The following is a 70,090-nucleotide window of genomic DNA, read 5'->3' as shown; positions in this document are numbered from 1 at the left end:
GAGTTGTAAGAGGCCGTAATTCTTACTGCCCTGCTAGGAAGCCCACACCCCACGGCCTGGCCCACTTTAAGGCTAAAGGTTTGACTGGACAGGATTCCAGGCATTGGTACAGACAACTGGCATGACTCCAAATAAAAACTGCAGAAACAAGCTGGGCGGTGGTGGCGCACGCCTTTAATCCCAGCACTCGGGAGGCAGAGGCAGGCGGATCTCTGTGAGTTCGAGACCAGCCTGGTCTACCGAGCGAGTTCCAGGACATGGTCCAAAAAACAATACAGAGAAACCCTGTCTCGAAAAAACCAAAAAAAACAAAAAAACAAAAAAAAAACTACAGAAACAGGGCTGGAGAGACGGTTTTGACCTTAGGGGCCAGTGCTGTTTCTGCACAGGACCCAAGCTTGGTTCCCTCATTGGGCAGCTCACAACTTCCTGTGACTTCAGCGCCAGGGGATCTGACACTATCACAGTCTCTCTTCGAGAGTCTACACACACACACAGAATTTTTAATTTAAAAAATTATTTATTTTATTTGTGTGTGTGAGTGTTTTGCCTGCGCCTGTGTGCGTGTGCGCACACACACCATGTGTGTCCGGTGAGCAGGGAGGTTGAAAGGGAACATCAGACCCTCTGGAACTAGAGTTACAAGTGGTTATGAGATGCCACATGGGCGCTGGGAGCCAAACTTGGGTCCTTTGCAAGAGCAGCCAGTACTCGTAGCCACTGAGCTATTTCTCCAGCCCCCCCCCACATAATGTATTTATTTTGGTTTTTTCAAGACAAAGTTTCTCCATGTAACAGCCTGCCTGGCCTGGAACTGGTCTTGAACTCAGAGATCCACCTGCCTCTGCCTCCCAAGAGCTGTGATTGAAAGTGTTGTGTCACCATTCTTGGCTCTTGCTTTATACACATAACTAAAACCAAAAAGAGTCTTAAAGAAGTTTCAGGGAATCCACTAGAGTTTTTTGATGGGTGGAGATCTGAGAAGCCACACCTGCCAGTGTAAGCTGTGACATCCCGTCCTCAGGGACACGGCTCTAGAGACCCCGTGCCAGGCTGCAGATTGCTGTGACCATTACAGCCCTATAAGAGCCCGGCCGAGGAACTCTTGGGCAGGGTTGGGGAGAGTCACACAGTGCGAGGAACCTGAAGCCTCCACGCTTGCTGACAAGAGAGTTGTGGAGGTGACCAGCAACACAGGTGCTGGCGACACTCGCGGCTAACATCAGAGAACAGTTTTCAGCGCCGCTTCCGTGCCTTTGCTCTATAGACGGAGTCTGGTATGCAGCTAAATTGACTGACGGCTCAGAAGGTGAGGGGTCCTAGCGATCACTCTTCGAGGAGGAGGAGCAAAACAGGGGAGGGAGGTACAGGTGGAGACGGCAGGCCTGAAATGCAGCCCTGGTCACCATCGTTAGCTACTACTTGAGACACCTCATGTCTGACATGGGGAGACATGGTTGATTTTGTGGTAGAGCACAATTAGGTTAAACAAAGGCAGCAGGAATGGGGGCGTCTTAGAAAAGTAAAGGAGGGGCTGGAGAGGTGGCTCAGCTGTTAAGAGCACTGACTGCTCTTCCAGAGGATGTCGGTTCAATCACCAGCACCCACATGGTGGCTCACGCCTGTCTGTGACTCCAGTTCCAGGGGATCTGACACCTTCTGGTCTCTACAAGTGTCAGCGTACACATGTGGTGCTCAGACAGACATTCAAGCAGAGTGCCCTTACACCTAAAATAATAATTAAAAATAATTCAAGCAGAGCACCCTTACACATAAAATAATAATTAAAATAATTCAAAACTACTTAATAAACCAGGCGGCGGTGGTGCACTCCTTCAATCCCAGCACTCAGGAGGCAGAGGAAGGTGGGTCTCTATGAGCTTGAGGCCAGCCTAGTCTACAGAGTGAATTCCAGAACAGCCAGGGCTGTTACATAGAGAAACCCTGTCTCAAGCCCCACCCCCTGCAACAAAACAAAACAAATTACTTATTAGAGACTTTATTTTGTTTTGTTTTTCAAGACACCTCCACCCGTCGAGATGTTCTACTTATTTATTTCTGTCTGCATGTTTGCCTACACACGCCATAAGAGGGCACTAGATCTCATTACAGATGGTGGGGAGCCACCACGTGATTGCTGGGAATTGAACTCAGGACCTCTGGAAGAGCAGTCAGTTAGTGCTCTTAACCTCTGAGCCATCTCTCTAGTACCGAGACATTCTTAAAAAAACAAAACAAAACAAAAAAACAAAACAAAACAAAAGAAAATCTAAAGGAGCTGAGGACGTGTGCGTTGCTGTGTGTGTATATGCCTACAGACAGAGTTTTGTCCCGCCTGGTCCCACAGCCACTTTGCCCCAAATAAACACACAGAGACATGTTATTTACAAACTGTTTGGCTGGTGCCTCAGGCCTCTTACGGTCTAGCTCTGTCTTTATTATTAACCCATTTCTATAAAACTATGTGTTGCCACGAGGCTGTGGCTTACCCATAATGCTCCGGCACATTACTCCTTTGGCAGCTACATGGCTTCTCCTCGGTGACTTCTCTTTCTGCCTTCGTCTCCCCAGAATTCTCCTCATGTGATAGCTCCACCTATACTTCCTGCCTCTACTGGCCAATCAGTGTTTTATCCATCGACCAATAAGAGAAACACATATACAGAAGGATGTTCCCCATCGTGTGCCTGCTTGTGTGTTGTGTGTGTGCATATGTGTCTGTATTCTGTACACACACACACACACGCCTGTTGGTGTGTTTTTTGTTTCCGTATATGTGTCTGTTTGCATGTTGTGTATGTGTGTTTCTGTGTGTGCTGTGTGTTTATGTATGTGGCTGTGTGTTGTGTATGGTGTATGTGTCTCTGTGTGGGTATTGTGTTTGTTCATGTGTCTATGTATATGTCTGTTTTGTGTGTTGTGCATTCTATATGTATGTTAGTATATGTGTGTATGTCAGTTGGTGTATTGTATGTGCCTCTGTGTGTTGCCTTTGTGTATATATGTGTCTTGTGTTGTGTAATACTGTATGTGTGTATACATGTCTGGATGTGTATGGCGTGTAATGTGTATGTGCATGTCTGTTTGTATATTATGCATGTGTGTGTGCTGGTCAGGACCAGAACAGAATGAATTCACGTGGGCACAGTTAGCTTTTAGCCTGTTAGTGTGGCCCGGCTTTGGGGTAACTCTTCCCCATGTAACAAAGACAGTAGGCACCCAGCACACAAACCTGACCCTTGGCCATAACTGACTGGGCCAGAATGGAGACCCTGCCCCCAGGGAGGCCAATCAAGTCCTTCCCGGGAAGGTGGACTTGGGACCAGGGAAGGTCAGCTTGGCAGGTGTGGCACTGAGGCGTCCTCAGGCTCAGTGAGACGGGGCTTGCTCTCTCGGTCTTGTGACCTGGGATGCTGTGACATGCGTATTTGACGTCTGTCCAGTCTCCTGCAGTCAACTTCTAACATCCTGGGAAATTCTGCAGCAGCATCTTTCTGTGGCAGGGCTGATGGGTAGGGCAGGGCTGCTGGACAGTGTCAGGCTGTCAAAGGGAACTAGCCCTGCCCCCCAGCCTACTGAGGAGGGAAGATGGTCTAGATGTCATAGTCATTCCCTTACAGATACTCAGAGGACAGTGCGGGTATTTGCTGGTTTTTGCTTTGAGACAGGGTCTCACTATCATAGACTGGCCCCAAACTCACTTCAGAGCCAAGGATGACCTTGAACTTCTGATCCTCTGTATCTGCAGTGCTAGGATTACAGGCGTCTGGTTTTATAGGATACTAGGGCTTCCTGTGTGCTAGGCACCACTCTACCTTAAGAGGGCAGTGTTCCCATGCTTTTTGGTCCCAGGAATCAAAAACAGCGGGAGGGAGGGTGGCCTTTGAGTAAGCCCTCCCCTGACCTTGGCCATTCGTCTCTCCACTGTGTCTCCTTTAGTCCTTTGTTCAAAGTCAGAAAGAGCAAGGGACATTTCCCAGGGTTCTCAGAGCTGCTCCAGCAAGCCAGCAGAACCTGAAGAGGGGTCATGAGAACTGGGTTTTGTCACCAGTCCTCCAGAAACAGTGAAAGCCACTGGGGTCTGTGGTGGGCATCCAAAGGAGGCAGCCTTGGGGACAAGGGCACCTACTATAGTATAGGATCCCTTCCTGTTCCAGTTAGCGAGCCGATTTCTGACCGTAGCCTGGCAAACACACAGAGCGAGGCTGCAGCCTGAGAATAAGGTAGAGATAAGATGAGGTCACACAGCCAGCGTCCCAGAGTCCTCTCCCACTCGGTCCGCCCTTACTGTCCCTGATGCTGCCCCAATGGAAACTTGAAGGTCCAGATCTTCCCAGGCTCCCTGTGCCCTGGGCCTTTGCACAGGCTGCTCCTTTGTCTGGAGTGCCCCTCTTAGCAAGACAACTCAGGAGAATTAGACGCCACTCAATGGACCCTTGCCCACAGGGACTCTACACGGCCCCTGGCTGTGTCCTTGATTTGCGGACCTCAGTCTGCTCAGCTGCGACTGGGCATTGGCTCTGCTGCTCCCTAGGAACAAGAGTCTACCTGGGTCAGGACGGGCTCCTTAGTCACCTGCTCTCTGCCTGGCACCCAGGCAACACTGGAAGTGAGTATGTAGGAGTGCCACTGAGTGAATGGAGGGATGAATGATGTAATTTTGAACGGGTTGGTTGGGGGCTGCAGTCAATGAATATGAAGACTAAAGGGCAGGAACACCTCCAGCTACTGCAGGGATAACTGCGCTGCTCTTCAAGCTGGACTTCACATTCAGTGACTGATTATGGAGCCCAGTGCTCACCTGACAGCATGGAGGCTGGATTTGCTTTTGTGTGAAGTCGTGTGTGTGTGTGTGTGTGTGTGTGTGTGTGTGTGTGTGTTTGTGTGTGTATGGAAATGTCCATTTCTGGCATCTTCTCCTATCTCTTGTCACCTTAGCTACTGAGACAGGAACACAGGAACACTCCTTGAATGTAGAATTCACCAATTCAGTCAAGTTGGCCAACCAATGAACCTGGGGAATCTGTCTGTCCCTGCTTCCCACTGGTCCCAGCTTTTTATGTGGCTCTGGGTACAGAAATCAGATCTTCACGCTTCTGTCACAAGTGTTTTACCAGCTGAGCCGTCTCTCTTGCCTTGAACTTACTTTCCACAGTGGTCTCTCAGTCCTTTGCGTCTCCAGGGAAGGTCCTGGACCAGTGCATCCTAAGCTCAGTTCTTCAATGGAGCAGACTGAGCTTTAGGAAGAGGCCAAAGAGAGAAGCCCAGCAGTCTCTTGACCATGTCTGTGCCCGAGCCCGCCTCTCTAGCCCCGCCCCTCTAGTCCCGAGCCCGCCCCTCCAGCCCCGCCCCTGTGGCCCCGAGCCCGCCCCTCTAGCCAGCCCCACAGCTGGACTCCTCTGACCCCTAGGCTCCCTCCTCAGCGGCCTTTACCATCACCTCCACCCCAGTCCCTTGATGAAAGCACCAGGGGCAGAATTAGTTGGGGGAGAAAAACAGGAAGTGGAGGCCAGAGCAGGGGCGCAGAAGTTCCCAGGTAACTGTGGCAGTACACCCCACCCCCACCCCCGCACACCACAGCCCTATGGGAAAGGGAGTTCCGAGTGACTGTGACACACACACACACACACACACACACACACACACAGGCACTACAGCCCTATAGGAAAGGGAGTGCAGAAGTTCCGGGTGACTGTGACAACACACACACACACACACACACACACACACACACACACACACACGTACACACAGGCACCACAGCCCTATAGGGTTTGACTGTGGGCATGCAGTGGGGTTAGGCGTGGCCCTGTGTGAAGGGCTTTATCTGGGGACACATACCACACCTGTGTCCCAGTCTCACATCTTACCTCGGCTACACACAACTGTCCCGTTTCCAGAACAGACGGGAGAAGCTCAGGCCTGGCCAGGGTTAGCCAGCATTTCCCATGGTGGGGTCAGGGCTCCTTGCTCTCTTCTCAGACTTTGATTTCTATTTGTGGTGTGTTTTTGTTCTAGGCCTGTGAGAGTACAGTGGTGGGGGCGGGGCGGGGCAGGGCAGGGGTGCTGGCTCTGGGTCCATCTCAGTACTTGGGGAACAGGCAGCTGAGGAGCTGGGCCTGAGACCCTAGTTCCTGAGCTGTGTCTACCTGAGGTTCAGGGCCTGGTCTCTGCTGGAGCCGGGGAGGGGACGCCACCCAGAGGAAGCAGCAGAAGCTAAGCACAGCCTTCTGGACACAAGCTCGACTGTGTGGTTGTTGGCTGAGAGAGCAAAGAGCTCGGAATTCCAGGGCCTTCAGGGGCCTCCTTCCTAGGCCAGAGCTCAGGCGGCCCATCTGTAGTTATACGCTCTGGTGGCACAATCCGGCTAAGACCTCAAGCAGGGAAGGGACTCAGGTGACCCGAGTGAGGTGACGAGGATACAGCTCACCTCTGCTTGCCCCACTCGGAGCCAAGAAGCCAGGCTTCTGGTGACCTCCCTCACAGAGTCCTACTACTGGCGCTTTCCCTGCCTGGGGGCCCTGAGGCCTCATGGCATTGGGATCACCCTGCTCCCCTGAGCCAGGCGCCCCAGCCTGGTCCACAGCACCCATCTTTCCCTTTGCCACACCCTGACCATCACTTGTTTCCCTAGCAACCTGCAGACACCCCAACATTTAACAGAGCCCTCAAGCCAAGCACATCTAAACACCAGCTGCCTGGGTCCACCTGTCCCGGCTGCTCTGATTGTCCCCTCTTTCCAGGGAGGCCCTGCGGCCCGGGAAGTCCCCAAGGTTAAGAGCCTGGCGTTGATCTGACCTCCTCACCCACGTCCACCAGTACACCCTCTCTTCATGAGGTAGCTCTCACAGTGGCTCCCCAGGCTGTCCAGCCATGCGGGTGGCTCTGCTTCCTTTCCAGGCTTCTGCTCCCTCGTAAGGTGGCCTGGAACCGGAACCAGGTAGGGCCAGCAGCCAACCTCAGCCATGCCCCTCTTCGATACCTTCTTTGATGAAGTCTGCCTGAGCTGGGTGCAGCATTCAAGACCAGTGGGAAGGTAGACATTATAGGAGAAAAGACTTGGCCCCTGACCTCCATGTAGAGGGGGACTATAAAGAATTAATATGAGCGGGCTGTTGGTGCATGCCTTTAATCCCAGCACTCAGGAGGCAGAGGCAGGAGGATCTCTGTGAGTTTGAGGCCAGCCTGGTCTAGAGTGAGTTCCAGGACAGCCTCCAAAGCTACAGGGAAACGCTGCCTCAGGAAAAAAAAAGTATAAATGCTTAGAAGAGCCCCAACTCTTTTTTTAATATTTATTTATTATGTGTATAGTATTCTGCATGTCTGCCTGCAGACCAGATCTCTTTACAGGACTTCTGGAAGAGCAGCCAAAGTTCTTAACCACTGAGCCATCTCTCCAACCCGAGTCCTGATTCTTTTTTTTTTTTTTTTTGATTTTTCGAGACAGGGTTTCTCTGTAGCTTTGGAGACTGTCCTGGAACTAGCTCTTGTAGACCAGGCTGGCCTCGAACTCACAGAGATCCGCCTGCCTCTGCCTCCCGAGTGCTGGGATTAAAGGCGTGCGCCACCACCGCCCGGCCTCCGAGTCCTGATTCTTGGTGAGAACCGAATACTGCTTCTTTTTATTTCAATGTTGTCATATTCTTTTTTTTTTTTTTTTGAGATAGTGTTTCAAGTAGCCTAGGCTGGCTTCAAACTGTACCCAAGAATGACCTTGAACTGCCGTTCCTCCAGCCTCTGCTTCCCAAGGGTTGAGGTCACAGGTATTAAGCAGGGAGATGCGGCAGAAACTCAGCTGCTCGCCTGAGACCACGCAGCGCTCAGTGGCCGGGAGTGTTGGGATCTAAGCCTGTTGGAGGCTTGTGTTCTCGCCTGGCCCCTGCTTATGGGGGTCTTCTCTAGTTTGTCGTTAGCTTTGAGTGTCCACAAACTGCCTATTCCATTTATCCCTGTGACGCTCCCACCTCGGCAGGAGGACTGGCTGAGACTGGAGACTGCCCCTGACACGGAGGCTAACGTGGGTTATCCCATGGAGGGCCTGCCCTGCTGAGCAGTCAATTTCTATGGGCATCTACAGCCTCACCTCTGGGCCCGGGGTTTGGGTTCCAGGAAGGACCAGGACTCCCCTAGTGGCCATGCGTAGTACTGCAGGTAGCACAGCTCAGCGCTCCCTATGCCTCAATGCTCCCTATGCGGTGTGCCTGCTTTTTGTTTTATTGTTTTTCTTTCCTTCACTCTTCTTTCCTTTTTTTTAAAGACAGGGGTTCTCTATGTAACAGCCCTGGCTGTCCTGGAGCTTGCTTCCTAGACCAGACTGGCATCGAAATCACCAAGATCCGCCTGCCTCCCAAGTGCTGGGAAGGGATTAAAGGCACGCTCCACCATAGCCCTGCTTACAAGGCGCTTTCTGCCGCCAGTGCAGAATTCTCTTTCCCTCCGTCTGCTATGGGGCGGGGCATACCAAGGGCCAAGCAGCTGACTGCAGCAGGTGCTGGCGCGCGAGGGTTGTTCTTCTGGAACCGGTTCCTTCTTCCCCAAAACTTCCTATTTCTTACTTCCCACACTGCACACGACACACCATCCAGACTGTCCCGTCCCCTTCGTAGGTGCTGGACAGAATGACCCTGGCCCACACCTTTCCCTTTCTCCCTCTTCACCCCAGGAGGCACCTGTGCCCATGTCCAGCCACTCCCTAGGTGGTTACAGAGCCCCGGCTCTGCCCTCCTTAGTTTCCTCTCTGCTGTAGCGACAGAAACGCAAACGGGCTTCACGTCTCCCCGTGGCTCTGTGCCCTGGCACCTAAGTGGTATGTGAGACCATTGAGGGCTAGGGGTCACAGGTTTGCTCCGGTGTCCAGCCTGTTACTAAAGGACACCAAACATTTCACCTTTGAGATGCAGGCAGCATCCTCTATTTGGCGGGTACAGCAGTGACCAGTGTCCCTGACCTCAACGAGATAATATAGGACTCCTTCCTCATCTTCTCTGCCTGGCTGATGCCGCCCTCCCCTCCCCCTGCAACATACCTTCTTCCCAGTTATTTTTCTTGAGTCAGGGTTTCTCTGTGTAGCCCTGGCTGTCCTGGAACTCACTCTGTAGGTGAGGCTGGCCTCGAACTCAGAGATCTGCCTGCCTCTTGTCTCCCGAGTGTTGGGTTTAAAGGTGTGTGCATCTGTAGGTCTATTCAAAGAAAACCTGCCCCAGCCTCCAGGATGCTAAGATTCGAGGTGTGAGCCACTAGGCTCAGCCTCCATGTCTTTCTTTTTTTTTTTTTTTTTTGGTTTTTCAAGACAGGGTTTCTCTGTATTATCTTGGAAGCTGTCCTGGAACTCGCTTTGTAGACCAGGCTGGCCTCGAACTCACAGAGATCCACCTGCCTCTGCCTCCTGAGTGCTGGGATTAAAGGCGTGGCGCCACCAACGCCCGGCTGCCTCCATGTCTTTCTGAATGAACTGAAAGGGGGAGAACAGAGTTAGCTTCTCAACTTTCAGGCTGGCAGGAAACTACACAGCTGAACTTCAACTCCCAAGTCTCTGGCTTCCATCTGTTAAGTGCAAGGATTACATGTTCCTGCCACCATAGACCTCAACCTTAACTAACAAACGCAAAAACTTAAACTTTAAAAAACTTTGTGTGCTGGAGTGATTAGTTGCAACAGTCAGTTCTCAGCTTCTATCATGTGAGTTCCAGGATCAAATCCAGACTGCCAAGCTTGGCGGCCAGCCCCTGTACTCAGAGCTATTTCACCTTTGCTTTTGACACTTACTGGTTTGTGTCTGAGTGTAAGGAAGCCACCACGAAGAAGTGGGGGTCAGGGGACAAGTTGGTGGAGTCAGTTATTTCCTTCCACTCTGTGGGTTCCAGGAACTGTATAACACACCTTCAAAAGGCAGAGGGTAGCAATCAGGACAGGAATTTGGAGACGGGAGGCACTTTGGGAAGTGGGGCCACAGGTTCCAGCACAGAAAGGAGTAAGTCTCTGCTATTTAGCCAGGGCGGGATTTGCCTGATGTAAAACCAGGATAGGAACGTTCCAGAAGCAATCATGTGGCAATAGTGTCTGATTTCATTGGTGGCTGTGAAGGGGGCCTGGTGGGAGACAGGAAATGCATGGCTTTTTAAGGGTTGTCAGGGCAGAGTGGGCATTGTGACACCCATCCTTTTCAGGCAGTGCTCCATTCTGTGCCTGCAGGTTCTGAACTCAGTGGCCAAGAGATCCACAGGGCTAGTGTGGGGGCCTGGGACAGCCCAATCTTTGCCACTTGCTGCCTCTGGTCCTGGTTAGCTCTACTTGACTGAACTGTGGCCATGCCTGTGGATTGCCTTATTAATTGATGTAGCATTAAGAGCCCAGTCTACTAGGGGTAGCACCGGTCCCTAGGCAGGGGTCCTGAAGGGTATGTGTTTTTTTTTTTTTGGTTTTCCGAGACAGGGTTTCTCTGTGGCTGTGGAGGCTGTCCTGGAACTTGCTCGGTAGTCCAGGCTGGTCTCGAACTCACAGAGATCCGCCTGCCTCTGCCTCCCAAGTGCTGGATTAAAGGCGTGCGCCACCAACGCCCAGCTCCTGAAGGGTATATTAAAGCTGTGACCGTCAGTCAGTGGGCAGCTTGGCCCATGGTCTCCACCCAACTCCTTTGGCAGAGTTCCTTCGTCAGGCTGTGTGCACTGGCAATGCAAGCCCGCTTTCAAGCTCCTGTCTTGATGGCCCTCAATGATAGCGGCACTGGAACTACATGCTGAATAAACCCTGCCCTCCTATGCTTTCCGTCAGGGTGCCTTGTCACAGCAACAGAGAGGAGGCAGGGGAGGTGTGGCTGACAGTCTCCATGCACACCATCAATTTCCTGTTGGTCACAGGTGTCCGGGTGCAGTCAGCATGGCTCCTAGCTCGCTCCTTCAAGAAGCAGGGCTCCATGGAGTCTCTGTACCAACGAGCTACACAGCGCCCCACCCTGGGATGGGTGCTTTTCTTCCAGCGAGCCATTAAAGACAACAGCCTGGTACAAGTCAAAGGTTGGCATGGTTTTTTAAGTTTTTTTTGCTTTTGTAAAGAAAAATAACGTGTTTTATGTATGAATCAAAACACAAGTAGAAGCCCCTCATGGGTGCACAGGGCGGCAGGCTGGCCTGCTGGGAGGGAGGGGTCACAGCTTTTCCTGGGTGCTTCCTCAGGGCAGGACACAGGATGCTGGGGAACAATTTGGTTTCATTAGCCAGAAAAAAAAATAAACTTGATGCACCCACTATACAAATGCAGACACTATACAAGTGCCACCCCCAAGCTGGAACCTTTGGTGGCAGTTGGGCTCATGAAGTCCTGACACTGCCCTGACTGCCCACATGCTGGGGTGTGCGACAACCCAGGATGTCATCAAGAGCTCCTAGGACAGAGTGTGGAGGTCAGGTCGGGCCTCCTTCCCTGCAGCAAAAACAGAAAGAAGACTGGGAAGCACCAAGCTTAACACGCAGTCTCCTGGCAGGGAGAGCTGGGGGCGTTTGTTCCAAAGCACATGCCTCTCCTGGCAAAAAATGTGTAGAAAAATAAAGCTGAATTTCATCCCTGAATGACAGTGAAGACCCTTCCCTGCCCCATGCCCCCCCCATAACAAATCCCACCTGATGTAACACAAAGACACATATACACACTCACACACACATACACACATGTTCCTGGGGCCAAGGCCTGGGTTGGGGGACGGGACCGACCCCCACAGGCACATGTCACCCCACAGTGTCGAAAGGGCCAGTGTTAAGCCAAAGTCCCTCCTTCCTCGTGAGACAGATGTGCTCCACAAGTCTGCAGTACCCTCAACAGAGCAGTGGTTGGGCACGGAGGCCAAATGAGGTGGCAGGAGCCAGAGTCACCTGGGACAGAGGTGGGGGCAGGATGAAGGAGAGAGGGGTTTCGGTGTGAGGGGTCCAGTCTCGTCTGAATTGTGCAGCTCACGTGGCACTGACGGCCAGGCCAGGACTCTGGATGACGAGAGAGAGGCTCAGACAAATGGGCACGGGTGGTGTTGGTGCCCTCAGGGCAATGGAGCTACTTGCTGAGTCACCACAGGTCACAAAACAGGTGTGTGAGGCAGGAGTCGGGGAGAGGGACACGGTACTTAATGTAGCCCCACCTGCTCTGCCCTGGCTGGAGCCGTCTAGTCAGGGGCTCAGGGAGGCTTGCTCCCTGAGTGGGCGGGGTGAGGATGAAGTGAGTTGGGGTCCACTTGCTCCTCCCAGGGCCTTCTTCATCTGGGTTTTTGGCAGGACTCTGAGGCAGACCTCTGGTGTCTCGGAGTAGAGGAAGATTGTTGGCAGCAGTAGGGCAGAGGCAGCCGTGCTGGCCCGCGCTGGCGTCACAGCAGCACCAGTGTCCCCGGAGCTGGGCAGCTGTCAGAGATCCCTGGCTTCAGGGTCAGAGTGTCAGCACCAAACACAGCTGATGCCTGCAGTCTGTTGGGGGGACAGCAGGTATCCTGAGGTCAGGGACTCAACCCAGGGGGTCAAGGGCCCTGGTGTCAAGGCGGAGACAGAGCCCCTCAGGGGATCTGAGCGGCAGTGGCGGATGCAGCATGCACCTGGGTAGTGCCGTCCCGAGGGCACTCAAGGAGATGAGCGCAGGCTCTGGTACAGGTAGGCTGAGGTGAAGAGTGCATTGACAGCCAGGCTCACAGCCAGGAGGCCCCGGACAAGAGAGGGGCCGACGCGACCTGTAAGCAGGACAAAGTCAGAAGCAGTGTGGCTGGCACCCAATGCTCATGTAGGGTGCTCAGACCTACCCCAGCTGGCCAGGCCACATCTATTCTTCCCTCCAGGAAAGTCCCCCTGCATGGAGGACCTGGGGACCTCCCGGAGGGTACTGGTTGGCCCTGCTTCTCTGAAGGCATATCTTTCCAGAACCCGTGTGACCACAGACTGTCTGTGACTGTACCCAGGTAACAAGGGGGCAACCAAAATACCCACGTTACAAGGGAAGAAATGGGGGCAGGTAGGGGACTACTCTGCTCAAGTCTCAGAGATGAAAAAGTAGACTCAGAGCTGGGAATGGTGGCATGTGTCTATGATCCCAGCACTGGGGAGACAGAGGCACCAGATAAGGAGATTAAATGCATTCTCAGCTTAGTGAGTTCAAAGCCAGCCTGAGCTATAGACCTTGCTTAAAAACCAAAAAAAAAAAAAAAAAAAAAAAGTAGACTGAGGTCCCAGGTCTTTTCATCACGGCCCCAAAGTCACCAGACCACACTCCAGATCCGATTCAGGGGCGGTACTGGCTCCCAGCCAAGAAACCTTACTTGCTGACTTGTCCTTTCTACTACCAGTGTCCTGTCTCCCCACGTGGGAAGGTCACCGGGATCCACTGGCGTCTCACACCCACCTGTCACTAAGCCAGCACCAACCCAGGAGGCTGGTGACACTCTGGCCCACACATGCAGCCTTACAGTGCCCAGACCCACACCGAGACTCTGCAGACAAGGGCCATCCTGGATGTCTTCAGTGGCTTCCGAACATCTGTCCTCCCACCCGGTCACAAACCTTTCCAGGGAGCAGCATCCTCTGAGCACCCTTTGGTGGTGGTGTCCACCATGCAGGCGGAGGACTGTGACGAGTCGTCCTCTTTCTTGATGGAGGGGTTGCTGTAGGCACCGTCTCTTGCCAGCATCGATCTCATGTCTGCAGGGGAAGAGACTCCGCTGTTTTCTCAGTCCCAACCCAGGACATCCCAGCGGCTCTGCTTCTGTACTAGGACAAGGTCCTCAAGTCCCAACTGCTCACACCTCTGAGCAGCAGAGGGCCAGGACTCCTCTGAACCCCGTGCTGAGGTCAGGGCAGCACCCAAGTGCCAACTGTCACCAGCAAGAGCCACGAGGCAGTGAGGCTGATGACCGGAGTGACTTCAGGGCTACAGACCACCTGCCCATCCCCTCCTCTCAACAGCGCTTAGTCCATATGCTCAAATCTACCCACATTTACAGACCCAAGAAAACCACACATTCCTCGTCAAAGTCTAAACTTGAACAGAGTCCAATTAACTTTTTAAAATGCTTGGTAGACAATGGAAGCACCCTGGACAGGCACAGGCTGGCAGTCTTTCCAAGATCCCAGTAAATGAGAACCCTGAAAGTCACTTCTAAGAGCAAAGGGTGAAAACAGCCATCGGAGAGGGTCCAAGGTTACCAGAGTCACACTTGGCAGTCTGGTGCTTAAGAGTGGTTACAGAGGCCCCACCACAGCACGCATGACCTCTGGGACCAGCCAAGAGCTCCATGCAGTACCTACTGCACGCATGCTTCAGGCCCACACACATACCCATGTCGTGTTTGGTGTCCCGCGTGCGATTCCTTTGGGGGAGCTGGGGAGGCTCAATGAAGAGGCTGCCATTGGGCGGCGAGTGCTCTTCCGAGCTGCTGGGGGTATTGGGTGCTTCCCCGGGGGTTGAGAAGAGCAGCAGTTTCTGTCCTTTCAGGTTGAGCCGGGCAGGGCTGATGAGGGGCCTGCGGTGGCGCAGGGAGCCAGAGCTGGAGGCCACGGAGCTGGCGACCGAAGGCGCTGGGGAAGGGAGTGGGGAGGAGGGCAGGCTGCCCGACAGCAGAGAGAAGTAATCTGCAGAGGGAAGATGACAACAGGGATGGCAGCAGCCCCGGCATGTGACACCCGCACAGGACACGGACATCTGCCACCTGGCTCTGGGACCTGATGCTGTCCCTTAGCTCACGGAGGAAGGTAACGTGCAGGCTGGGACAGCGGGAGCCAGGAGAGGCCAGGGCCACACCAGGAACTGAGCAGGGCGTGAGGCTGGAATGTCCAAGAGCCCTGAATCTCTCTTAGACCTCCCTGGGCTGAGCTGGACCCCGGTGTGGGCAGACTGGCACCTTCTCTGAGGCCGGCTGGCCTGGCCTGCTAGGGCTGCAGCTGCACCTGGCTCTAACTGTGAACACAGCATGACAGGGTCTGACCCCAAACTCCCCACCCCCCTTCACATGGAGAAAAGCTAGGCGTCCATGCCTAGGACCAGAACACAGTTCCACGGCCCCCAAGGCTCACAGTTAACCTGCCTCAGGGGCTCCTGCAAACAGCTTCCCAGACCCTTCGGCCAGCTCTCCTCCTCCTTACCTGAAAGAGAAACCTCCCCAGGTGGAGACACCCGAGATGGTGGGCGGCTCCCGCTGAACAGGTATCCAGAGTCTAGGCAGAAAGAAATGCAACACAGCCAGACTGAGGGTGACAGCCACCAGCCTGTCTCCACATCCCTGTCACACAGTACTGCATGCTTTCACGGAAACAGGTACTGCCATCCAGTCATTAGGTTAGGGCTAGGGGTACTGTTAGGTTTATGGGTACAGTTACAGTTCGTGTTAGTTTCAGTGTTAGACTCAGGGTTAGAGTTGGCTTTAGGGTTAGGGTGATGGTTAGGTTTAGGTTTAGGGTCAGGCTAAGAGTTAGGTTTAAGGTTAAGGTTAGAGTTAGGGTTTAGGTTAGGTTTAGGGTTAGTGTTAGAGTTAGGGTTTAGGTTAGGGCTAGGGTCCCAGTTTCAGGTTTCCCTGGTCAGGTCCTTCTAAGGACCCCACACCGCAGCTGTCACTTGACCACAGCTGTCGCTTGCACAGTCAGAGGCCTGTCAGCACCTTTAGCTGTGGACTGCCCGCAACCGCCCTCCAAGCTTCGTGTGGAGCTTGGCACTTGCTCTGATGAACAGGAGAGAGGCTGGCATTATTCCCTCAAAGGAACCTGGTGTACAGGGTTACCCAAGCCTCCACACTGAGGACATTCCCATCTCTACTCATGCCTACTCCAAGGCCTGGAACCATGCCCCTGCTTAGCTCAAATCCTAAAATCCTAACTCCTGCAGTGTCCGAGCGTGTCTGGCCGCACACAGCAGGTCTAGAAGCAGCCTGCACCAAGGGGCGTGGTAGCCAGGCTCACGCACAGCTTTGAATGGCAGGGGGACCTTGAGCAAGTCACCCAAGACTGGGGCTCCCGGGCTCTGATGAAGTTGTTGAGGGTGTTAAGTGGAAGCCCGACTAAACGACCACGCCCAGAACTGTTACGTAAAGAAAGGGGGTGAACCAAGATGTACCCACATTCTGCCCTGAAGCTCACTCGACACCCAGAAAGCCACAGGACACTCCTGAGATTGAGGCAAACTCAGGGAGGTTCCCAAAGGCCAGCGAGAACTGTCACTAACACACACTAAGCATGTTCAAAACTGGGTATGAGGCTGGCGAGATGGCTCAATGGATAGAAGCTGTATGGACAGGCTTGACGACCTGACCGCACATGCATGATCTGTACTTGTGCAGTCTCTGCCTCTGTCTCGCGCTCTGTCTGTCTCTCAATTTAAGAACAAGATGAGCAAACAAGTTTCCTTCCTGGCAGATTCTCCTAGGAAGGAGAGGGCAAGGCAGAGTCCCTCCAGACAGGGCTGGGGCTTGGTCTCCTCAGGCTCCCCAAGACAAGCACCAATAAACTCAACTGACAGGAACAAAATCCTTGCCTTTCAGGCCCACGTTTTCCAGTAAGATAGGGAGAAAAGGATAAAAACTCAGTGAGCATTCATTTACTGAGACGACACAGGATGCTTGCCACTCTCTGAGCACTTTTTGGAAGGCAGGGGTACAGACAGGGCAAGCTGGTATCAAACTGGCTATTTAAAAAAAAAAAGCAGCTTGGGACTGGAGAGATGGCTCAGAGGTTAAGAGCACTGGCTGCTCTTCCAGAGGTCCTGAGTTCAATTCCCAGCAACCACATGGTGGCTCACAACTATCCATAATGAGATCAGGCACACATGCAGACAGAACACTGTATATATAATAAATCCATCTTTAAAAAAAGTGGCTTGAGAGACCCCATTCAACAGAGTTCAAGTGGAGGGGCTTTTTATTAAGGAAAAAGGATCAGGGGAAAATGGAAAGGGGAGGGGGAGACCAACTTCCAGGGACAGGAGCAGCAGGGAAGAGGAAAGAAAGGCAGAGAGAGGGGGAGAGAGAGAGAGACGGACGGGAGGTGGGCGGGGCCCTTTAAAAGGAGTGTACTGAATGTGCAAGGCGGTGCTCTCAGTGGCGGCAGCTGAGAGCGGATCCGGCAGAACCCCAAGGGCAGGCCAGCACAGACGCCTGAGCTCTAACAGAGATGACCTTGAACTTCTGACCCTCCTAGCTCTGCCTTCAGAGTTCTGGGTTTACAGGTGTGCACCACCATGCTGGGTCTATGTAGTGTTGGGGATTGAACCTGGGCTCTTGTGAATGCTAGGCAAGTACCCTACCAACTGAGCCACACCTCTAGTCCCTTCCTGAGCCCTTTAAATATATCACTTCAAATACAACCACTCATGAGGAACATTTTCCTGCAGGCCTACATTTTAAGTAATGATGGAAATAAGGGGATCCGATTGGTCGATGTAGCTGCTGAGTGGGCTCGCTTGGGTCTGAGCCTGCCTATCTCTTTAGCTGAGGTTCAACCCAACTCTTTGGGATTGCCCCGTCTCCTCTTCATACGATCTTGGCCCAGCTGTCCTTAGCTTGATTCTGTCACCAATACAAGGTCTTACCTGTCCGGGTCAGAGAAGGTATGGTTCCCAGTGAGAGGGCCCGGCTGAGGCGGCCTGGCAGCGAGGAGGGCGAGACCCTCCGGGGAGATCTGAACAGCTGTTGCTTGGTGAGAGGCAGGAAGCCGGGCGGGGTGGGGACGAACAGGGAGGCTGGCGAGGTTGTGATGCTCGGGCAGGGCATGGCCAGGCTGGGGCTGGAGGGGAAAAGGCTGACGGAGTCTCCTGAGAGGAACCTGCAAGGGCCCATGGGGCACAAAGAGGAGGAGGGTGAGGGCGGCCCTGGAAGTAGTCTCTGCACACAGGGGCCCGGCCCCTCCCCGGGCACGAGGTGGGCCTGAGTTAGGGTCCCAGAGGAGGCGTGCGTTAGTTGAAGCGAAAGGGCAATTGACCACTGATTAGGAGCGGGTGGCTGGGAGACCCAGCATGACCCACGCCACCCCACATGCCCCCTCCGACCCCCTCAGGCTCACTGCAATCTACCTCTACTATGATTCTCGACATTAAAGTGACACTGTTACCCTGGCCAGCCTCATGCCAATCCCCTTGGCCCTGCCCAGGTGCTCAGTGAGGCTCAGTGAGCCAGGGCTCCTCCGGCCACCTCCATTCTTTGCCCAGAAGCTCCCAATGGAGCAGTGGGACTCGAGGACACTTTGGGTGGTTCCCAACTGGGCTGGGATTGCTGCCACATCTCCCCTGGGGCCATGGCTCATGAGGCTGCTTCCTGTAGCACAGGGGGAGATGGCCAGGCCTTGGACCCCCAGAAAAGGCTCTTACAGCATACACACCAAACTAAATCTTAGAAAAGACCCCCACCAAACAACCACCAAACTGCCCGAAAGACAGAAGGTGACAGTGTCTCTTTAATCGAGAACAGTACAAATCACACAACAGAACCTGATGGCCACAGGCCATGTCAACCATGCTTCTGATTAAGGCACCCGATTACAGAGGGAGAGGGGCAGAGGCAGTTAATACATTAGTCTGCCATCTGGAAGGAGCTTCCGGTATCCAGCCTTACCTCGGTCCCAAGGGACAAATGAACCCAGCAGACAATGTGCCGACGGATGGGCTGGCAGGGTCAGACCTCATGGTGAACGGGGCCGAGGTCCCCATGCCGTCATGGCAGAGCGGAGCTACTGCTAGCCAAGCTCCGAACTACCCCTGTCCCAGTTTTTCAGTTTTGTGAGAGAAACGTATGTAGCCATATGGTGAACGCCCAGAGAGTGAGGTGACCGCCCAGAGAGTGAGGTGACCTTCCCATTCTCTCGCAAAGGACTGTGAAGCCACCTGAGTCTCCAGCTCAGTGTTTGGGGGAACAAAGGAAATCAGGGCACAGCAAAACTGTAGTGGGCATTCTTGGAGCACCCTAACTTTGCTCATTTGGGGGGCTGTTGGAAGCCCCACTTCTCACTCTGAGACTCTGAGGAATGCTCTGTCTTAAGCAGGAAGTTGGGTTTTGTGGGATCGGTTTATCTCAGTGGCAGAGTATTTCCCATGTGTGTAGGGGGGGTTGGGGGTGGGGTGGTATCTGGATTTGATCTCCAGGACCCCCTCCAAAAAAAAAGATTTTTCCATTTAGGATTACAAATGAGTCTGGCAGGGCCTCAATGAATGGCCCAGAGGGGACACACGGACATATTCAGGCACTTTAGGACCAGCAGAGGTGAGGCTGGAGCCTGGGTACCACATGCTTGACTGGATGAACCCCTGCGAGAAGGCGCTGGGCCCCACTGAGAATTTGGTGAAAGTTGTGGCAAGTGTCAGTCGGCCTCAGAGCAGGTGCATAGGCACGGCCACGCCCTTCCAGCAGGTGGCAGCAGGACACTACACTAGGCTCCTGTGCCCGCCCATTCTTGCCATAGCCAGGTGTCCTAGGATCAACAAGCAGCGGGGACACAGAGCACGGAGAGGGTCCCAGCCAGGCGCTGACCAGAAGGTCAGCACCAAAAGATGGGCAGAGCTTTGCTAGCATATGCCTGTTCTTCCCAGCTCCGTTCAAGCCTGGGCCATGCAGCGGTCACGCCTGGGAGTCCTGGCCACTAGGCACAGGGATGTTGCGGGTCTTGAGGCCTCTGACAATGTTAGCATTGTGAGAGGGCTTTGGAAGTCTGTTCCCTCTGGCTGTGACACAAGGTGGCATCATCAGATGAGAGGATCCCAAAGGTGGCAGCCTCAGCTCTGCCCTGCCCTGGGAGTCCCCGAGGCAGCCTCCTCTGTACACTCCTTTAGTGAGTGGTCCTGGGAAGCCTGCGTGCTCTAACCCACGCTCTCAGTCTCCTGTTTTCTGGGAGCCCTGACATGAGGAGGGCCATCAGGCCAAGTCTGGAACTCCCTAACCCAACCCTGAGGGGAACATCAAGACTCCTCCTCACCCCCACCAAGAGTGCAGCTGCTCAACCACCAGCTTATTCTCACTGGGCAAGACAGAGGAGCAGCTGCGCCCTCAAGCCATTCCCTGTCAGCTCCCCAGCCGCTCCCAAGCGCAGACTGCTGTGTAAATGCAGTGCCTGCGAAGGCCACCCACCTCCCACCGTGGCACAGAAGCCCTTCTGAAGGATCATGAAAGAAAAAAAGACGCGGTACCTGGTGTCAACCGGAGTGAGCGGGTCCAGGAGGCATTTATTGAAAACACAGCATTCAGAACATGACGCTATGGCCAGTGGTGGTTACAGTGATTAGGGTCACTAGACAATTAGTTACAATTCTACTACACGACACAAGACTTGTACCAGGTGCAGATAAAGGACACAGCTGGGCGGATGGGCTGGCCAGGGGAGGAAAGAGTGGTCCTGGCGGTTTACTCCAGACCCAGAGGCGAGTACGGCGAGAGTCCCTCCTTCATTTTTCAGGGATACAACCTGTATGACCTGGGATGACCCCACTCTGACCAGGGATGGCCCGGTCGTTGTCCCCAGCCAACAAGCCACAACCCAAGGGCGCCCATATTTGCTCAGCTTCTGCGACGCCAGAACATGCTGGCACTTTCTTCAACTAACAAAACTTTAAAGTAACCCAGAACTCTTTAAAATGCCAGAAGTCTTACTCCACCACGTCCTCTGCACCCACCAGAAGGCAGGAGCAACATGCTTAGGAGGGACCCGGGCTGGCCAGAGCTGGCTCTGTGTGTCATAAATAATTTAAATACATATACACACGAACACACACATCTTGCTTCTACCCAATGCCAAGAAAGCAAAAATTAGCACCCTAATGCCAGCCTCTCTGAGAGGGAGAGCCACAGTATCACGAGAGGACGCGCAGACAATGGCCACCACCTGTCCCATCTCTCTTCCCCGCAGGCCCGTTTCTTGGGAGCGAGAGACAGGCGGGTGTTCCCTGTTCTCTCAGGCAACTGTGCCCCACCTGCAGCAGCGGCCACATCTCAACCACAGCCTCACCCACACCTCGCCAGAGACAAGCCCAGTCATCTTCTGACACCTGGGCTCACCCCACGTGGAAGCTGGGTAAGACACAGTCTGCTGTCTGGCTATGGAGGGTCAGAGGGCACAGTGACTTTTGAGAACCCTCAAACAGGTTTACCACTGTGGGGCCTGGGTGCCTCTTTCGAGCTCCCCATGGGGCTCTAAGAAGTCATCTGACAAAGACCCAGCATCTGATGGCCATGTGTTGATGGATGTGACACCATTATGTGTAATTTGCTTTTGCCTTCCCTGGGCTCTGGAGCAGAGGGTACAGCAGCCTGCAGCTTAGCGGGATTTACGTTAATAGACACATGGTAGGCACACAGCAAAGGAGGGTGCAGTCCAACCAGAAGCCACCAGAGGGCAGTACTGGCCTATGCTCCAGATGAGGACAACGACTTTCCATGGTCATCACCTTCACCGCCAGCATCACCAAGTGTTACCGCATGTGGTCCTCAAATCCACTGAGGCCAACACCCCCAGAGCCCTACAGAAGGACCCACTTCCCACTTCAGATGGTTAACCAAGGCTAAGGGACAACAGGGGTTTGGTCAGAACCATGCAGCTAGCAAGGGCCTGATTTGCGGCCCTTCCCCTAAGGAAGACTTTTGGGGACGGCATCCTAGGAAGCTGTGTCTGAAAGAGGGGAGAGGCTGAGACACGGGCCTGCAGCTGCCCCCAGAGCGTGTGAAGGCAGAAGCCTCGGTGCCCTCCACAAATTATTCCAAGGAAGCCACTGATGCTAGGGAGGACAAAGTGACAGTGACTTGGTGTCACCAACAGTCTGTCCCCTTGCGTCCTGTGTGTGCAGAGCAGCATTATCTGGGATAATGCACCCTCCTGCCTGGCGGGCTCCAGGGCCCTGATGGCCACATGAACTCAATTTTCCACTCCCAGGGAAGGACCCCAGGGACCACAAGTCTCAGGAAGGTCTTGAGACAGAACTGGGAATAGATGCTGAGGGGACCAGGGGCCAGGAGGTTCAAGGGATGAGGGGCAGCTCTGCTCTAGTCCTCGATCACCCGAGAGGCCACGCCTTGTTAAATGACAAGGGCACAGTGGGCAGTCTACGCCCTCACCTGTGGAGTCAGACACAGCCAGACAAGAGCTGTGACAAGACTGGAGTACCTGGAGCTAGCAGGACGCCATGGGCCATGAGCAGGTCACCTGGGGGCTGCCCATGTTTGGATCACCAGGGCTATGAAAGGGTCTTAGGCCAGGGAGGCGGTGGCAGTCTGAGCAGCTACAGGGCCTGGGGCGCACTGGGGCTGGGGTGCTGGGAAGTAAGGGGGCAGCGGAGGGGCAAGCGAGACCCCAAGGTTCTGCTAGGGGGCGGGAGTGGGGTGGGTAAGAAAAGACCAGGTCCAGCTCCTGTGTCCCCCTCCCCCCTGCAGTCACTGCTGCTTCTCTGACCTGCGTGGCCGGAACCTCCGTGCGCCTGTCGCTTTCCTTGTGGCCACGGCTGCGGTGAAGCCCACCAAGCAGCACAGGGACGTGGTGCTGAGCTTGAGTGTGTCTAGCCAGCTGGGCGAAGCGGCCTGCAGATACTGCTCCGCCAGGTGCAGCCCCAGCAGCAGGGCCCAGAGGCAGGTGGAGAAGGCATCGATGCGCCGGAGCCTGCGGGAGAAAGCAAGGTGAGTGCGGGCTCCACGGGTACTACCAAGCCCGAGCCCCGCCATTTCCTGCCCCCACACCCCACCGACTCTGGGCCCAGCTCAGAGAGGAGGCAGCGTGAGTGAGACCACTGGAGGGTCCGAGTCCATCCTGAGTCAAGGCTGCGCACTGCGCACTGGGGCTCTTATGGCACGGGGCCTGTGGCTTCTGCTACTCTGATTGTAGAGATTGTCAGGTGACAACCCTGAGGCAGACTGGCTCAGTGTCACTGTCACCTGCAGTCCCCGTTGTCCTCCTGGCCCCCAGAGCACGGAGTTCAGTCCAGAGCGGGGGACCAATAAGGCCTCCTGGTTCCCACCCCCAGGGCAGCACGCAGTGTTGACACCTCTGCCCGCCATAGCCAAGCCCACAACACACCTGATGCGGCCAGCCAGTAGCATGGCCAGCAGGCAGGTGAGCAGGCCCGCTGCCACAACGCCGGTCTGGTGGCTCTGTCCAAAGGCCCAGGCCTCATGCAGCTTCTGTGTGGCGTGCTCCGGCAAGCAGCTCAGCAGCTGCTGCCATCCCTCGGCCTGAGTAGTAGTGTTGTCGGAGGCAGCGGAGCTGTTGCCCCCAGGAGGTAGGGCCGGGGGCAGGGCAGCCCCTGGGGTGAAGGGGTCGTTGGGGCCATACAGTGTAGTGGACAACAAGAAGGCACAGGCTAGGAAGGCCAGGGCACGGAGCAGGATGACCTGGAAGGGGGCCTTCGTTGCCGAGGAACCAAAGCTCTGAGGGAGGGAGAGATGGGTTAGTGAGAGCCAGAGTCCCCAATGGCCACCCCTGTGCCCACCACGTGGGGACGCTGGTCAGCACCCAGATACTCAGGAGTGCTGTTTCTATGCCCTGCCTTAATGCTCACACCACCGCTGCCCCACTCCGCCACTCTGACGGCCTCTGTTCCTTCTCCCTTTCTATACAACAGGGACGTGATTCCAGATTTTTCTATCACTGTCAAGTTTTCATCAAAAATCTCTAGGACACTTAACTACAACTCAACTAAAATGTGCAGCTAGCTCTGGATAAAATAAAAGTTCAATAAAAATTTCCGCCATTACATTACTCAGGTTAGAAACCAGGAAGCTAGAGTAAGAACCGAGGGTCTGAGGATGGAGGCTGCCTGTCCTTCTGAGCAGACACAGGTGAGTGGGGACAGACATAGCATGGCCAAATGGTCAGCATGGAAATGACACACCAAGTGAACTCAGGCCCCGCCCCGACACAGGGTAGAAAAAGGAACTTCCTTGTGGGGTGAGTCTCACTAGAAATATACTTGTTACTCTTTTACCTTTTTTTTTTTAAAGATTCACTTATTGATTGTGTATACAGAGTTCTGCCTGCATGTATGTCCACATGCCAGAAGAGGGCGCCAGATCTCATTACAGATGGTTCTGAGCCACCATGTGGTTGTTAGGAGTTGAACTCAGGACCCCTGGAAGAGCAGCCAGGGCTCTTAACCTCTGAGCCATCTCTCCAGTCCCCACGACTCTTTAACCCTTTGTAGACAAGGCTCGATCGATCTACAGGGCTGGCCGTGTAGACAGGGCATCACTAAGCCACAGTCCTCTCCTGGTTTACCATTTAAAAACCCAGACCATTTGCTTACACACCATGACAAAACTAGGGTTAATTTTAGTCACATGTACTTGGGTCTGACCCGTGTATCACGTTTGTAGCTTTGTAAGCATTTAGCCCCCATGACAGCTGTGACCAGGAGCCACAGGTCCTAACATACTACGAGGCTGCCAGGAGGAACAGATGCAATGTTATCTAGAAAGTGGAAAATGAGCAGGGCAACCCCAAAACAGGGCTAACGCGTGTGACGACAGCATCATGATCTTAGCCACTCTTGTCAGGAAGAGCCGATGACACTAAGGAGCCACCAGGCAGCTGTTTCTCAGGAATGAGTCTTGGTATGCTACGCTATTCTCAGTCACTAGGGTCCAGCTCTAAGAGCATCTTCCCACACGGATCAACACCCAAATGCCCCACGGCCTCAGACCTGTCCGTGGGCCTGGTCAACCTCCCGGCGCCGGAACTGGTGGCTGAGCAGCAGGGCGCGCAGCTGACGGTTCTGGTGTTTGATGTAGTACTCAACAGCTGCCTGGCAAGGGCGGCACAGCTTGTACATCTGCTCCAAGTGGTGGCGGTACACCTCAATCTCCTCATCATATCTGCCCTGTAGGTCGGGTAGAGGGTCGGTGTTACACGTGGGCACTGGGTTCAGACACTGGCCCTGCCTGCAGGCTAGCAGAAGCTAGGAGACAGTGACATTAATGACATTCTGTAGAGCAGGACCCGCTCATGTGAGTGGCATTGAGCTGACATTCCCCAGGTTTTGGCAGGAGGATGGCCTAGGATCAGGCTCTACCCTTCTCCTGGAGTCCGACACCTAACTCACACACCAGGGGGCTGGCTGCTCACTCACACCAGGAGGCTGGCTGCTGGCTGCGCCTGGGCTTTGCGTAGCCAAGCGGTTCTTTAGTTTCACAGTAGCTCAGGATGAAGTCCCATCCCTTGTTCCCTCAGAGACGCTGCAAGGTCCAGCCAGTGCATTGCTGGGAATGGTTGTTAGTGTGATCTCTTGTTGGGGCACAGGAAAGTCACCTGGTGTCAATCTTTCCCTCATGGCCTCATCGTAAAGAACTTTAAAAGTTACATGTATTCATTTATTTAGTGTGTGTGTGCGAGCATGTAAGTGGAGTTAGAGGTAATTTGTGGGACTTTGGTCTCTCCTCCCATCATGTGCACCCCAAGAATCAAACTTAAGGTAAGCAAGCTTGGCAGTGAACGTCTTTGTCCACTAAGTCATTGCCAGCTTTTCCTCTTGGCCCCTGGCTCACTCCTGAGCCTCTTTCCTAGGCATCACAGACTAGCAAATGAGACCAGGATGCAGCCCCTAAAACTGCAGCTGAGCTCAAGGGACAAACCCTTCTTGCCTGACAGGCCTTGGTTTTCACGGTGTTCTCCCAGTGGTCACAAGATCACACTGAGCACAAGCTCGGCTCCAGCTGAGGAGGAAGCCACACACTCAGGAATCTGGGGGCAGCAGGAGGGTAACAGCTTTCTGGCTCTACCCGCCTGTGCATGCTCACCTCCTCACGTGGCGTGAAAGCAGCCAGCTGCTTGATCTTGGTGGTCTGGTGGTGGCTGCACTTCCGGCATAGCAGGACCTGGCTGCTCACCCACTGCTGCGGCTGTGCGGGGTCCCGGGGGCTAGGTGCGCCACTCACCACATGGTTCAGGTGTTCCATGTACTGTGCGGGGATCGGCTTGTTGTAGTCTCCATTCTGGGGAAGGGAGGGGGCTCGTGGTCAGTGGGGACCCCACTCAGGGATGTTCCAGGGCTGCAGACAACCCTAATCTGGCTTTCTTATATTTTTGGTGGTGAGCCTAGCCTTTAACGGCTGAGCATCTCTCCAGCCCGTATTCTGACTTTCTTTATACAAGGAGCAGCAGCAATTGCTGCTGATGTCACCTCACAGGGAACCCTAAACATCCAGGTGCTGGGAAGCCATCCAGCCTGTGCATAAGGGCAGGCCCTGGGGTGTGCCTTGCTCACAGACCTCACCAAAACCCTGGTTGTGTCCCTAAGAGCCACACACTCTGAGAACTAAGCCTGCAAGCTGGGCCTATGGGTAGGCTGTCTGTTTTACTAAGTTTCAGTAAAAGCTACATTCAGACACTCACACACTGTGGGGGCTGGGCATCAAAGCCGTGACAGAGAACAACCCGCCCACGAAGCTCAACACTTAGTGTCTGCAGCAGCTGGGCTACACACATCTTGGCTCTCAACTTGAAGCCCGACCTTGCCACCTGCTGTGGTGACAAGTGGCCACAGCTCCCTGCACCTGCTCTTCTTCCTCAAAGGGAGACACAGTGGCAGGACCACAGTTAGAACAAGAGAGAACAAGAGGCATGGTACGGGAGAGCTTGAGGCCAGCTCAGCAGCAGCCTTAGCCCCGCCCGCCTGCACGCCCGCCCGCAGCCCTCACCTCCTGGAAGCCATTGTACTGCTCGCAGTGGGGGCAGTCCCAGCAGTTGCGATTACCATAGGGCACCAGTGTGTCCTGGTTGCAGAACCAGCAGTTGACCACCGTGTGCGTTGGCTTCGCCCTGTGGACCAAGGACAAGAGTCAGCCTGGAAGACCTTGATGCAATAAATGTAAGACCCTCCGAGCGCAGGAAGTGACATCCAAGGAGGAGATGAAGGCCCAGCCCAAGGAGGAAGTCATGGCGGACGGGGGAGAGACTCCTTGGATGTCGTGCTCTCTCAGGATAATAACTGACAAAGTACGTCACAGGAGACAGCTGGAGACTCACTGGCTCTGTAGGCTCCAGAGTATTCCCCTGGGAGCCCCAGCCTACCAGCCTGCAACGTTCTGGGTCTCAGACAAGAGGGGGGCACGATGGGACAGGACCAGGGATAGCCAACAAATAGGCCAGTAGAGATGAAGCTTAGGACCCCTCCTCTCCCAAGAGGTCTGCTCCTAGAATGCACAAGTCATGTTTTCAGAGAGTTCTAAGACTGAGAGAGCCTTCTGTCCTTTCAGAAAAAAATCCCTAGAGGACTGAGAGCCAAGGAGACCAAGGAGGTGGGGACTGGTGACAGGGGCAGTGACAAGTCACAGCTGCTCAGCCAGGGCCCAGCCTTCTGGGTAAGGGGGGGCAGCCCCACAGTGGGTCTCACTGGCCACACATTGGGAACGGGTGGGGCCTGCAGGACAATCCTACCCAGACACGGGGTGGGGTATGTGTGTGTGTGTGTGTGTGAGTGTGTGCGTGCGTGCGTCCCCAGGAGATCCCCATTTGTCAAACTCAGCAGGTAAGCCATGTCTGTGAAGTGGGCCAGGCACAGTACTAGCTGCTTGTGGCTGTCACAAGTGTGATGACAAGCCGTCAGGAGCTATGGGAAGGGCATCTAGTCGGGAGCCCAGGAGGGAGAACAGCCTTGTATTGGGGTTCTAGTTCCTAACTCCGCCCACACTGCCTGGCCAGCAGCTCCATCTGCACCTACTGTGGGCAGATTAAGGAAGGCACCTTGTCAGCAGGGTAATAACACCCCCCCCCCCCACACACACAGGGGCTTGGGAAGCACTGAACAGTGAACAGTGTTTCAGACTCGCCAGTGCCAATAAATGACAGTGACCACGATGGTGAGGCTGGGGGTTTCTAGCAGCCCAGGCTCACACTTCCTTCTACCTCAGTTCAGGCCTAACCTTCAGATTCGCAGGGAGGAGCGAGGAGACACAGGAGGAGACACAGCTCCAGCAGTTAAGGTCACTCACCGGTCCTGCAGGACCAGAGTTTGGATCCCAGCACCCACTTCTGGTGGCTCAACAACCGCTTATAACCCCAGCTTCAAGGGATCTGATGCCTCTGGCCTGCACAGGCCCCTGCATTCACACACACACACACACACACACACACACACACACACACACACACACACACACACACACACACACACATCAGCCCACAAAGGGACAGCCCAGGGCCAACAGGGAGCCTCTGAAGGCGGTGCACTGGACAGGGAGCCCCTGAAGACGGTGCACTGGACAGGGAGCCCCTGAAGACGGTGCACTGGACAGGGAGCTCTGTAACATGGTCTCTGCAGTCACTCTACCTCCTAGAAGTTTCATTTGAGTCCCTCATTTCTCAAGTGAGTTGCACAGACTTTGCCCTGGACAGACTGTTGCTGCTAGCTCCTGGCCCTGAATGGAAAGAGCAGCTGCACTGCGGCACCAGCTGTGGCTGAGGTCTGGGAATGAGCGTGGCTGCGGTGCCCGTGCGTTTGGCGTTCCTGGGCAATTAAGCACTTACTTTGTGGTAATTTGTACGTCTTTTATAGGCCTCTTGTAATTATGCATGAGGTATGCCTCACAGCTGGTACTTAGGTAGCACGACCTCTCATCTGCCCGAGCCTGAGACAGAGCACCCACCTGCCCCTGGGGTTCCTTAGCTCTGCTGTGTCTGATGGGGAAGGCCAAAGACAGACAAGCAGGGACTGTGGCTCTGGAGTGACGAGTCTGCCAGGAAGCCCCTCCTACCCAGGAAGCCATCATTTCCACTCTGGGCCTCCAGCTCTGTTGCCAGGGAAATGGCTCCTGGCCTCTGGAAGAAGCCTGGTGTGGAAGTGGAAGGCGGGGGATTCACCCTCCCGAAGCCGGAGGAGAATCTCTGCTGGGGTGGATGCGGAAAGGGGGTGTGGTGTTCTTTCATGGCCAAGGCAACCATTGTTCACCACGGCTAGCTGGGATCTCTACACCAGAAGTCACCTCCTTCAGGGACAGCCCCAAAAGGTGTGTGGCAGGTCAGCGGGGCAGCTGGTCAGATCTCAGCCCCACCAGCACCGACCAGCACTGCCACTGCCGCACCACAGGGTGGGAAAGCAGCAACCTGTCCCAGCCACCTCTGCAGTTCCCATGCTGTCCCCAGGCAGACCGGGCAGCTCTGGTGCAGAACCACCCAGGTTTTGTTCAGGGAAAGTCCCCTCAAGTTTCCCTCAAACTTCTTGGGCCACTTTTCTCCCTGAAGCTAACAACTGATTCTATGAGAACTCACATTTGGGGAGTAGGGTGGAGGGGTGAGGCGGCAGGGACAGCGTCTCAGCCCATGGCCAACCCCAACTGCCATGGGGGGGGGGACCTGGAAGCCATTTTCCCAGCAGGTCATCTTGACACTTAACTCTTGGGATGTCAGAAGGAGCTATGGCAGATGGATCCTTATAGAAGGGGACAAGGACAATGACATGCCTGGTATCCTCTCCATGGGTCTGGAACACACATGGGGGAAACACGAGCATGGGCCCCTGGTGAGGTTTTCTCCATCAGCCCAGGATACTTAGGAAGAGTCAAACACCTGCCCTCAAAGCCGCAGCACAGACACACTACTGCAAGCTACCTGCCCAGGAACCAGTCAGGGCCATGTTACGTCACACAGAAGACACTAGATGGGGCTCAGTTATCCTAGGGTGCTCTGAATCTGTGGGGGGGCAGTGTGCTCATCTCTCCCTAAGGGGGCTTTGCCTGTGAGAGCCAAGCTTGCACCTCAGCTCCAGAGAAAGCTCCGCCTCACAGGTGCGCCTTCTCTGCTCTTCCAAGTGTGACTTTACCGAACAGGAAGAGTCCACAGAGGCGCATCCTGGGCGTCCATGGCGGCAGTAGTGAACTGCAACTCTGCACAGCCTGGCCCTCTCACAGCAATGCTGTGGACGACAGCAGGGACCCCCAAAACTGACTCCCTCGGGACAGAGTCAGTTAGGGACCGACACATACCCGCTCAGTTCACCGAGCGCCACACAAGGCTTTCAGAAATGACACAGGAGCAATACGCATCACCTGAACCAGGATACAAAGAGAAGAATGACAGCTCAGAGTAGCTGGCAACAGACGCCACAGGTCTGGCCAGCCAACACACAGGGCATGCGCCATCAGTCACAAACAGGTGCCCTCAGCAGCAGGGCAGAAGGCAGGAGAGGGTCACACGAAATGGGCACGTAAAGTGGCGTCCACTCAGTTGGAGTGGGCAGCTCAGAACAGTGAGTGTTGAGGAGAGCCCAGACACAGGAGTACCTGCCAGAGGGCCTCTGGATGCTAGGACAGGCCGGGCTATACATCCGGGAGGCCGTGTCCTCCTCATGTCCAAACACAGAAACTATGCTCTCAATCAACTTTGGCAGAGGCCACAGGCTGTGCAAGCAGGACAGCGGTGGCGAATCCCCAAGGGGTGAATCCCAAGTACGTTATGCAAAGGGGTAAGTGACACCGAGCAGCAGCACGGAGACTTGTGGCACAGGAAGAGCGGACCTCCACCCCAGAGCGACAGGGGCAGAGGAGCAGCGAGAAGTGCGAAGTGCAGTGTGGGTGTGGGACGGGGAGGCTTCACTGACAGCTGGGTCAGGAAGGGCAGTCCTGAGGCTTTGTTTCCCCAGCTGTAAAATGGGTGAGAACGGCCTCCCTGGAGATGCCACCTAATGGCAGTCACTGTCACCTGTCCAGGAATGGCAGCTGCTCTCATCATTAACAGTAACTAAGATAAGAAAACCCCATGGGTAAGGAAGCAGGGTGGTCAGATTTGGGCTCTAGAGGACTTCCCAGCAACCAACCACTTTGGCTGTGTGTGTGTGTGTGTGTGAGAGAGAGAGAGAGAGAGAGAGAGAGAGAGAGAGAGAGAGAGAGAGAGAGAGAGAGAGAGAGAGAGAGAGAGATCTGCCTGCACCTGCCTTTGACTCCCGAGCCCTGGGATTAAACTAGAATGCCACCAAGCACGGCCACTCTTTAGCCGATTTAAAAACTCTGGAAAGTCGGGCGTTGGTGGCGCACGCCTTTAATCCCAGCACTTGGGAGGCAGAGGCAGGCGGATCTCTGTGAGTTCGAGGCCAGCCTGGTCTACAGAGCCGAGTGCCAGGACAGGCTCCACAACAATACAGAGAAACCCAGTCTCAAAAAACCAAAAAAAGCCGGGCGGTGGCGGCACACGCCTTTAATCCCAGCACTCGGGAGGCAGAGGCAGGTGGATCTCTGTGAGTTCAAGGCTGGGCTGGACCGATAGCCTCCAAAACAATACAGAGAAACCCTGTCTCGTAAAAACCAAAAAAAAAAAATCTGGAAAGACTGACCTGAACAGAGACACTGAGCCATTTTCTTCACATGGCTCCCCAGGGCCACAGTCCCGCCGTTTGCTATCTGTGCTTAGCTCGCAAACACCCACTCACTGCACCAAGAGGTCTTCCAAAGACAACTCCTTGCTGGTCTTCTCCAGGCTTATCCAACCCCCACCCTGCGCCACAGCTGATGATTCCTGCCCGACACAGCAACCCCCCCCCCCCCGCCCCAAACGGGGAAAGCTGCTGCCCCTTGCTAAGTCAGTCTTGCCTCAAAACTGTGAGTGGCCAATTTACCTCCAGACGAGACCCAGCGCTCATGAAGACACCACCACGCTCTGACCAAACTCCCCACCTTGACAGTCTGCTGTGGGCATGAAAGGACTTTGGCTCCCACTGCAAGAGTATGCTCTGCACCTCACCAAGGCCTCAGATTCCTGTCTTCAGCAGAGGGCAGGAAGGGGTGACAGGCAGTGACCTCCCTACAACCAGACCCACTCAGCTCTTTGTGGCCACACGCCCCATCCTGGGCTCTAGACAAGCTCTGCTCAGGACTGCCCAGGCTCCCTGGGTAGGTAAGGAAGGGCTGCTTTGGGCTGCCTGATCTGACAGGCCCCTCTGACTTCCAAAACCTGGGTGAGAACAAGATGAGATGCTTGGGTTGAGGTCCCTAGAGTCTCCCCCTTCGATGTGACCCCCTCCTCCAGACACTGCTGACTTCCACTCCTTCCTCCTCAGAAGCCCCCTATGACTCAACTACCTCCAACACCCTTGGCTTGCCTCCCACCTCAGGGGAGCCGGGTTGAGGAAGATGACCTATCAGCCAGGTCGACGTGAGTTCAAACCATAGCTCCATGTTGTCAAAGGACTAGGGACAGGTTCTGAGCTTTGCACATTCCTGGCTGTCCCCAAGAGACTCCATGAACCCGCATATGTTCCTGTCCTCAGGAGGGCGATTCCTTCACCTTGCATTAGAGGCTCTTCCATTTTGGGGTTTGACCACAGAGGCGAATGGCCAAAGGCAGCTTTGACGAGGGTCCGCGTGATTTCTAAGCCACGGCAGCCCAGAGTACTGTCCCCAAACCCCCTCAGACAAGGTGTCAGAGGAGTACAGTGTCCTCACCTTCGGGTAGACAAGTTCCCTACGTGTGTGCGGTGTAGGCTTGTGCCTCCGAATGCCACTGCTCCCACGTGCCTCCTCTAAGTATTTAACGCGAAGGCTTCTCCCGGGGAAGCTTCGGTGAGGAGTGTTACTGCCACCGCATGCGGACCACCAAGTGCCAGCTCTGTCACCCTAACCGATGGGCTGCCAGAGGCCCAGCTGGGCAGTACAGCCAGGGGGCTCAGGCCTCGAAGGGAGGGGCACGCAGGCAGCCCCCTCCCCCAGCCGCGCACCGAGGCGGCTTCCGACATCTCCAGGGGGCGAGGGAAAGGAGGTGCAGAAACGGTCCCGCGCATTCGCAAGCAGGCCTGGTCCGCACCGGAGACTCGGCCGTGGCCTTGCGGGGGCGGGGCGGCGGCCCGGGCCGCGTGCAGCGGGGCGCGCACTCACCTCCGCACGATCCGGTAGAGCAGCACGCCGGCGGCGGCGCACGCCGTGATCCCCAGGCCTCCCGCCAGGCCGGCGGTGGGGTAGCTGGCCAGCAGCGCGCTCACTCCCTCCATGGCTCCCCGGTCGGGTCAGCGCGTTGGGGGCGCGGGCCGCAGAAGGGATTCCCGGCGGCCCGCGCGCTCCTGCTCGCGCCGTGACCTTCGCCGCTTTGTAGCCGGCGCGGGCCCGCCCCTTGACTCGGCGCGCTCCCGCCGGGCAGCCAATCGCGGCGCGGGGCGAGCCCGGGTGGGCGGGGCCCCGGCGGAAACGCTCGACGCTGGCTCGGAAGCGCCCTCCAGCGGCCGGAGTTGGAAAGCCACGCTCTAGAGCAGGAGGGAGCCCCGCCCGCGCCCGCTGCCTGCGCATGCGTGCATCCTGCTGCTTCCTGCGCTTCGTAGAGTCAACTTAGTCCTGCTATGCCGAGCTTATGCTTGCATGTGCTTTCCTCCCGTTAGTCCTGTTTTCCTGGCGTCGGGCCGAAGCCAGCCTGTGCCACTCCAGAAGCCACAGTGGTTAAAAATTAGCTTGCACAAACACAAACGTTCAAAGACGGGAACGAGGATGAATAATCACAGGGGATAGGCATGTTTGAGAACATAATGCAGTCATTAGAAAGAATGGCTCAGCTGGAGGCATTAGCCCTGAAGGAGTGACACTTCACTATTTTTTATGTCGCATACAGACGATTTTCCATAGTATGCCAAGTTTGAAGAAGCTCCTGCACTTCAAATCGATTTACCTCAAGGGGTGAGATCAAGGCAAGAGCCACGTTATCCGAGTGCTTCAGCACTGATGTGAGCTAAATGACTGATCGAGAAAACCCCACTGAGGCTTAGTGGTGCGCGCCTGTGATCCCAGTACAGGCAGGTGGATTGCTGTAAATTTGAGGTCAGCCTGGTCTATGTAGTCAGTTCCAGGTCATGGACAATCCAAAGGCCACTAGAGAGGCCCTGTCTTTAAAAACGAAAAAGAGCCAGGCAGTGGTGGCACATGCCTTTAATCCCAGCACTCGGAAGGCAGAGGCAGGCGGATCTCTGTGAGTTCCAGGACAGCCTCCAAAGCAATACAGAGAAAACCTGTCTCGAACACCCCCCCTTCAAAAAAAAAAAAAAAAGAAAAAAGAAAAGCAGAAAGGAAGAAAAAGAAAGGAAAAACTAGCAAGAAATACTTCTATCAAGTCAGTGGTATAATGGTACATACCTTCAATCCGAGAACTAAGGAGGCAAAAGCAGGTGGATCTCTGTGAGTTCAAGATCAGCCTGATCTATATAGTGGGTTCCAGAACATCCAAGACTATGTAGAGAGACACTGTCTCCAAAATGACAAGATTTTAAAAGGCAAATGTTTGCATCTCACTACGTTTCTGTGGAACACACCCGGTTTTGTGGGTGCTTTGGCATCAGGCTCTCTGTGAGCAACGGTGGGCTGAGGGTCCCTGTGCTCCCTTGCTTTCTGTTGTCGGTTCAAATGCCCACACACCCACCCGTGCATATGCATTCACTGGGTGGGGAGGAGGAAACAGGATGAGCAAAGGGAACCAACGCAAAATCACAGGTGGCTTCTCTTGCACATCAGGCCTTTCCCAGCTTCCTTTGTGACTCTCACTGGCTCTGCGTAGGCTGGACGGGTCCATAAAATGTGTGGTGCCATATTTAAGTAGCATTCCCCTGCTGGGAGGATTGGGCGCTTGCCTTGAGTTCCAGGGAAGGTCTCTGGTTGGCAGACAATGTTTGCCTGCACATCACATCATCATCTCAGGCATTTCATGACTACTGGCATCTCCAAGTCTCAGGTAGAAGGTAGGAAAAATTTCAGACCCATGTTTGGACTCAGAACGGCTACAGATTTGACAGGTCCTCCAATGTCCCCCAAAGCCAAAAGTTTGTTATCTAGGTGAGGCTACTGGAAGGTGACACTTTTAAAATGAACAACACAAGAACCCTTTTACTTGTAGGAGTGTTTTGCCTGCTGTCTGTGTACCACAATGGTTGCTGGTGTCCAGGGGCCAGAAGAGGGCACTGGGTCTCCTGGAACCAGAGGTAGATGGTTCTGAGTTATCTTCCTCCAGAAGAAAAGCCAGTGATAACAGATGAGCCATTTCTCTATCCCCAAGTGGTGAGAACCTTTAAGAAGTAAGGCCCAGTAGATGACCACAAGGGAGATGCCTTGCAGGGAGCTGTAGTCTCCTGCTTCCAGGCCATTATCTGGCTTTGCTATGCTGTCACCTGACGTCATGTGCCACTCCTCTAGAGGCCCCCAGACAATGGGATCCATCTGTCATGCACTAGAACTACTCAAACAGCCAAAACAAATCTGTTCACCTTTTAAACTGACACCTCAGACATTAGCTACCAGCCTTTTGTTGGGACGTTCACCAGGCTTCCCGGCCTCTTGGCCCTCCTTTGTTCATTCACCATCCAGTCGGAGGGGCATACATTCCTGCAGGTCAGCTTTTCATTTGCAATCTGCGTCATCTCAAGCTGGTCATGTACAGCCAGTCTCACTGCTGACTACTGAAAGGTCATTAGGCTACCTTATTGATCTTCCAGCGGACCAGGCTAAATCTATGCAAGCAACAGGCAAAACACTAAAAACATGTAAAATAGTAAATCTCTTTTAAAATGTATTTGTTTTATGTATTTTAAAATGTATTTGATGTTTGCCATGGGTGTTGGGTCCCCTGGAACTGGAGTTACAGACAGCTGGGAACTGCCATGTGGGTGCTGGGAATTGAACTTGGTCCTCTGAGGAACAGCCAGTGCTCATAACCACTGAGCCATCTCTCCAGCCCCATAAATCTTTAAAACAATTAAAATGAAAAAATCAAAATAAAAAATTTAAAAATCATAAAAATAGACTGTCCTCAAAAAAATTAAAATAATGAATTTCAGCCGGGCGTTGGTGGCACACACCTTTAATCCCAGCACTCAGGAGGCAGAGGCAGGCAGATCTCTGAGTTTGAGCCCAGCCTGGTCTACAGAGTGAGTTCCAGGACAGCCAAAATAATACAGATAAACCCTGTCTTGAAAAATAAAAAAAAAAAAAAAAAAAAAAAGAATTTCTAGGGCTGGGTGTGGTGTTGCACGCCTTCAATCCAACACTCAGGAGGAGGCAGAGGCAGAGGCCAGCTGGTCTACACAGTGAGTTCTAGTTCAGCCAAGACAACACAGATCCTGTTTGAAAATAAACTTTTTCAGTTGACTGAACTTGTGAAGGAGAAGGAATAAATGATATGATTGCTCTATCCACTGCTCTAGTGATCTTTTTTACTTTAAATCCAACAGCCTCTTTCCCTTGCTGTCTAGCTTCTCCCTTTCTGCTTTGGGTGTTGAAGTTTGTCTTCCAATGCCCTGGTGTAGGGAGAGCAAAAAACCAACTCACACTTGCTCATATAAAATGCACTAACCCACATCCAAAAGCACAAGCGACAACGAAACAGTCCACCCAGGAGTGCCCCACACACCTGCAATCCCAGCAGCTGGGGAGGCGAGAACAAAGGGGCCCGTTCAAGGTCCTCTGAGGCCAGCCTAGAATAATTGTGATCCTGTCTCAAAGAAACAAAACAAAAAGCAACACCGAGAAACCTGGGCTGGAGAGGCACCTCGGTGGCTAAGAAAGAACACTTACTCTTGCAGAGACCCTGGGTTGGGTTCCCAGCATCCAAGGTTCGGTTCCACAGGACCGCACACCCTCTTCTAAACTCCAAGGCCACACCAGGCAGTCCTGTGTGTCTTGGTATAAAGACACAGAGTTGAGCAAAGCACTTACACACGTAAAGTAGAGAACAAAAAGCAAATAAAAACCAAAACATTAAGGCATCTAATTCTTAAGCATCAGGGTAGATAAAATTATCCAGGTCTTGAGTATTAAAAATGGAGCTGTTGCTTCATGCCGCCATGTCAAGCAGCTACAGGTTTCTGGGATGGAGACCACTCTCCTGTCATGCCTTCAGGAGCGTGGAAAGGCAGCCACTTGCTTCGACCTCTACATACGTCCTGGACTAACCCCGCTAAGGAGCTGGGGAACACCCGGTCTCCTAGACAGTAAAGCCGTACAAATGAAGATGACACAGAACTGGAAATCCCCCCTTCGCCCTTCCTGGAGCATCTGCCGCTGGGTCTGCCTCCGAGTCAGCAGGCATCTGCTCGGTGTTCTGACAGACACGAGATCCCCGTGAGACACTTGCTCAGGTACAGTGAAAGCTAAGGACAGAGAACCATTGGTTTTTCTGGCCTCCCTTCGTCCTGACACAGGGTTTCACATGCCGTCCTCGCTGGCCTGTGGCTCCATATGTGGCTCAGGCTGGCCGAGCTTCTGGTTGTCCTCCTGCTTTGGTCTTCCTGATCCCCTCTTACATTCCTCTACATCAGGCAACAGACTGAGGATGTGTCTAACTGGCCAGATTTCTTATCTACCATGCACAAAGCCCTGGGCTGGATCTCCAGCACCCCAAAGACTGAGTATGGGGGGCACATCCTAATAATTCCAACACTCAGGGAGTGAGAAACAGGAAGACTGGAGTTCAAGGCTGGCGGATCTCTGTGGGTTCAAGGCCAGCCTGCTCTACAAAGGAGTTCCAGGCTAGCCACATAGCCAGGATTACAGTTTCAAACAAAGAAAAAAAAAAAAAAAACACAGAAGTTCAAGGTTATCCCTAGCTACATAGGGAGTTTGAGGTATGAGACTCCATCTTGAAGTAAAATCCTAGTATTTACTTATTTCATTTTGAGACAGTCTCATGTAGCATAGGCTGGCCTCAAACTTGATATGTCTGACTTTCTTGCTTCTACCTAGTGATTGCTAAGATTATAAATGTGCACCATCTGTAATCTGGTTAAAATTCCAGTTATTTAAAAAACCTTAGGCTGGGCAGTGGTGGCTCAGGCCTTTGTCACGACAATCCCAGGATTGGAGAGGATGATCTCCGAGTTCAAGGCTAGACTGATCTATAGAGGCAGGTCCTGAGAAAAATAATTACTTAAACAGAAACGTTTAAAAAGGAGGTATCCAGACAACACCAATCCCCGACAGAATGAAGCAGAGCGTGACATGGCAGCCCACTCCATGCCCCACACTAGAGTGTGCCTGGGCTTAGACATATTTCACTTCCGGAAATGCATCGAGAAGGCAAGCAGGCGATAAGCAATGCTTTAAACTGCCTCCTGTTCAAATGTGGAGACGAGTATAACATGTGTAACATACAGCTAACAACAGTTCTTGTCAAGTCAGGTTAGGCCTAGTGTCGCTCATCTGCATTTTCAGCCCTTGGAGGCTGAGGCAGGGAAATTTTAATCTGAGATCAAGCCTGGTGGTGGTGGCACACACCTTTAATCCCAGCAATTGGGAGGCAGAGGCAGGCGGATCTCTGCGAGTTCAAGGCCAGTTTGATCTACGAAGCAAGTTCCAGGACAGTCAGGAGAAAGAGAAACCCTGCGTCCAACAAAAAAACAACAACAAAAAAACAAGTAAATAAGGGAAGTCTGGGTTACAGTAGCAAGATCCTGTATCACAAAAAGGGCAGGGGGGCTAAAGTCACACCCCATTTCAGTGCCTGGGAACTTAGATTATGAATAAAACTACATGGAAAACTAGAAATGCACAGAGGGAGCCGGGCGTTGGTGGCCCACGCCTTTACTCCCAGCACTCGGGAGGCAGAGGCAGGCAGATCTCTGTGAGTTCGAGGCCAGCCTGGTCTACGGAGAGAGTTCCAGGACAGCCTCCAAAACAATACAGAGAAACCCTGTCTCAAAAAAACAAAACAAAAAAAACACACAGAGGGCAAACTGTGGGAAGTTTGCCAGTGTCACCAAATTGACCGTTCTTCCCTGCCCATCAGTGAGTCCTTACAGTTGCTTAGAAAACAAGTTGTGGCTGGTTTATGGTACAGTCAGTGAGCAGAAAAGAGAACGCAAACCCAGCACAAACTTAAATTAAATAGCATGATTTAATTTACTTGCTGCTCGATCCTCAATCCTCTTAAGTTAAAAAAAAGTTATAATTAACTGTTAACGTTAATGAATTAAAACCTTCCAGAAACATGAATCCAAAAGGAAATGTCCAACAGGTGAGACGAGCCAGGTACTCTATGGCCTTTGCTGTTTCAGCTTTGAACACTAAACATCAACGGAAAAGAAAATCTCTAGGGTTTTCAGTTTTATTCTTCTAGAGCACAACCGTGTGGCCTGTCACTAAGCACGCTCTCCCAGCAGGTACACGATGAACTCGTAGGTGGACAGCACTATGGCAGTATTGGGGATCTGCCGGATGAGCTGAGCAAAGAGTCCTCGGTAGAAGGCGAGGTAGCCTTCCTCCCGGAACACCAGGCGCGCCGTCTGCACAAACGACTTGTACTTGGTGCCTTCCTCCCGGAGTCGTGTCCTGATGACCTCTGTGGGAGAGATGGTGTGAAGAAGTCAAGGCTCTGTGTCCACTGGGCATCTGGGTTCTAGCCTGGACAGGGCAGTCACATGCTGAGAGGGACAATGAAAAGCTACGTTCTAGCAGGGCACAGTGGTGCACATCTCTAAACCCGGCACTCAGGAGGCAGAGGCAGGTGGATCTCTATGAGTTCAAGGCCAGCCTGGTCTACAGAGCGAGTTCCAGAACAGCCAAGGCTATGTAGAGAGCGGTTTCAAAACAAAAACACAAAATAACAAAAACACTCAAAGGAACAAAAAATTCCAACTAGTAGATTTATATAGCACCCTACTCCAAGTAGAAAGTAAGTGATTTTCATTTGTCCCCCCCAAAACTTTTTGAATCAGGGAGTTTTAAGTCTAACTTTGGACTTCTTTGAAAACAGAGGTTCAGTAACCCACATTTGGCCCAGCAAACTCTTGCCATACTGAGACGGAGCTGAGCAAGAAAAGACACAGCACTCACATGACCTGTGTCGATGCAGTCAGTCAATGATGGTGTCACTCTGCCCTGCAGGGACAGAGTAAACGTCTCCAAAAGTCTAGGGTGTCACTTTGGCTGGATCAGACATGCTTAACCAATGAAACCCTGCACATAATCCAAGTGAAAATCTCTGGACTCACTCACTCCTATCATTTTTGGGTAAGGGACACTCAACCTATGTCACATGCATTTCAGTCTGAAGCAGTAGAGTGTACCTACAATGACAAATGACAAACCCGACAAGTGCTCTTTTTTTTTTTTGCAAGACAAGCGTTTCTCTGTGTATCCCTGGCTGTGCTGGAACTCACTTTGTAGACCATGCTGGCCTTGAACTCAGATCCACTTGCCTCCCAAATGCTGGGACTAAACGTGTGAGCTACCACCACCTGGTCCCCCCTCAACAGCTGTTTTACTCCTCCCAGAGAAAAGGGCAGAACATACCGTGTGGGTAAGCAATGCAGGAGGCACATCCCTTAGAGACGGCAGCGGCTGCCATGAGTCCAAAAAAGCCAGAGGAGCTCTTCTCAGCCCCGTCCGTGGAGGAGACTATGGGAGCTTCCTTCAGATACTTCTTCAGACTCTCATAAATAGCAAAGCAGATGATGGTCTCTGAGATCCCAGCATACGAGGCCGTCAGCCCTCTATAGAAGCCACGGATGCCTTCTGTCTGGTACACATGCCGAGCGCACTGGACTGTGTTCATCTGCTTGCAGCCTCTCACCCTGTCAGACGGGATCAACGTAAGATGCTGAGAGAGAGACTCATCATACCCAAGTCACAATCACCCATGACACAGAAATGACACAGGAGAAGAAACCTGTCTTTCTTGTCCTGAGGCCACCTGACCTCTGACCCACTGTGAGGCCAGTTCAATTAGCTGAGAAACCCGACAGGCCACAGAATAAATGGCGCCTGAACTGGCAGTCACTGAAGCAGGCTTGTAGCCCTTGACCCAATTCTAGAAAATGCTGATGGAGGATAACATGTGTCAGAGAACACAGTTGGCATCATGAAGTATCTAATAACAGGACTAGATAAGTAAACTGTGGCACATACAAGATGACGAGCTGTGACGACAGAGATGAGGGAAAGCTGAGTAGAAAGTTCGACACACCTTTAACCCCCGAGTTCGAGGCCAACCTGATCTACAGAGTGAATTCTAGGACAGCCAGGGCTACAGAGAGAAACCCTGTCTCAAAAAAAAAAAAAAAACAACCAAAAACCAAAAAACAAATTCAAGCCCCCCCCCAAAAGTTGGGTAAGATGATTTACGAAGTAAAGCACTATGACACAAGGACAACGCTGAGGGGAAGGACGAGACATCTTTTGGGTACACCGGGGACTGAACTCACAGAGCTCTGTGTATGGTAGGCAAGTTCTGTGCCACTGAGCCACCTGCCATCCCAAGGTACTCCTTCTTACCATTGTTCTCTGGAGTTTGTTTGCATGACAAGGAATGAACCCAGGGCCTCAAACAACATTACCTGATATTTTACTCATTTATTTACTTTTAAATATCTACTGATGTATTTAGAGTGTGTGTGTGTGTGTGTGTGTGTGTGTGTGTGTGTGTGTGTGTGTGTGTGTGTGTGTGCGTGTTGGAGCTGGAGTTATAGGCTGCTGTGAGCTGTCTGATATGGAGCAGGGAACTGATCCCGGGGCCTCTGTAAGAGCAGTAAATGCTCTTAGCTGTTGAGACATTGCTCCTACCTACAGCGGCATATTTTTATTCTATCATTTCTAAGGTCAGTCAGCCCCTGCCTTAATCTTCTTCTTTTTTTTTTTTAAAGATTTATTTATTTATTATGTATACTGTGTTTGCCTACATGTATACCTGCAGGCCAGAGAGGACACCAGATATCATTACAGATGGTTGTGAGCCACCATGTGGTTGCTGGGAATTGAACTCTGGACCTCTGGAAGAGCAGGCAGTGCTCTTATCCTCTGAGCCATCTCTCCAGCCCCCTGCCTTAATCTTCTTTAACTAATGACAACTCACAGTGAGTTGTCTGCATTTGTGTTGCTTTTCTTACTATTCTTCTGACTCTGTCCTCGCTTTACAAGGAAATGATCCGTTTGCTTTTTGTTTCTTTTCCACACATTCCTTTTTGTCTATGAGAGTCACTGAAGACTTACCCTGCTTTATGAATAAGGGCTGCTGACATTAGAGTCACAAAATGAATCGAGCTCAAACAGCCCAGAGTGGTGGCCCATGCCTACGGTCCCAGCATCTGGGAAGCTGAGAGGACAGATGTGAGTTTCAGGCTGACATAGTTTACAGAGTGAGACCCTGTCTCAAAACACCAACAAACTACAAAAAGAGACAAGCTGACTGTTCTTCCAGAGAAACAGGGTTCAGTTCCCAGCACCCACATGGCAGCTCACAGCTGCGTGTAACCCCAGTTCTGGGGCCCCATGCTTTCACGCAGACACACATGTACAAAACACCATGCACACAAGATAAAAATAAATACTTAAAGAGAAAAAGAGACAAGCTAAATTGCTAAATTCTGCACTCTGTGTTCTTGCTTACATCTTTTTGTGCACTGCCCCGCTTTGTACCTGCACCTAGTCCTCTCAAGGACTGGGGGACGCTGGGAGCTGGGGTTGCCTCTGGAGGCTCGCCTATCCTCCTTTAACTCCTTTCTGCCCAGGTTATACTATGACCCTCCAGCATGCTGAGCTCCTCACACCCTTTGTCCCACCAGACTGTAGGTGTCTTAGCTCACTGGTTGTAATACTGTAAGGTAGAAGGCAGGAACAATTTCCCTGGCAGCCACTGGAACAAGACATGCTCCCAGATATTCACAGGGCCCTCCTAAATAAAGGTCTACAATGTCTTGAGCACTAGAAAAGTTCTCACTCAACAGATGCTAAACACAGGTGACACTAAAGGCTGCCAGGAAACAAGGCTGGCCAGAAGCTTGAAGCACAACCATAGAGAGGAAGAGACATTCCCAGTAAGGGGACTGCACACTCAGGAAGACGGCCATGTAGGACACACATGACATTTTGGCATTTTGGGAAAACTGCAAAGGACTGTCTGAACGATTGGTTTTACTGTGGAAGTAACTGATCCTTGTCGTAGGATTATCACGCACATCAGAGGGCAGAGTGAACTGGGGAGCCTGGGGGTCCAGACCAGGGCATGCATGGTCACAAGATGATGAGCCCAGGCAGGCCCCTCCTTCCCCCTGTAGATACATCTCTCCCCTCTCTCTCAGAGGCATCTGGAGGAAAGATAGGCTTGCTAGTGTTTCCAGAGTTCAAATTGCTTGGTCACATGGCACAAAGGCTTTTAGAATTCGGGCAGTTCCTTGAACTTAGACTGGGAGAGCCCGAATTTCTACTGAAAACCAGCATTTCTTCAAGGAATATGAGTATGGGTGACAGCCCACAGAAGTAGCAGCTATGGTTTTACACAAATAAAATCATTTTCCTACACAATGCCGTAAAGTTAGAAAGCATTGTTTAGTGTCCTTGAGTCCTTAAAAATCACAGGACTTGCTGGCCTGGTGAGAAATATGATTTTTGTATAAAAGCATTATTGGTATAACACAATTCTTGTTTGTTTTTTTGAGACAGTGTTTCTCTGTTGTAGTCCTGGCTGTTCTCGAACTCACAGAGATCCATCCCCCTGCCTCTGCCTCCTGAGTACTGGAATCAAAGATGTGTACCAGCATACCTGGCATATCAGTTTTTAAAAACCTTTGCTCTATTCAGGATAGTGGAATAGTCTGTAAGGCTGGCCCTGGGGTGGCTTGAGGGTGAGAATCTGAAGCAGCCTAAACTACACAGCAAGACTGTGTCTCAACAAAAACAAAGCCCAATATTTCTTTTTCGTTTTTTTCTTTTCTTTTGTGGTTTTTCAAGACAGGGTTTCTCTGTGTAGCACTGGCTGTCCTGGAAGGAGCTCTATAGACCAGGCTGGTTTCGAACTCACAGAGATCTGTCTGCCTCTGTCTTTAATTCTGAGTGCTGGGACTAAAGGCATGCACCACCATGACCCAGCAAAACCCAATATTTCTGTAGGCTTTGCCACAACACTCAAGGAACACAGAATAAAACACATTAAGAACTCCAGGTTAGGGTCAGGGCAGACAGCTGGTTCATCTGGGGGTAACAGTTAGAGTGTCCTCTATGGTGATTTTGATGGTAGCCAGGTCTCTGCAGAATCCACAGTACACCTCCTGATGTGGGGTCCACAGAGAACCCAGAGAGGATCACCCAAAGAAGCTGGGGCCATGGACCGGACTTTCTGTCCATTTTCCCTTATTCTCTGTGGCCTCCTCTCCCCACAGTGCTGCCAGTAGGGATCTCAAAAGACATCTCTACCTTCACTTACAGAGAACCCAGAGGGGCATAGCTAAGGATCCTGCTTTTAATCCATACTTGGTATCGGGAGGAGGAAACAAACCACACCAGGGACTCTCAGATAAGGAAGAACTATTAACTTACTTTCGTTCTAGCTGCATCCTCGTTTTAACCATCCAAATAGGATTCATTAAGGTATTTGTGACAAAAGCTGGAGGGAAAAAACAGTCATCACTGATACAGTCAGTGTTCACTAAAGCTGTCTTTACCATACAGTACTCTGAAGTCAAGCTGCTGTGGCTTTATACAGCTGTGTGCAGAAGCAGTGGCTGGATTACTATCTATCTGTCTGTCTATCTATCTATCTATCTATCTATCTATCTATCTATCTATCTATCTATCTATCTATCTATCTATCATCTATCTTTCCCACAGTGCTACGGCGATGCATGGCCTTTCCAGCCTCTAGGGGGTGCTGCTAGCATTTGGTTCATCTGAATCCTAGGGCAAAAACTACTTATATCTAACATTGAATATAAGTGTTGGAAATTTAGTAAAATAATTTAAAAAACTGATCAACCCCCAGGAATCACTGTTTTTGTAAGCCTTCCGCAGCATTTAACATTCCAGATCAGTCCCAAATGCCCGGGTCCACAGTCCTGAGCAGCAGGTTAATTAGACACTGGAGGGCGCTCTTTCAAAGGCTCCCCTGCAGTGTGCTTGCTTTACCCAAGGTTCTTCTGGGTAATGCTAGGCATTACAGAGCGATTAACAGGGTTGGGATTATGGCTAATCCACCACAGAGCAACCTGTTTTGGAACGGGACACTCCTCAGGGCTCAGCTTTAAGGGGAATAGCTACTCTTGCATGAAGTAGTTGCTACACATTACTTTTTGCTCTGACTAAATCATAATCTGGGTTAGTAATTTTATGGAGAGTAACAACGATAGAGGAAATTGGTGTAGCAATTTCTTTGTTAGCAGAAGGCAGGAGTTCTAAAATGCTAATATAAATTCTCTAAAAATACCTTTAGATTTAAATGGACAGAAGGCTCTGGGTAAAGGGCAGAGGCATCCCCTAGCAATTTAGGAACCCATGGGCCTCCCAAGCATCCGTGGGGAACCTCCTGCCCCGAGCTTTGCAGTCAGCTGAAGGGCTTGTCTAGAAGCATGAGGCCTTAAGTTCAACCTCAAGTGTCACATAGCAACACAGCGACAGAACCCTGATCCTTGCTGTGCAGGGCAGATGCACCCCAGATATCCAGGGGACTCAGAGAGAAGGCCGCTCCCCCTCCACATTAGAACCCAATAGGAAAGCAGGAAGACGTGAAAAGCACACTCCTCATATTACTTTAAAGGAAGCACAGCTCAGGGAAATGTGTGCATCTGGAGGGACAGTAAGAAACTTGAGTTGTCAGAGACAATGAAATCTGTTTACAAACTGCTAACAGTCATGGTCTACAAACGCCAATATAAAGCTTTTGGAACATGGTTTTAGGTGTAAAAGAGGTAAGGAGTTAACTTCTAATTCCTGGAAAGAAAAAAAGAAAGCAAAACAACACATGACTTGGGCCACGAGTCTTCATCTCACTTGCTAGGGTAACATACCTGCAGAGCCAGCCGAGAAAACATGCACAGTATTGCTATTAGGCACAAAAATGCCATTAAATTGCTCTTTGGCTTTGGAGTAACATGCAAAGTACACAGCCCTGTTAGGACAAAGAGAGAATGCCATGAAGAACTCATTGTGGCATTTTAAAGTATATACATCCCTCTGCAACATCTACAACGTATAGAAGACTACTGAACAGAGTTAAGGGCCAGGCGTTGGTGGCCCACGCCTTTAGTCCCAGCACTCGGGAGACGGAGGCAGGTTTATCTCTGAGTTCGAAGCCAGCCTGGTCTATAGAGTGAGTTCTAGGACAGCTAGGGTTACACAGAGGCTGGACTCACACCCAGGCCTGCCACTGTACCTGGGATGATCATGCCCCTCTAGAAATTAAGTAGTGACAGAAGTGGCCAAGATAACACAGTAAAATGAGATTTTTGGAAACACGTATGAAAGTCCTTCCACATTCTTTATCCTGGGTAATAAATGCTAATCATCTGAGTAGATGTGGACACTGTCATTTCAGAAGTATAGTGTTTCTGAGATAGAAACCTGCTCCACTTGTCTTGCCTTGAGGTAAAGTGTGTAGACTGCAATCTGCCTGCCTGCAGTGTCTCACGAGCTCCACAGCAGGAGCGGGCTGCAACCCTGCCATGCAGGATGGCTGCTTTCCTTCACCTCTGCTGACCAATGGGTCCTGACTACTGTTGATGAGGGTCCCAGGAGGCCTCTGGTGCAGTCTAAGCTCTGGCACCGGATCCCAAGAGACAAGACGAAAACTGGGGTGTGAGAAATCATCCGAGTTCAAGTCTCCCCTTCCTGTCACCAAGTCAAGTTATCTGGCCTTCCAGGAAGCCAGGGTTAGAAAAAGGGGCAGTCCCACTCAGCAGAACTTCAGTCCTCCCAGGAGGGGAATCTGAGTGAGCCAGTCATTTGTTTCACGGCTCTCTGTTCTCCCCTGGGGACTCTGAAAGGTAGGACTTTTTGGTGTATACTTTTTGTTCCTCGTTTATGCTTTTCACAGCCTTGTTCTGTCTAAAACAAACAAACACACACACATCTTATTTAATGGATAAAGCACTGTCCGATTCCAGAAGAGAAAATTAAAATCATCGTACCACACTGCTAGTACTCTGGCCTGTGACATACACCGCAACTTGTCCCTTTTACACACACAGTTCCCCTCTCTATTAGCACTGCCCAATAACTGTCTGTAATTCAGAGACACTAGCTATGCTTGGATAATGAGTCCTTGAAAAGTGGCCAGTATTTCAATTAATTAAAAAGGTGAATGGGCCAGGTGGTGGTGGCGCACGCCTTTAATCCCAGCACTCGGGAGACAGAGGCAGGCGGATCTCTGTGAGTTCGAGGCCAGCCTGGTCTACAAAGCTACACAGAGAAACCCTATCTCGAAAAACAAACAAACAAACAAAGAGATGACTAGAGCCAGCAGCTTAATGTGCTGGAATAGTGTAGTTCTACAAAGGCTTCAAAGAATTAAAAACAAACGATGTAATGTCACAGAAAGTAAAGCCTAGGAGCCTTTATAATTCCTTCTGATTAATGTCCCTTAGTCACCTGGGCATCCGGCTGGGAAGGCAGATTCTGACACGGATCTGTGTGTGCCCTAACACTGGGCATTTCTACACCCAGGGACTGACCACACCACACTCAGGGTAAGAAACTCTCACATAGAGAGTTCCGAGTATTGATGGCAGATCTATTTTCCTACTTAAAAAGGCAAACCCATGGTCGTCACTGCTTCTCCATGTTCGACATGTTTGTTTTTGTTTCGAGACAGGGTTTCTCTGTGTAGCTGTGGCTGTCCTGGAACTCGATCTGTAGACCAGGCTGGCCTCAAACACAGAGATCTGCTGCCTCTGCCTCCTGAGTGCTGGGATTAAAGGCGTGTGCCACCACCGCCTGGCAGTTTAGGCAATTTTAATATGGGGGTGGGTGGGAGCAGTAACTCATCAGTGTCACATTTGGGCAAGAAGAGATTCGGCACTGCATGCCGCTGTCTGAGCTTGAACACACTTAAGGACTTACCTTGATGGTGCAACTCCAACCAAATTTGGACCCAAGCCTCTAAAAAGTGACTTTGGTCCCTCCTTTTCCAGGATCGACCTGAACAGTAAGAAAAGACATAGCTTTAACATCTCTGAGACACTTTAGATGGGGTGGTTGGGTAAGTGCTACCTAGGACACATGAAGCCCGAGTCTGACCCTTGGGTGTGGTGATACACACCTGTACTCACAGCCCTCAGAAGGTGGGAGCAAGAAGATCAGAGGTTCAGAGTCACCCTTGGCTACAGAGTCTGAGGCTAGCCTGGGCTACAGAGCTGTGGCGCTGTCAGATAGTGTGGGCTCCTACTGTGGATGCAGCAATGAGCCTGTGCAGCCTAGAGGCTACTTAAGAAGGTTCAGGGGGGCTGGAGAGATGGCTCAGCGGTTAAGAGCACTGGCTGTTCTTCCAAAGGTCCTGAGTTCAATTCCCGGCAACCACATGGTGGCTCACAACCACCTTGAACAAGCCCTGATGCCCTCTGCTGCTGGCATGCAGGCAGAAGATTGTATGCATAATAGATAAATAAAGTATATTAAAAAAAAAAAAAAGAAGGTTCAGGGAACCTCTGGCACCAGGAAGCTGGAAGCCCTCATCCATAATGCAGCAAGGAACACCAATCCTCAAGTGACCCCCACCTCAAGAGCCCAAGACAGTCTCCAGAGTTAGGCATTTAACAGAGGCCACACGTCAAATCTGTCATATAAGCTGCACCTCTGCCCTGTCTGGGTGTGGATAAGCTCTTCTGGAACAATTAAGTCCCCACCACATGGCACACGGCTGCTGTGACAGAACAATGCAGGAGCCAGGCTCGCCTTCCCACATGCCCACACACGTGTCACCTTCCATATCGGAAAAGCACATAAAAAGCAACCAGCACTGTTCACAGTGCTCCCCTCTCCCCATGCATGCACAGGAGAGGCAGCAGTCGACTGGAGCAAGGCCGTTTTGGAAAGCTAGGGACTGGTTAACTGATAGGGATGTAAAATTTCAGACTGAAATAGGGGGATGGAGAGAAGGCTCTGGGTCATGGTCACTCGCTGCTCGACGGGAGGACAGGCAGCTCACTTCCCAACGTCTGTAACTCAGCTTCTGGAGACTCGGCCCCCTTTTTAAAGAACTTTTGTGTTGTGTGCTGAATACGCGTATCCACGTGGTCAGAGGTCAATATCAGGCTTCTTCCTCTTTTGTTCCCATCCCTGCCTTTTTTTCTGAGACAGGGCCTCACTATGTAGCTCCGGCTGGCCTGGAACTCAGAGAGATCTGCCTGCCTGTGCCTTCTGCATGATGGAATTAAAGGCTGCGCCACATTCAGCCTCCTTATTTATTGAAACAGGGTCTCACTTCACCTGGAGCTCACTAACTTTGCAAAACCAGCTAACCAGTGAGTTCCAGGGAGACTCCTGTCTGTTCTCCACTTTTCTCTCAACCCTGTGCTTGGATTACAGGCACATACATGGACAGCATTAGTACTATATTTTTTAATTAAATTAAAAAAAATTTTTTGCATGGGTGTACGGATGTCTGTGTGAGTATGTATACAGGTGCCTGAGGGGGCCAGAAAAAGGTTGACATTTCTTAGAGTTAGTGACAGGCAGCTATGAGCTGCCAGATGAGAGTGCTGGGAACTGAACTCAGGTCCTGGAAGAGCAGGAAGCACTCTTACCCACTCTGCCATCTCTCCAACCCTACAGCACTAACTACTAGCTTTGTAAGTGGGCACTGGGAATCCAAACTCAGGCCCTCAAGACTATATGGCAGGCACTTGACTAGTCAACTGAGTCATTTCCCCAGGCCCCTCGCCCCAAACATTCTTTCTTTTTTTTTTTTAAAGTGTGTGTGTGTGTGTGTGTGTGTGTGTGTGTACACAGATGGCGACCACGGTCAATGCTGGGTATCGTTCTTGATCACTGTCTCCTCCTGGCCCAGCTCTGGCCTTCCTGTGCCTATTGGATAACCGCCTGCTCTGGGGACTTCACCCCCTTCAGTTATAGCTGAAATCCTGATCCTCCTGGGCAGCATGATGGCTCAGCGGGTAAGCATATTTGTCACCAAGCCTAACAACCTGAGTTGACCCCAGAGCCCTGTCCTCCACCTGCATGCTAGGGTACACCACCCATTCCTTGTAAATTAAGTAAGAAATCTGACTCCTCTATTTGGACCAGGACTGTGTAACATGAACAGGCTCGTGACAGCAGAGGGTCACATGAATAGGCCTGCACTTACTTCAGAACCTGTAAGAGTCCAGGTGTCACAGACGTTGGTCTCATCATTCCAGCTCCACTAATGGTCCCCAGATGAACTTGAGGGTAATACACCGTCCGAAGAGCTAGTCGGGAAGACTGCAACCTCGTCTTAATGACTTCTAGTGGACATGTGAAAATAGCACCAATTGTGCCCCCGCACCTACAGGAAAGAAGCCACACAGGGTCAGAAGGCAAGGCCAGTCTGCAGGAAGCGCGAGCGCTACCTAGCTCTTTCCTCTTTGAAACAGAGTGCCTGCATTCATTTAACACAACTTGCAAGTCACAACCTTAGTTCAAGTCCAGAATTAAGACAGCCACTTCACAGGGACTGAGCGCAGGAGCCATCCCTGTCCCCATTCAGTACTTGGTCAATTCCCACCGCTGCTGGCTCATCCCACCTTACCTAATGCGACTCACCACAAATAGCCACATTTCAGGCCAAATACTCAACAGTGCTACTAATTTGAAAATCTATATTTATTACAACGCAGACCTTCTAACAAGGACACTACTGAATATTACAGCAAACTTTCCACTAGGGAAATCCTACTCCCTTCATTCACAGTCTTTTCCTACTTCCTGTCTCTCTGGATCGTCCCTCCACGTCAATCATTTCAACTCCACACTTCACAGCATGTTGAAAGCAAGAAATTCCCTGAACTATTTTATTTATTTATTTGTTTTGGGTTTTTTCGAGACAGGGTTTCTCTGTATTGTTTTGGAGGCTGTCCTGGAACTCGCTCTGTACACCAGGCTGGCCTCAAACTCACAGAGATCCGCCTGCCTCTGCCTCCAGATTGCTAGGATTAAAGGCGTGCGCCACCAACACCCAGCTTGAATTATTTTTTAAATATTTTTCTTTTTGGTTCAAGAACTGAACCCAGGCACATGCTAGGCTAATGCTTTATCACTGAGCTACAATCTCAAACCTTTATTTTTATTTTATTGCAAGACAAAGTCTCACTAAATTGCCCAGTTTGCAATTCTGCCTCAGCCTCCTGAGCAGATGGGTCACCTGTGTCACCACAACACCCAGCTGAGGCACCTTTCTTCAAATCAGCTCACTTATTTATCCTAAACTACCCATTTCTATCTTCTCCTACACAACCATGCTGGACTGGCTATAACAGATGATGTCATGGGCCATCTAAAGTCACCATCCATACAACCAGGGATTTTCCTCCTTGCAAAACATGACCCTGCAGCAGAGCAAGTAGGGGTCTTACCTTTGTACCTGTGACATCAGGACCAAACAAGTTCACAAGGGGTAATTGCTCAGCCAAGGATTAGTTGAGAAATCACAGAGAAAGTCTTTTTTCCCCATCAGTATTACATTTATCGGGGGCAGGGAAAGCATGCCACACCATGTGTGTGCAGGTAAGGGGACAACTTGCAGGCGTGAGTGCTCTCCCTCCACCATGTGGCTCTGGGGACTGCACTCACTCAGGTCATCAGGCTTGGCAGCAGGTGTGGTGCCAGTCACGCCATCTTCCCATTTTAAGGTGTAGATACTTGTGGGAAGCACTTACTCTGCCTCTCACTCGCTGCCCTCTTGCACTAGACTGAGAATTCCCAGCATGCTAGCATATGCAGAATTTTACACTAGCCTCCCTATAGCACTGGGTCTAGATGTTGCAAATCTAGAGTAACGGCACTTAATATAGACCCCAAAGGGAACAAAGCAAAATCTCCAGGCAGGACTTAGAGGCCTGGGTCTGGCAAGCTGACTCAGCAGTTAGCAAAAGTGCTTCACACAACCCTGACGAGTTTGATTCCTAGAATGCCTTTTTTTTTTTTTTAATTTTAAAGCTGTTGGGAGTGGTTTGACTCTGTAACCTCAGCCTTCGAATCCTACAGTGAGATGGTGGCAGACAATGGAGAGTCAGCCGGAAGCTCACATACAAAGGCAGTGGAGGAACTAACAAGACAGATCTACCCTCAAACACAAAGTGGACTGGAAACATGGCTCAGAGGTTAAGAGCACTTGCTGCTTTTACAGAGGTCCTCTTTCAGTTCCCAGCACCCACAAAGCAGTTTAACTCTAGTTCCAGGGTTTTCAGCGCCCTCTTCTGGCTCCCATGGGCATTAGGTACACATACAATGCCCTTATATACATGTAGGCAAACCCTCAAACACATAAAATAAAAAAATAAATCTTTTAAAAATTAAAGGAGAGGAAGCTGGAGAGATGGCTCAGTGGATAACATCACTGGCTGCTCTTCCAGGGGTCCTGAGTTCAATTTCCAGCAACCACATGGTGGCTCACCACCATCTGTAATGAGATCTGGAGCCCTCTTCTGGCCTGCAGGCATACAGACAGACAGAATGCTATGTACATAATAAATAAATAAATCTAAATTTTTTTTAATGGAAGGAGAGAACCAACTCTTGAAAAGTTGTCCTTTGACCTTAACAGACATGCAGCAGAACTGGTGTACCTGCCACCATAACACAACATAAAGGTTACAAGGAAGCCACATCCCTGTAACTTAGCACTGGACTATGCCATTCGTTAAGAGTGTTTTGCTCAATGTTGTGAATCATATGGGTAATCCCAGCACTATAGAGACCGAGGGAGGGGGATCGTGAGAATGTGAGATTGAGGCTAGCCTGCACTACACAACAATACCCTGTCTACCCTGTCTAAGAAAGAGAAAGAAAGGAAAGAAGGAAGGAAACAGAAACACTGTCTTGTGACAAGCATTCAGTCCTCCAATAATCTTCTGAGGTAGGAACATATTAGCCCCACCTTACCAGAAGGGACCTGAATGCTATGAAATAGAAATGTACATTGTTGCACCCTTCCCCCTTGGGGGTCTGTTGACAGCTTGTGACTAGGAGCTTTTAGCAAAACACTTCTCATCCCCCCTTCCCAGTATGGCCTGCGTGCAAGTTCCTGTTTTCTGTCCATCCTTGTCTAAAAGCTAATTCCTGTTTTTGGCCCACCCTTTGCTGGAGGGCCCTGGGAATGCAGGCTTCTGACCTTGGTGTTTTTCCACCATACCTGCCTTTGGTATATAATGCTCTACCCTTGTAATAATAAAAGCCATTCTCCTTGTAAGAACCAGCTGCTGTCTTTGTCTTTATTTACATCCTTAGCCCTTCGCCTCAGATAGTTGTGAAGGGTTGAAGCTGTGAACATCACCGGCAGCTCCCTACAGTATATAGTTGGGGGGGGCAGCTATTTGGCTATTTAAGCAAACTGCAAACCAGCTTTAAAACTGAGATCACAGCTGGGTGGTGGTACATGCCTTCAATCCCTGCAGAGATGGATCTCTGGGTTTGAGACCAGAGCAGCCAAGGATACACAGAGAAACCCTGTCTCAAGAAAAAAAAGAAAAAAAGAAAAAAGAGCTGTTATCCACTACCAAAAAAGAAGGGAGGAAGGGATGGAACAAGGGAAGAAGGAAGGAGTGGGGACTGGGCGGGCGTGGTGTACACTTGGAATCCAGCACTGGGAAGACTAAAGCAGGAAGATTACCATGAGTTCCAAGCAAACTGGGCTACAAAGCAAGGCCTTGTCCTAAACAAAACAAAAACAGGAAGAAGACTAGATGGCAACACAACTCTGCTATTACAAGTGAGCTAGTACTCACTAGGCAAGCCCATCACTACAGTGTTGGAATGGACACATTTATTTTATTGGTATAGGAAGTGAACCAATGAGAGGATTAACTAAGGGATGGAGATCTGCCCTCAGTGTGGATCACATAAACTAGGATTGGATGGAATAAAAGGGAAAAAGGAGAACGCCCACTAGCAGTGTTCTCTTTCTGTTTCCTGGCCACCCTGAAGTTGCTTTGCTCTGTCCATCAAGATGGAATGAAATCATAAACCCACATAAATCCTTCTCCTCTAAGTTGTTTCTACTGAGTATTTTGTCACAAGCAACAACAACAAAAAAATCTAACACACTTGGCCTGGAAATTCTGTGGCAGCATGAAGTATTTTCTTTCTCTAGCCTACATATTCTTGGGCACTAAGCCAATGAAGCCCATGAGAATCTCCTTCTATGTCCCAGAAGCCAACAGGACTGCCCATGTCAGGAAGAAGTCACTCGTGTCCTCCTCAGCCTCTTCTCATGTTGTTGCCTCCACCTGTAGGAAGCGTGTGGAACCAGCTAAGCGCCCTCAGTCTGCAGTCCAGACCTACTAAGGGCTGGGGATAAAGCAGGGACACTAACAGGAAGACATCCCTCCCCCAACACTCTCTACATCACACTGATGCACTGGAGTGGGCTTCTGGTTCACTCCAGCATCTTCAGCCAATGTTCACAATCAACTTGCTGACAGTATTAGCAGCAGGGGTGGAGAATCAACTGTCTGGCTGGATAGGACCATTTAGATCACTGATCTAAGTTAAGGGGTTGTGACCTACAGGTTGAGAACTGCTGTCCTAAGTGGAGTACATATTCTGAGATAAGTTTCTAAGCAGCCACTGGTGTAAAGGAAGGAAATAGAGGCTGGCAGCTAGAGAGACGGCTGGGTTCCCAGCACCACATCCGCGAGTTACAACTGCTGTAACTTCAGTTCCAGGGGACCTGGCAGATGAACATCTCTCTCTCTCCTGTCTGTCTGTCTGTCTGTCTGTCTGCCTGCCTGCCTGCCTGCCTGCCCCACTCTCCTGTCTGTCTGTCTCTGTCTCTCTCATACACACAATGTTTAAAAGGAAATGTACAGAGAGAAAATCTTATTTTACTTACGATCGTTTCCACTTAATTTATATGTCTAGAATTAAAAGGGCATTAAAACTACACATGGCAGGGCGGGGGAGATGGCCCACTGTGTAACCCTAGCGATGGGGAGGCAGAGACAGCTGGGTCCAGAGTTCACTGGCCAGCCAATGCAGCCAAACTGATGAGGTCCAGGTTCTATGAGAGACTGACTTAAAAAACCAAACAAACAAACAAACACAAGAAAACGCTGCCCCCCCCCCACATACTACATATGGAGAGCTGTGAGAAAATTTTAATCTTAAGGCCATGTCATCAAAATCTGAGACCACTATTTTAGCCTCGGTTCCTTGGTTCCTACCCACGGCAATTTCCTCCACCCTTAGTGACATCTAGCAACGTCTGAAGATATTTTTGGTTGTTGAAGTGATACTGTTATTAACAGGCCAATATGCTGCTAAACATTTTAAAAGGCATAGGACAGAACAATTAATAAAAGTTGGAGGCAGTGTAAACAAGGTGGCATTATGGCAGCCTCCCAGTACTCAACCCCTCTGTCCTAACCAGAGCAGTTTCTTAACCCATACAGTACAAATGGGATCAAGGCCATTTCTAGTTTTAACTCTGACTCACGTAAGCGCATTAACAGGACACCATCCTCTGCCACAATCTTCAGAGAAGAGCATGTGATCTGGCCCAAGATTCTCAGCATAGATTCCCTTAGAGCTACAACTGAGTGCGTTAAGACGGGTGTATCTCCAAGCTGGTCCCGTAATTCAAACTCAAGACCTGCCCAGCGGTGGGTGGGAGACTGGGACTGCTTGGAGGCGAGGGGCCAAGCAGGTATCAAGGGGAGCAGAGCAGTCAGGGCTCCACAGGCACTGTGGAGCAGTTTCTGCAAGCCCTCTCCTGAGCCTGCTCTCCTTCTGGAATTCAGGTGTATGCTCCAGTAGAGAGTGGATTTCCACTGTTACAGCTACCAATTCCTACATTTACACTTGAACTCTTCAAGAAGGCTCACAGGTAGGACGTTTACTATTGCAGACAATGATCAAAGGGCAGTCAGCACTCCTATATAGGAGGCTACATTTCCAATGGCTACATGGAAACTTCCTGGATGCTAATTTAATTTCTCTCCCAGGGTAACTTTGAACTGGTTACTAATGTCAAAGTCCAGTAAAATTCTCCGGAATGTTCTACTAGGAGCAAACATGGAAGGATTTGAAGAGAGTAACAGAATGGCACTGTAGAGTGCTTAAAGGACTAGAAGATGACAGTTTGTCTTTGGAGTCTATTTGCCTAATTCCTTTAAAAAAAACAAAACCCATGACCTATGATTTAGAGTCTTTTTCACTGCCTGTTCCCTTTTATACAAATATGCTTCTAGGCATTCTCCGCTTTCTCTCCTTCTCCTCTCAGGGCTGAAGTAGCACTCACTACACAAAGGCACATTTAACCTTTATCTTTTGAGATCCACATGGCCCTTGCTTAATCCCCTGTGGGTTGGGCACCTCTTGTTTGCAGTAGGACAACTACTAAATATATGCTGAATTTCTGTACTATTTTTATGGGATCACAAAGTTACATAAAAATTGTAAATTATGTACATAAATTACCTTTCACCTGAGAATTTCAAATAATCAGGAAAAAAATCGAAGCATATTTTCAGTAAAATGTGCTCTCTCTCTCTCTCTCTCTCTCTCTCTCTCTCTCTCTCTCTCTCTCTCTCTCTCTCTCTCTCTCTCTCTCTCTCTCTTTCTTTGGTTTTTCTCTGCATTGTTTTGGAGGCTGTCCTGGAATTCGCTCTGTAGACCAGGCTGGCCTCGAACACAGAGATCCTTCTGCCTTTGCCTCCTGAGTGCTGGGACTAAAGGCCACCAACACCCAGCAAATGTGCTGTTTCTTGAGCATGCACTCACTTACCTTAGGCACTAATGTCAAGGCCAATGTGCTTTTTACAAAAAACAAACAAACAAACAAAATAACCAAAAAGTTTTTACTTTTAAAATAGTACATTTATGTGTGTGTGTGTGTGTGTGTGCGTGCGCGCGCGCGCGTGCTTATGGGGTGATCAGTTAGATTTCTCCTTCCACCATATGGGTCCCAGATACTGAACACAGGTTGTCAGGTTTGGTGTCAAGTGCCTTTACCAGCACAGCCATTTCACTGGCCCATAAACTTTTATTACATTTATTTATTCAATGTGGGGGTGGGTGGGGGTGATTGAGTGCATGTGTGGATATCAGAGGTCAACTCGCAATTCCCTCCTTCTGCTATGTGGGTCTCCAGGATTGAACTCAAGTTGCCAGGCTTAGCAGGAAGCCTTTTGCCCACTGAATCATCTCTCAGGTCCTGATGTGCAATTTATTATAAAAATCACTACCTGACCAGTGGTAAGCTGATGTTCTGACCAGTGGTAAGTTGATGTTCGAGTTTATGGGTTCTGCCAACAAATAACAACAGGAACTCTAAAAACCTCCTACTCTTTGACAATTTAATCATCTCCCCTCTTTTCTGCTACTTCTGTAATCACTATTTGAAACACAATAGCTGATTTTGGCATATACTATAATATTCTGGAAAATTTAGCCAGGCGTTGGTGGCACACGCCTTTAATCCTAGCACTAGGGAGGCAGAGGCAGGCGGATCTCTGTGAGTTTGAGGCCAACTGGTCCACAGAGTGAGTTCCAGGACAGCCTCTAACACAATACAGAGAAACCCTGTCTCGAAAAACAAAAACAAACAAAAAAAGATAATAATAACATTCTGGAAAGTTTATTTGAGTATCTGACCTAGGCTTATGATATGTCAATTATGTAAATTGCATATTTCATTAAGGCAGAACCAATTTTGGATGTCACTGCTTCTCTTTGATAGCACATCCTCTATTCCATTTCATTTGGAAAGAAAAATCTAACTAGCACCTAAGGTTGGAGAGATGGCTCAGTAGCTAATAGTACTGGTTTATTCTTGCCGAGGACTCACGCTTACTTCCCAGCACCCACAGGGTGGCTCCTAACTGTTTATGTAACTCCTGTTCCAGGATATATATACAGCATCCTTCTGGGGCCTTTGTGGGCACCAGGCGTGCATATGGTGCACATCACACAGCCAAGCAAAACACTCATACACATAAAATAAAAATAAGGGGAAAAAGCATCCCAAATGAAGAAGAGTCATATCTTTCACAAATAAGAGAAATCTAAGTTAACATTACCTTGTACCAATATAGTTTCAGCAAATATTAATGTGTAACTCAGCAATAAAGTACTGTTTCTCTTTATTTAGGATAATTCAGACCACATCAATCTACACCCTAGTTAAGTTAGTCAGTCGTTTAATACCGACTGGTAGTTATAACCTGCCTGGCACCACATTGGGAAGGAAGCTCATGATACCTACCTTCAAGAAACTTCCATCCTATTGGGCATTTCCCATCCAAAAACAAAAACCCAAGACCTTTTCATGTATACAAATATAGTAGATGAAATTAAAGTCAATTTATATTCATGATAGTATATATAGCCTGATAAAAACTATGACTCATTATAATTGTTTAATCAAAATTCCTGTAAGCATGTTCATTGTCCTGCTTATATAGTTCAGTGGCTCTAACTGTGTGTGCTAGCCACGCTTCACACTGAGATACAGCCTCAACCTCAGGGAAGTTCTGTCCCTAGGGGACGCCATCTCTGTAATGCTTCCAATAATCAAGATTACGTTGGCAGAGTGCCGGAGCACACCTGTCAGCCACCACCAATGATCTGTGGGAAGATAGTAAATTCTGAAACTATCTACCACGTTCCCATTAAAATATTTTCTTTGGAGCTTGCTAAGGATTAAACCAAGAACCTGGGGCCACAGTCATGCTAAACACAGAACCTACCAATAAAGTATTTCCTGGCCCCTATTTAAAAACATTTTAAAGGTCATGTAACTGTGTGTTATGACAAAACACACACAACATTTGCACACACACATATATACAAAATCATACCATAAAAAAAGAAGACTGAAAGCATCTAATTCAGATCGTTGATCTAAATCTACCGAAGCTTTAATCAGCTGCACCAAGCAGATCTAACCACCACCCCACAGTAGCATGGCAGACAAAGGATGTCCCTGTCACTAAGACACAAACAAGCCCCTGAGGAGCACTCTGGCCTCTTCTTGATGCGGGGTTGGGTTAAGTCAGAGAGGAAAGGAGGCTGCATCTGTGACATCCAGTACTCTCTTGCTCTGCCAACACTAGGGGAGGAAAGCAGATCTTACAACACTTTTTTCCCCAAGACAGGGTTTCTCTGTATTGTTTTGGAGGCTGTCCTGGAACTCACTCTGTAGACCAGACTGCCTCAAACTCACTGAGATCCGCCTGCCTCTGCCTCCTATGTGCTGGGATTAAAGGTGTGTGACATCAGCAGCTGGCAGAGGCACTAACTTTTAACACCAAGAATGGAGCTCATCCATGCAGAAGCAATAAACACTCAGGGGCAAACTCAAAATGCTTAGATAAATGCCTTAAAAATGTTTTAGTCTGCCGGGTGGTGGTGGCGCACACCTTTAATTCCAGCACTCGGGAGGCAGAGGCAGGCGGATCTCTGTGAGTTCGAGGCCGGGTTGGACCGACAGCCTAATACAGAGAAACCCTGTCTCGTAAAACAACAACAACAAAAAGTTTTAGTTTGGGGCTGGAGATGTCTCAGTGGTTAATAGTACTTGTCACTCTCTAGAGGACCTAGTACCCACATGGTGGCTCACAACCATCTGTAACCCCAGTTCAAAGGAACAGGACACCTCTTCTAGCCTCTGATTGGCATAGGGCATACATGTGATCTACAGACATACATGCAGACAAAATACCCATATACATAATAAAAATCTACAAATATTTTGACTCAACAGCTGTTATTTCTGCTAATTTATTCAAAGGAAATAGATCTTGTCCACAGGTAAGGATATGATTTATAATGAATGAGAAGGAACAAAAAGTAAAGGTTAGAAAGATGTCATTAGTGTATTTAGGAGCTTGCTATAAATTACGCAGACATCTTCACCAATCCCCACTCATAGGCCTCAGAAACTGAATTCGCCTTCATTGTTCTCTCTGCAACCTGGCACTGAAAATTAAACATAGATTCACTAACAATAAACTGTAGTCAGAATTCAATACACCACTAAGAAAGCAATGTGAAGAAGAGAGGCTTAAGCTAGGCAGGCAACATGACTCAGGCCTTGTACACCTACAGTTTGGAAGGCTGAGGCATAATTGCTGGGAGTCTGAGGCTCACCTGAGGTATACAGTGAATTCTAGACCTCCCCACACAAAACAATCACGAAGAGCACAATCTGTATATAAAGTAGGTGGGAAACCCACTGGGAACCTTCTCCAACGTGCTTATTTCTAGATGTTGGTCCATGGTGCTCTCTCTTTCTGCTCTCTCCTCCAAGGGCAATATGCTACACTGAAAACTTGACTACTAGCAATAAAGGAGTGTAGCATATTGCCCTTGGAGGAGAGAGCAGAAAGAAACAACACCTCGGTCCAACATCTAGAAATAAGCACATTGGAAATAATCTAGAAACTTGGCTCTTCAAGAAAAAAAAATACAGACTATGAACTGTTTTGGTTTGATCTTTATTTTTCCATGATCTAAAATCAATTTTCACTGATTACATTGATTGATAAGCATGTTATAGCTAGTAAAATATCATTGGGACCTGGTGGCATACATATTTTTTTTGTTGTTTGTCTTGGTTTTTTGTTAGTTTTTTTTTGAGACAGGGTTTCTTTGTAGCTTTGGAGGCTGTCCTGGAACTTGCTCTGTAGACCAGGCTGGCCTCAAATTCAGAGATCCATCTGTCTCTGTCTCCTGAGTGCTGGGATTAAAGGTATGGGTGGCATACATCTTTACTCCCAGTACTTGTGAGGCAGAAAATCTCTGAGTTCTAGACCTTGTTTCCAAAAAAAAAATATTTTGTACTATTTTAATTTGGGATAGCACTAAATCTGTCTGAGAATGTAGTCTTCAATACCTATGCAATAAACAAGAGAAACACAATAGATTTTAAAGGCAAGATCTCTGACTTCTCACAGGCATTGAACTTCACTCCCTGGAAAGAGGCCAGCTTAGCAACAGAGCAAACCATTACAAGGACCCCTGGGCTGACAACTTTAACTACAGCCTGTGCCCTGTTTGTTATACTCAACTCCTTTCATGCTGTACTCTAAAAGGGGCTGAACCATTTCCGAATAAAATCCAATTAGTAACTCTGAAAACATCCTTTTGAAGGTTCATTTCTTATCTTCCAGCAGGGCATCCCAAACAGCTAATGAAGGAACTAGAGCTTGTTAGACACCATGGCTTCAGGCACAGCCCTAATAAACTCCCTACATCTTAATGAGTCCTGGAAGCTGCTTGCCCACTGCAGTAATCTCTATCAGAACGTGAAAGGCTGGCAGCCAGAGGGCACTGTGAAGTGTTTACAGGGAGATCCACCCAGACAAGGCCATCAACTACAGTGGGCCTCTCACTAAGGCAGGCCACGCTGGAACTCCTCCAGCAAAGAGCATGAACACACACAATGTAAGATACACCTCAGTAAAAATAGCATGTTAAAAAAAAAACCCACTGATGATAAATTTATTCTTAAAAAATTCTCTTGGCCTTAAAATTATGCCTAAAGGGCTTTTAATTCCCAAGTACTGCCTCTGACTGTGCACAGTACCTCCTGCGCTAGCTACCCCAGGATCTCCAGCCTCCGCGCACCTCAGAAGCAGTGCCTTCTAAGTGTCACTCTCAGAGGTAGTATCAACGAAGACATGGATGGAAGGGATGACAGAATGACAGAAATGAAATGAGTAAGAAATCCTCCGTCTAAGCACAACCATCAAAGCCGTTTGTTTGGAGAAAGTAACTGCCATGAGTAAAAGCACCAGGGCACCAGATACTCTCCCATCACGATTATTTTCTGGGTAATTTCTCAACCACTACTTGTTTAATATAAGCAGAGGTTTGGGTAATAAGCAGTCCAGGTCACACCTAAAGCACTCAAGATGAAAACAAGGAATAAACCCTGAGTGTTATGTAAAACACCCTACACTTAAAAAAATGATGTGCTAAGTCAACGAGCGCCTCAGGACCCCAGGGCTGGGAGCATAACTCCCTAGAGAGCTTGCCTAGCACGGGCAAGCCCTGGATGTCATTTGGCGCCACATAAAAATCCAGGCTCAGTGGTCCACAGCATCTTCCTGGTGTGGGAGGCAGGAGGATCGGAAGTTAAGAACCGTCCTCAGACACAAGACATGAAAACTTGTCTCAAAAAACAAGACACCACCACCAAAAGGATCCCATGACACTAGCAGCTATGACAAAAGGGAAAAAATTGCGAAAATTAAAACGATTTTAACTTTTTGTTTTCAGGGGGAGGGGAGAAATCCAACTCCTCTTCGTAGCCTCACATCATAAAGTGTTCCCACACTGAAAGAGCATTGACGATGCTTACCCACAGGCATACCTTCCGAGGTCCCCAATTCCCCCCTCCCACGTGGTGCAGGCCAGCATCCGTCCCCCACCCCCCGCCCCGCACTGCTCAGGCCACGGGTGCCGTGCGACACCTGCTCGCAGCCCTCTGACCGTGCGCAGTACCTCCGGGCGCTAGCTCCCCCAGGATCTCCAGCATCCGCACCTCGGAAGCGCTGAGTGACTGCAGCGTAGCCAGGGAGAAAGAAGCAGGGGGTGGCCGGAGCCACAAGGGCTGGACGCGATCGCCCCTGGTGACAGCCACACCAGCCAGGAATTGTTCAAGAGGAGAAGACGGCGGCGGCGAGAGGCGGCCGGTGGGTGGGGGATGGGAACGCGGACGCGCCGGGTGGAAAAGCCGCGCTGGTCGCCGCCAGAGCCCCAACCACCACCCCCACCCCCTCGCCCCAGGGCTGCCCGCCCTCGCTTCACCCCAGTCCGCGGCGGAGGAGGGAACACGGCTTGGGGCCCGAGGCTCACCCGCCGGCGAAGAGATGAAGCAGCGTGTTCTCCTTCTGCTGAGCGCCCGTCGCCATGGCCGCGCCGGCTCCGCGGCCCGCCGCAGCCGCTCGAGGGACGCGCGAGGTCTCGGGCTCCGCTGGCCTCGCTGGCCTCCCTCAGGCGGCCGCCGACGCTCCCATGCGCGCGGGAGGCCCAGGCGCCCGGCTCCCTCCGCGGCGTGGCGGCGGCCGGCCAGTCAGCGGCCTCTGCGGCGCTGCCCTGCCGCCAGCCCGAGCCCGGCGCGCGGCCGTCACGTGGCGGAGGCTGGGTCGTGACGTCATGGGGCGGGGCGCGGCGGGGGTGTGGGCCCGGATCCCGTGTGCCTATTGGGCGGCAGGTGGATGTGTGGGCGTGGCTATCCAGCAGGCGTGGGGGCGGAGTCAGTCCCGGGAGACTGGCCGCGGTTGGCTAGCTAGGCTAGCGAGTGGATGGCTTGAAACCCTGCCGAGGAGGCTTGGTTCTTGTCACCAGGCCCCGTGCTCCAGGCTCGGCCTTCTCTCCTTAAAAAAAAAAAGTTTGTGTGTGTGTGTGTGTGTGTGTGTGTGTGTGTGTGTGTGTGTGTGTGTGTGTGTGTGTGTGTGGTTTGTTTTGAGACAGTCTTATTGTGTAGCCCTGGATAGCCTGGGATTTGCCGTGTAGACCAGGCTAGACTCAAATTCATTTTTGATCTGCCTGCCTCTGCCTCCTGAATACTGGAATTAAAAATGTGTGCCACCCGGCCTGGCATGTGTGTGTTTGTTTTTGTTGTTGTCTTAAGACATGGTCTCACTATGTAGCTCTGGTTAGCCTGCTACTTTCTATGTCCACCAAGCTGACTTCGGGAGGCACATTGGTCCACCTACCTCTGCCTCTCCAGTGCTGAGATTAAAGGCATGGGTTACTGCCAGGTGGTGGTGGAGCACACCTTTAATTCCAGCCCTCAGGAGGCAGAGGCAGGAGGATCTCTGTGAGTTCGAGGTCAGCCTGGTCTGTAGAGCCAGTTCCAGGAAAACCAGGGCTACACAGAGAAATCTTGTCTTGAAAACAACAACATCAACAAAAAGGCATGCAGTACCTACCAGCTGTCTGTGTGTCTTTTACTGTGTATGTTGGGAGGTCCACACATGCCCCCCTGCATGCATGGAGGCCCGAGGAGAGCTTGTGGAGTTAGTTCTTGCCTTCTATCATACAAGTCCCAGGAGTTGAACTCAGGTCATCAGATTTGGCTGCAATTACTCTTTTTTTTTTAAAAAGATTTTATTTATTTATTATGAACACAACATCCTGCCTCTAAGTATGTCTGCAAGCCAGGAGAGGGCACCAGATCTCATTATGGATGATTGTGAGCCACCATGTGGTTGCTGGGAATTGAACTCAGGACCTCTGGAAGAGCAGTCAGTGCTCTTAAGCTCTGAGCCATCTCTCCAGCTCAGCTGCAAGTACTCTTAACCCTGAGACACCACCTCCTCAGGCCATCGGATCTTTTTAAGAATTTAATTTTGTAATATTTCCATATGCAAAAAAGTATACAAATTACAAGTTTGCATCTCATAGCTCTGAGCTTAAGAGGAAAAAAAGTACTTGATCTAAAGAGCCCCCTCTAGCACAGCACAACCCTTAGTATTTGGTGCGTTCGTGATCTTTCTATAAATAGCGTTATATTCTGTATGCAATTTTCAGTGTGAATTCTGTACTGTGTGCTCTGATATGCAGACTGAGATACCCAAACTGCCTCTCTGCTTAAATGCCCTGGACCACTGCCATGCTGAGACTGGCATCTTCTTACCTCCAGGCCTGGCTCTGGCTGGGCCTTGCCTGGTTACCCTGGCAGCACCCTGATCACGTGACTCTGCCGACTTTCCTCGTGTGGGCTTCCTCGCTTACTTTGTGGTTTTATTTAAACTGTTCTAGCGATCCTGAAATGTGAGCTTCGTGGAGGCAGGGACCTTGTTTTTAGACTTCATGGTTGTTCTTGACAGATTGTTCCTGTCACGGTACCTGCCACCTAGCATTGCCCAAGAGACTAATAAACAAATGGCCTAGGCTGAAGCGATCACTCTACTCCTCCCCCAAACCTGCTCACCCTCTGCTGGTCCTGTCCGGGTAGTGACTCTATTCTTGCACAGTCATGGAGGCCATAAACTCCTGCTTCCAAACTGACTCATATGCTCTCCCTCCTCCCATCATCTCCCTCTCTCCGCTCCCTCCCCTTCTGACACATCTAGCTCCTTCAATTCTTGGAACCCATCCCCCTTCCTTCCTCTCTGCCCCTCCCCCCACAAGGGATTCCAGGTCTGTGTTTTTTGTCACCTGCTTTGCAGCTAGCTAAAAGCCACCTGTCCCACACAGGCCACTCCTTTGTTCCTTTACCCTCCAGAGTATGCAGAACACACCGACCCTTTGTATCCCATTTCCCATTTCCCAGACCTGATGAAAAGCGCCACCTATCACAGACCAAGCTGCTAGATGTCCTGTGTGTACACACAGGACTACTGGAGTGGGAGGCGAGTGGCCAGCAAACACAGCCAATCTGTATTTGATGGTGGGCACTAAGCAGAAACAATTGCGAGGTTCAGTCATCTAAAACACAAACACAGTGATTGCTCTATATTAAAGCCATCACTGCCAGGCGGAGCGGGGACAGTGCAGCGCTCCAGGTCTGGGAATTAGAGTTCAGTGGTGCAGGGACCGGAGAGATGGCTCAGTGGTTAAGGGCACTGGATGCCCTTCCAGAGGACCGAAGTTCAATTCCCAGCACCCACATGGCAACTCACAGCTGTCTGTAACTCCAGTTCCAGCAGATCTGGCATCCTCACACAGACATATATGCAGGGGAAACATCAATGCACATAAAATAAGAGTTCAGTGGTGCAGCTCTTGGTGCGTGCGTGCATGTGTGCGTGCGTGCGTGCGTGCGTGTGTGTGTGTGTGTGTGTGTGTGTGTGGTGCATACCAGTTGTGCTTTAATAGTAGAGAAAGGAAAGAAAAAGGTGAGATTCTCCAAGTTTCCTGTATCTACCAAACCTCTGCTCTCATTGCTTAGGAAGTGAGTGTATACCGCACGTATGCCTGGTGTCCAAGAAGGCCAGAAGAGGGAGTCAGACCCCCTGGAAGTGGAGTTAGAGAGTTGTGAGCCACCATGTGGGTGCTGGGAAGAGAACTGAAGTCCCCTCCAAGATGGCTGAGCCATCTCCCCAGCCCCAGCTAGAGGCGGGTTGTAGGGCAGTGGAGAGCTTAAGCAGAGGGCTGCAGGCTGTTATCCTTCTAGGCAGGACTCTGGGTTTTGTTGTCTGTCTCTGTGTCCTGAGACAGGATCTCACTATGTAGCACTGGTAACCCGGAACTCTCTATGTAGATCACATTAACCCTGAACTCACAGAACTCAGTCTGCCTGCCCGAACCTCCTAAGCCCCATCTTAAATCAGAGGAGGTGCCAACCTTGGAGGCAGCCCCTTTCCTGGGCTGCTGTTCGAAGCCGGGACCCAGGCTCTTTCTGTCCCCCAGGCAGAGTCTCCTGGCTTCTCCTCCTCAGGCCTGTCAGCACAGTGCTGGGCACACAGCTGAGACACCCCCCCCCCCGTTCATCCCCTTGTCAGCAGCAACACAGCTTTCCTGTCAGAGTTCTCCCGAGGTCCTTCACGTACATTATCTGACTGCAAACCCAGGATGTTGGCAGCCTTGTTGTTTTGTTCCCTGTCTACCAATGAACAGGACAGATCTGCTCAAGGTCAACAGCTAAGCCGGCGGCTGATGTAATGATTTGTCATGCCTCTGATGCCACGATGTCACCCTTCCTCCACTGCCCAGGTTCCTTCTGGACCTAGAATACCTCCCCTTCCTCCCCCTTGCTGAGTCTATTAGGCCTCTTTGGAAAGCTCTCTATAAATGCCTCTTGCTCCTGCTCCCTGCCTACCGAGAGGGTTCCACTGCAGTGCCTGCACCACGCGCTGAGCCACAGCGTTTACTCCCTGGTATGTGGCTTCCTGGGAAGAAAGTCTAGGGCAGCATTTTCAGACAGAAGCCTGGAGATTTCTGTTGACATATGCTAATAAGTTATCTGGCTCAGCAGCCCCACATGGAGGGAGCGAGCCATTGGTCTCGTTTGTTTAGCACATTTATTGGGACCTGTTTAAAGCAGGACACAGCAGAGACTGAAATGCAAACAAATCCTTTATGAAGCATGCATGCCTTTGGGTCAGCTGACACTGTGCTTGCACAAAGCCTTGGGCATTATATCCAGAATGGCATAAAAACTGGGCATGGGCTGGAGAGATGGCTCAGCGGTTAAGAGCACCGGTTGTACCGGGCGTTGGTGGCACACGCCTTTAATCCCAGCACTCGGGAGGCAGAGGCAGGCGGATCTCTGTGAGTTCGAGGCCAGCCTGGTCTACAGAACGAGTTCCAGGACAGCCTCCAAAACAATACAGATAAACCCTGTCTCGAAAAACCAAATATATATATATATATATATATATATATATATATATATATATGGAATCAAATTCAGTAATCAAATGGCTTATGATGCAAGAGTGTGATGCAGTCTTACCACTGGTGGCAACCATGTTGTCAGCAGGTTAACAGAATGATGGTGGGTGGGGAGGGGGAAGCAGGGTGTCAATAAACACAGAAAAGTGTTTGGCAGAGGTGCGCACTCTTCATGATAAAAGCCTTCAGCAGTCTCCAGATGATGAGCAGTGTCTGAACCAGGCGTGGCAGTTCCCACCCGTAATCCTAGCCCCTGTGCGCTGCCATGGTGAGTCGTCTAGGACTGGAGAAACCCATTATTTTCTCTGCCCACTTAAAGAAAGGCAGGAAAAGCAAGGTCTCACCACAGACAATTTTTTATTTTTATTTTTTATTTTACCGGCTTGGGTGTTCCACCTGCGTGTCCATCTGTGTACTACCCTGTGTGCCAGGTCCCCACAGAGGACGGAAGAGAGCATCGGATCCCCTGGATCACGGAATGTACGCGGTTGTGAGCTGTCATTCGCATGCTGGGAAGCGCACGCCGGTCCTCTCTCTGCAAGAGCAGCCAGCGCTCTTAACCACTGAGCCATCCCTCCGGCTCCCTCAGCCAAGTTTTACTAAAAGCAGAAACAGCATGCACATGCGTGCGTGTACACACAGAACAAAGCACATACATATACAGCTTCCCAGGTGGAAAGGGGACCTACGGCCGTTTTGGAGTTTGTCTTAGAAACTAACTTTCTTGTGTTTGGGGATTGGCTCCCCCCCTTTTTTTTTTTTTTTTTTTTTTTGCCTCAGAACTGTCTGGTTTGGGCTGTCACAGAAAAAAATGGTTGGTTCTCAACACAGGAAGCCAGCCCACCTACCCTCCTTTGAGAACTCCACTGAAGAGTTCCCCCTGGCAGGAAAAGGCCCACCAAATCTTAGTCCTTAAGGAAGTCAACCACCTTGAATGTTTAAGTGAAGAGTGTACTAATCCAACTGCAGCCTCTTTTCCCTTTCTGCCTTCCTACTTGGGATCTTTCAGACTCCTACTCCTTCACCAGGGGACCGGTGTGTGTGTGTGTGTGTGTGTGTGTGTGTGTGTGTGTGTGTGTGTGGACAGGGGGGTCCTCCAGGGGCACGGGGGTGGGGGTAGAGGCAACAGAATCCAGAATTCAATTCGGGCCTGAGCTACTTGAGCCTCTGTCTCAAAACAAAAACAGTCCCACAGCTGACGTCACACTTGATGGTAAACAGTGACCACCTAATAATCCCCAAGATCAGCAGCAAAGACTTTAGCTCTGGCCTCTCCTTCACGGCGGTGGTAGGGGTCCTGGACAGGGCAGTAAGCTAAGGAGACAAGTGGAAGACACGACAACCTTCCATGCGAGGTGTTGGCAGCGACCTCATGTTGCTTTTTCCGGCTCTCTTTCGTTCCCGGGGTATGTCTTCGCTCTGCATTCAGACCGTCTTGCTCTGAGTAAGGCACTGAGTTCAGCCCCAGTGGGGGCGTCTCTGCTACCCCCCCCACCACGGAGACTTGGGAAAGAGTGCTGTGAAGGGCGGTTTTCCGGATGGGATCTGACTATTGCAGCCATGAGCTGATGAGCAGCTACAACAAGACCTGCCCAAGATCAAGCCAGCCAAATCCCTGGTGTCGACAGGGTAGATGATCTGCAGGCCCCGCTCTTTCCTGAGAAGTCATCGGCAGTGGAGAATTGCTGGGGGAGCAAGAATGGTCCGTTCCTGAGGATGTGGTCACTGATGGGCTTCCCATGTTCCAGTGGATGGCCTCACGCCCATGCGTGTATGGGCAGCACTAATTGCACTTTGCGGGGGGGGAGATGGAGACAGAGACAGAGAGAGAGAGGGAGGGAGTAGGAAAAGACATGTTAAAAGGACAAAGGGGTGGTGTAAAGGGCAGCTTTTCCTTTGCTAGCCTCTTTGGTTTATCCCCCACCAGTTGCCTAGGCTCTGCCGCTTTGTAGTTCCCAAATAAACACACAGGAGGCTATATTAATTATGAAGCTGTTGGCCTTTACTTGTTTCTTACTGTCTAGCTCTGACTTAAGTAATTACCCCATAATTGTTAATCTAAGTATTTCTCTTACCGGAGAATAGTTCCGGGCTTCCTACCCCATGGCGTTACATCTTGACTCCCTTGTGTTTCTCCTTCCCAGAGTCCTCCTGGACTCCTAGTCCCTCCTATCTAGATTCCCTATAGGCCAGACAGTGCTTTATTGACAAATAACAGGCAAATAACAGGACTTCCCCAACAGGGTGGGAAAATAGGGGTAGGTGATAGGTTTTTCGTACCCCAATATTAGGCTTCTCCACCCACGCAGTAAGCCAGAGCAAACCAAATTAAAAGGACCAGGTTTATTGGGCCAAGCACTCCCAGGTGACTCTCTAGCCTCCCAGAGGTGAGGGGACAGGGAAAAGAGATCACATGCAGGTCTAGGGGCAGGGGCTTAAATACCCTATCGGAGCAGTCTTGAGCTTCAGAGAGGAGCCTGGAGTCTTTCTGAGGAGGGCGGGGTCTGGAGGGGAAGGAGTGGGGCCGAGGCAGAGTTTCCAGCTGAACTGTAGATATGATCATACTTCCTTATATAGATAGACACAATATACATACACACATATGTATATGTGCATGTTTGTGTATGCATATGTACGTATACATATGTATGTGTGTCTATGCATGTATATGTATGTGTATGTATATGTGGTTTTTTGTTTGTTTGTTTGTTTTTCTTGGTTTCTCGAGACAGGGTTTCTCTGTGGCTTTGGAGGCTCTTATAGACCAGACTGGCCTCGAACTCACAGAGATCCTCCTGCATCTGCCTCCTGAGTGCTGGAATTAGAGGTGTGCGCCATCTATGTGTGTATGTGTGTATGTGTATGTGCTTATGGTGATTGCCAGGAGAGTATCCCTTCTGGTAGATGTCAAAACTCCAAATTACCTGGCTAAAGTTCTCAGGGAATGCTTGCTTCTGCAGGGTGCCTAACCTGGTCCTCACGTTAATATCTCCT

At 50.8% G+C, this 70,090-nt stretch overlaps 2 protein-coding genes across 4 annotated transcripts; both read right to left on the bottom strand.

Annotated features, from left to right (window-relative positions):
* Positions 1–11,000: 11,000 nt before the first annotated feature.
* Tmem201 (transmembrane protein 201) lies at positions 11,001–32,985 on the bottom strand. Of its 2 annotated transcripts, XM_013120037.3 has the most exons (12): positions 32,765–32,985; positions 26,603–26,723; positions 25,703–25,897; positions 24,610–24,786; positions 22,989–23,338; positions 22,371–22,574; positions 17,536–17,768; positions 15,102–15,173; positions 14,298–14,591; positions 13,524–13,661; positions 12,569–12,700; positions 11,001–12,443 (listed from the first exon to the last, which is right to left on the bottom strand). In XM_013120037.3, exons 1-11 carry the CDS (start codon positions 32,875–32,877, stop codon positions 12,594–12,596), a joined length of 2,004 nt encoding a protein of 667 aa, XP_012975491.1. In that variant the 5' UTR covers positions 32,878–32,985; the 3' UTR covers positions 11,001–12,443; positions 12,569–12,593. The 2 variants fall into 2 exon arrangements, with proteins under 2 accessions (XP_012975491.1, XP_005079352.2); XM_005079295.4 differs by having other exon boundaries at positions 11,001–12,700.
* Positions 32,986–38,728: 5,743 nt separating this feature from the next.
* On the bottom strand, positions 38,729–62,875 carry Slc25a33 (solute carrier family 25 member 33). Of its 2 annotated transcripts, XM_005079294.4 has the most exons (7): positions 62,609–62,872; positions 49,917–50,096; positions 47,675–47,752; positions 45,625–45,725; positions 44,162–44,228; positions 40,145–40,425; positions 38,729–39,191 (listed from the first exon to the last, which is right to left on the bottom strand). In XM_005079294.4, the coding sequence occupies exons 1-7, from the start codon at positions 62,662–62,664 to the stop codon at positions 38,992–38,994; spliced, it is 963 nt and encodes a 320-aa protein (XP_005079351.1). In that variant the 5' UTR covers positions 62,665–62,872; the 3' UTR covers positions 38,729–38,991. The 2 variants fall into 2 exon arrangements, with proteins under 2 accessions (XP_005079351.1, XP_012975540.1); XM_013120086.3 differs by lacking the exons at positions 44,162–44,228; positions 45,625–45,725 and having other exon boundaries at positions 62,609–62,875.
* Between the last annotated feature and the right edge of the window lie 7,215 nt (positions 62,876–70,090).

Source organism: Mesocricetus auratus, unplaced genomic scaffold, assembly GCF_017639785.1.
Source record: "Mesocricetus auratus isolate SY011 unplaced genomic scaffold, BCM_Maur_2.0 Super-Scaffold_100042, whole genome shotgun sequence".
Lineage (NCBI taxonomy): Eukaryota > Metazoa > Chordata > Mammalia > Rodentia > Cricetidae > Mesocricetus > Mesocricetus auratus.
Note: the sequence above shows the minus strand (reverse complement) of the source record. Positions and strands in the feature narration are given on the sequence as shown.

What these genes read in the sequence shown, in the direction of transcription:
- Slc25a33 (XM_005079294.4), bottom strand. Translation starts at nt 62,664, where the DNA reads ATGGCGACGGGCGCTCAGCAGAAGGAGAACACGCTGCTTCATCTCTTC. An exon ending in GTTGGAGTTGCACCATCAAG is followed by an intron (nt 45,726 to 47,674) that starts GTAAGTCCTTAA and finishes TTGTCCTAACAG; the next exon opens with GGCTGTGTACTTTGCATGTT. An exon ending in AGGATGCAGCTAGAACGAAA is followed by an intron (nt 40,426 to 44,161) that starts GTAAGTTAATAG and finishes CCCGTCTGACAG; the next exon opens with GGTGAGAGGCTGCAAGCAGA.
- Tmem201 (XM_005079295.4), bottom strand. Translation starts at nt 32,877, where the DNA reads ATGGAGGGAGTGAGCGCGCTGCTGGCCAGCTACCCCACCGCCGGCCTG. An exon ending in CGGAGGTTCCGGCCACGCAG is followed by an intron (nt 17,769 to 22,370) that starts GTCAGAGAAGCA and finishes GGGCCCTTGCAG; the next exon opens with GTTCCTCTCAGGAGACTCCG. An exon ending in ACCTTCTCTGACCCGGACAG is followed by an intron (nt 15,174 to 17,535) that starts GTAAGACCTTGT and finishes CTTTCTGCCTAG; the next exon opens with ACTCTGGATACCTGTTCAGC.